Raw genomic sequence first — 72,089 nt, 5'->3', positions numbered from 1 at the left:
TGTTGGCTGTGGACATTTCTTTTGAAAACACGGTAGTCTCCATACTAACTGCAGGTGAAGTTTGCCACACCTGATTTGTCTGCTTGCTTTTTTTCTTTATATTTATGATTTATATATTATTTTAGGGTCTACTGGACCATGCAAAGTATAGCATATCAACTATTTGAAATTATCTGTTTGAGATGATATTATTGGTTGCTTTTTTCTTTTATTAATATTTAGCCAAAATTATTTTTTAATAATTTGATAAAATAGCAAAAAAATCATGCTACTTTGAATATTACCCTTAAGGAAGTTAAGGCCTGATTATCATAAGGAAATTCCTTTTACGTATTTTGAAATGCATAGCAATGGCTAAGAAAATTTCCATTGTTTAGGAAGAACATCATTTGATATAAGAAAACATGGATGGATTAAAATTATGAATTATGAAATATGAATCTTAGCATTTAATATTAGTGTGATCAGCCATTTAACTTCACTAGAAATTCTGTGTTGCTAATGGTTTTGTTTTGTTTTGGTTTTGGTACTGATGTTGCTAGGGTTTTCTTAACCAAATTTAGTTCAGGATGTATTTCTGAAATAACGTCCTTCTCTGTTAGAGGAACAATTTCCCTTGCATTTACAGTCTTTTGCCTAGTTTTAACCTAATTGTCTACTCTTTATACTAACTATTATAAACAATGTTCTATTATTAAATGAAAACTTGCTGGAATCCAGATGGCTGGGCCCCTCTCCTCAGAACTCTAATAGAATTGAGATTAGGCCCAAGAAGTTTTATTTCTAACAAGTTCTGGATTGATGATAATTGCCTAGCTCAGGCTTTAACTTTGAAAACTAGTGAGTTCAACTATTTATATTAAACCATTGGAATGATGGAGAATTTATCCTGAGCATCCATACCAAGGAACTAGAAAAAGAATAGCAATGTAAAACAAAAAAAGTCAGAGAAAGAAGAATAAAGCTAAGAGCAGAAATTAACCTAAGTAGAAAAAATAAAAATAAAATGAAATGCAGAGGATCAACAGCACCCAAAGTTCTTTCTTTAAAAACAAAGTTGATAAGGCCTTAACAAGTCTGAACAACAAAAAGAAGACACAAATAATCAACATCAGAAATGAACAAAGGAACATTACCATATATATCCCAAAAGATAACAGTATTTTGAAAAATTGCATTTTAATAAATTTGAAACTTCAGATAAAATTTTAAAATTCTCAGAAAAACGCAGTTATTTTGTTCTGTCACAAGAAGAAACTGAAAGTACTATATCTAGTTTAGAGATTGAATGCATTCATCAAAACCTCCAACAAAGAAAATTCCAGGCTAATATGAAGCTACCAGTTTTATGTAAAGAAATATAATTTTATGGGGCACCTGGGTGACTCTGTCAGTTAAGCATCTGCCTTCAGTTCAGGTCATGATCCCAGGGTCCTGGGTTCAAGCCCCACATCGGGCTCCCTGCTCAGCCAGGAGCCTGTTTCTCCCTCTCCTCCCTGCTGGTGCTGTCTCTTACTGTCTGTTACTGTCTCTGTCTCTCTCTATCTGACTCTCTCAAATAAATAAAATCTTAAAAAAAATAAAGAAGAAATACAATTTTAATTCTTAAAAGAGGTAAGGGTTCACAGTTCTAGAAGTAAATGTACTTTACCTTCCTGCTTCCAGTGCTGCTGCTGAGACCTCTGCTGTCAGTCTGATATACATTCATTCAATCTGTCCTTTCTCTGGAGCCACTCTTAAGACCTTTTCTTGAGACCTTGATGTTCTATAGTCTCACCGTGGTTGTCTTGGTATTTATGTGTTTGTTTTCCCTCTGTGTTTTACATATTGTGCTTTCCATATTTGTGAATCCATGTATTTCATATGTTGTAGAGAAGTCTCGGGGATTTCTCTTCTTCATCATCATCTCTGGTCTGTTTCTCTGAAACTCCCACTGAGAATGTATGATACCTTCTAACCTCTCATGGTTTGCACTTCTTTCTCACTGTACTACATATGAGTAGTTCCTTTTGATGTCTTTTACTTCCCTAGTGCTCACTTCAACGGTGTCTAATCTATAATGTCATCCATCCACTGAATTTAATTTCTTGACCATTACCTTTCTTATTTCTAAAAGTTCATTTTGGATGGTCATTCTTGGTAATTTGTTGTTGTTTATCCCCTTTTATTCTACTTTTATTTTATTGTAACTTATACTAGTAATTTATATTTTATGTCTGAAAATTCCATGATCTCTGCTCTTTACATGGGGTCTGAACCTTCATTGTTTGTGCCAATTCTCACTCGTACTGCCATCTTTCACTTAATGTTTGGTGGTTTCCTTTCTACCAGGAGCTAAAATTGTGTTGAATTTAACCTATGGAAGTATCAACAGCACACATTTGTGGTTCGTTATTCTAGAGGAAATTTGCAGTTTAGGCATGGAACCACTTTACTATTTTTCAAGTTTATAGCTTAATACAGGAATCAGAATTCTAGCACTGTCAAACATATAGCTAAGTGTCCTGATGCCAGGACTGGGATTGACATTTACTGCTAGGACTTTTGGCCCTAGTGAAACCAAATATTTTAGTTTATTTTCTCTCCCCTTCCCAAAAGTCTAGCAATGCATTAAAAATACACTAGGTGTACATTATCTAGGACCTAGTTTGTACTATAACATACAGGCCCTGGGTTTCTGTGTCCACCTATTATCAGAAGTGAAATCCCAAAGGTAACTTTTTGGCATTGTAGAATATTTGGAAAATCCATAAAATTCAAAATAAAAAAATAAATAATATCTCCTATCATGTGCCATCCAGATGGCCCTATTAATAATTTGATGAATATCTTTCAAACATACAAAATATAAATCTGTATATTTTTATACTATTTGCATCAGGATACTATATATATGATCTGAATGTCACACCTTCTTCACCAACCCAGAACAGATGACATCAGTCAATTACTGCTTTCCAGGCCTTGGGACTAATAGCTTCATGTCATGCTGCTCAAAAAATTATGAGCAACAAGTATGAGCCTATTGGAGTTAGTTAGTACATAAGTTGTTGGTCTTTCACCCCTTTTTAAAAGTTAACAAATGATGTTCACTTATTTTTCAGTCTTTGGAGATCAAAAGCAGCAGAAGAAGTAATTTTATAAAACTCAAATAAAAAGAATTATATTATTTCTAACTAATGAAATATCCAGAGAATGTAGTACAGAGAACATATTTAGGAAATAAAACTGTCACCCCCAAAATAGTAAGTGTCAACACAAATATGGCATGGGAGGAAAACGTTCCAGGTATTGGAGTGAATTAACATATATATATTATAAATGAGATGGGTTATGCCGCAAATAATCTTCGCCCTTAATGAATAATACATCTTTAGTGAATATTTCAAATATATCAAAACTATACTGGCAGTTGGAGGTGCAGAAGAAAGAGACACCCTGTTCTCAGAGGTCTATATTTTGTTTAAAAAGATTTTAGCTCACAGGGTCCACAAACTACAACCCCAATCTAGCCTACATCTTGATATGTAGATAAAGTTTGACTGGAACACAGTCATGGTTATTTGTTCACATATTGTCTATCACTGCTTTTGTGCTACAACAACAGAGTTGAATAGTTGTAACATAGAAGGTATGGCTGAAAACACTTACTTTTTACAGCTTTACAGAAAATGTTTGCTACTCCCCATGAGTTAGTCAGGGGTTGATTACACAATAAACCACGGTTAAAAGTCAGCAAGAACCTGGGTTGTCCTCATTTCCTGCAATTGATCTACTGAAAATTCAGCAACTTTGTTGCTTCCTCCACCTTCCCCTGCATCCAACTCACTATGACCCCAAAGTAGCCCCACTTTAAGGCTTGACTCCTACCACATACTTCCAGAACCTGCTTGAGGACAAATAACTTCCAGACACCTGTTAGGAACCATGGTTAATCTGATCCTATACGATTCAAATCTATCTGTTTTCTTGTATCCAAATTTAGGCCATCTATTTCTATCTCCACACATCCCTCCCCAATTGCTTCCATTAACAGAAACTATAAAAAAGATAAATGACATAGAAGTGCCAAATTTACGTTTCCAAAATTAAGATTTCTACATTTCAGAAAAGAAATCTAAGAGAGAGAGTGTGTTATTTGAGCTACACCTTCAGCGACAAGAGGGATTCTGATAAGTATGGGGAGTAGGAAAATTATTATAGTTAGGGAGAATGGGCAGAAGCAGAGGGATAAAGGAAGGAAGGTATATAGAGGGGTCAGAGGCAAAATAAATATAAAACAAAAATTCAGTGGTCCTGGAGTAAGTAAAAGACCAGTTTAGAAGGTGGAAGACCTTAAAACAACTGGTTTCCATCTCATGGGCATTGGTGGTAAGAGGGCTTTGACTGTAAAGATTTGAATACATGCAAATTTTTTTTAGCAAATTGAAATTGACAGTGGTATATAGAATTTGTGGTCTTATCTTAATAATAGTGGCTGTGCACTATATAGATATTATATGTGTGTCATAATATATAAATTAATATGTATAATATCATGCATAGTATGTGTGTATAATATATATTTTATTATCTGATTTATTCTTTTGAATGAATGAGGAAACTGAGATTCATACAGAGAGGTTTAGCAGATTGCCCAAGATCATACAGCCTAACATGACTGAAAATATTCATTCCTGTACTTAAATCCCAGCCAATCTGATTCTGGGTCCCTGGCCTTAACCACTATCCTGTACAGCCTTAGATCAATTGTTGAAGGTACATGTATTGATTATGACCATTTGCATTCAATAGCTAATGTGGGAGAACCAGAAACATTACACCAAAAAGAAAAAAATAGAATGAATGAAAGAAAAATGTTTGGCAATGAGAACTTACAAATATGGCTCAAATATCCCTAACTTCAATAAAAGGGAAATGAACTATGAAATTATTGAGGGAGGCAGTATATGAAAATGAAGGCATTGATACTTCATTCAAACCTCTTAATATATAAAGTTAAATATTCACTCCATTTTAAGTGAATGATTCTGTCAAAAGAATTAATTTTCTGAGCAATGAGGATATTCATTTAGCATGATTCCACCATCTGCAATTTATGAACCAAATTATACTCTTGCAGAAAAAAAGGAAGTTCATACAATGCATTTAAACTACATCAAGACCAAATCAAAAATGTTTCCCTAAAATTGAAGAAATCACCAAGTAAAAGTTAATCGCCTGCACCCTTAGTAGACAGTGACCATTACAGCATAATATATAACAAATGCTTTACCCAGATGGCTTTAAAAACTTTAGCACTTTATTCATGATATGTGACGGCAGAGATCAATTCTTCACTGAAAAGAGGAATACTCACAGCAACAGAGCCTTCAACAGGGCTGGTGCCCCACGAAAGCCCTTTTAAACACTTCTGTTTTCTAAAGCATTTATAGGGATCCTAGATGAAAATCCCTATAGAGCCTGGCAGGTAACTGGAATGGGTAAGTGAATGCAGGTAACTGAAAAGCAGGTTGGGTAGACACTATGCAAAATGAAGAACTTTCTCTGTGTTTGGGAAACAATAGCACCTCAGAGCCAACTAATTGTTTCCAAAAGGATGTAGGGCGTCATTATTGTAAGCTGTTCCAATTTAAAAAAAAAAAACAGCTAAAACCCCAGATGCTTGGGTAAAACTTTCTATATTTAAAAGAATGCGGTAATTAAATCACAATTTTTAAAGTGCTGAGCAGACTAAAACCACATTTGCAGGCTAGGTAGACCAGCAGGCTACACTTCACCCACTTTGCACTGGAACATCTTTTATTTACCAAAGATCGAAAAAAAACATGAATATACACAAAGGGAAAAACCATTAAGAGAAAACCATGGTACTTTCATGTCATAGAGATGACTACCGAATCACCAGATTTGTTTTTCTTTCACTTTGTCCTTTTTTATTTATTTTCTCATTCTTTCATTTAACAAATATTTGCTCATTGTCTCTTAGGTGTAAAGCTCAACAGTGGGTGAAAGAAAAAGAAGCATGTAATCAAATTACAGCTGCTTAGCATGTACTAGTTAAAATATATCCCAAACTACTATGAGAGCATAGTCAGAAGTATTATCTGTCCTGGGAGGTCAGGAAGCTTCCTTGAGTTTAGTGGGCAGCTTCTGGTTTGGCTTACTCTCCATCTATTCCCCCTTTTTTTCTTACAGTGCTGCCTTTTTAGTTTAAGAAATATTTGAGTTTGGATAGGTTAATAAAAATGACGCCAAAATTTTATATCATGCCCAGGCTGCCTGTCCTCCACCAACAGAGAAAGCTTCACTGGCCCAAAATGCTCCCAGGGACCAGGATTCTACTTCCCTTAGCTATACCATAGGGAACACGTGGCAGTTACAGCTAGAGGGTCTTGCTCTGGCTCTTCTTGGCCTTACTTGGGGCGTGATTGCTTAGACAGATCACTTCCTCTAACTGATTCAAATTAACCACATGGTTTCATCTAACTTCAAGAAGGCTTAGAAATGTGAGAGAACATATGAGGCCACATCATCCCATGCCACTGCACATGGTGTTGTCCATCCAGTTGTCCTATCAGCCCCTGATCGAGACAGGGGAATGCTGCCCAAGTTGAGCAATCAGATCATTTCTTTCTTTGAGTCTTGAATCTTGAAATGAATCTCATGGAGTCCAAAAACAGAACAAAGTTGTTCTTAGGAACCTCATCTAAAAGCAACTGTCCATTGGTTTCCACAGACTAGATCTTGAATTTTTCCTTTCCGGGGCTTGAAAGTTCAATTTGTTCTATCATTCTCTGAGCCATTCTGTTTCCTTCCAAAATATTTCATTTTATTGCCCAAGTTATATTTTTTTTATTGCCCCCAAATCCTTTTTTTTTTGCAAGGGAACAATTATAACTGATACATTAGAAAGGAAGTAATATGCAACATTATGTCTTAAAGAATAATGAAGAATGTGTTATAAGAGTTAGGGTGGGGAAAGCAAGGGGGATCAGATGGCAAGAGGCAAAGATGCAAGGCAGAGCCATGTAAAAGTAGTTCTGCCTGGCAGGAACAAAGGATGGGTGGTTAATCCTCACAAAGATTGAGAAAGAACTGTGGGCAGAGAAATAACAATAAAGACCTTCTACGCCATGTTAATGAACTTTAGATTTCATTCTGGGGACCAGTGTACATGCCCCAAGCAGAGAAGTGTAGCTGTGGATAGTGGGAATCTCTCGAAGGCTTTTAAAAAACTGTGATTTTGCTATGCCTTTTTAAACAACCTTATTGAGATATATTTCATGTGCTATAAAACTCATCCATTTAAAGTATACAGTTTAGGGGCGTCCGGGTAACTCAGGTGGTTAAGCACCCGACTCTTGGTTTCAGCTCAAGTCATGAACTCAGGGTCGTGGCATTAAGCCCCGAGCTTAGACTCAGAGCTTAGTCTCAGGCTGAGACTCTCGTACTCGGTGCAGAGTCTGCCTGACATTCTTTCCCTCTTCCTCTTCCTCCCAATCTGCTCCCCCAACCCTCTCTAAAAAAAAAAATGAAAAAACTACATTTAAACATTTTATCACCCCCAAAAGGAACACCATATTTACTAATAGTCGCTTCTTATTCCCCTACCTCTTGATAACAAATAGTCTGTGTTCTATCTGTACAGATTTGTCTCTTCTGGACATTTCATATAAATGGAATAACGCAACACATAGTCTTCTTTGATCGGCTTTTTACACTTCACACCCATGTTTTAATGTGTGTCAGTGCTTCACTCTTTCTTGTAGCTGAGTAACATAATCACTTGTATGGGTATACTATATCTTGTTCATTCATCCATCAGCCAGTGGACATTTAAGATGTTTCCATGTCTGGGCTCTTGTGAAAGATGCTGCCATGAACTTGCATGTACATGTCTTTGTGTGAACATGTTTTCATTTCTCTAGTGTATACCCAGGAGTGGAATTGCTAGGTCATATGTATATTTAGTAATTTAAAGAAGTACCAAACTACTTTCCAAAGCAGCTGAACCATTTTACATTCCTATCAACAATGTACGAGAGTTCCAATTTCTTCCCATCCTTGCCAAAACTTATTACTGCCTAGTTCTCCAAACTTCCAGCTCCTAGTGGTGTGCTCATAATAAATTACTGTTGCGGTATGTTGCTTGCTTCCAAAGAATCTCAACTCATACAGCCCAAGAATTAGAAACTGATTCGAGATAGATGAGGAAGGAAAGAGGCACCTGGGATTTCTCTCAGGCCTATGGGTTGGACGATTGAAATAATTGTGCTGCCACTCTGTGATTCATAAGGTACAGGAGCAAGAGCATTGAGGAGATAATGAGTTCTGCTTTGGATCTACCAGCCATCCCAACAATCCATGACATATATGACCTGGTATTCATTTCAGGTATTTGAGAATCATAAATACACAGGTGGTAACTGAACCCATGTAGATGAGGTGTGTAGGCTGAAAAAAGAATAAGACCAAAGAACGAATCCTTGGTGGAATAGATAAAAACAAAGAGTCCACAAAAAAGGATAGGAATGGACCAGAAACGTAGAAATTATAAATGAGAACATGTTAAATAGGTTTAAAATCTGGGAGGAGAAACCAGGATTGAGGAAGGGTTACAGAGGTAGTACAAGAGAGTGGATTAAAGAAATTCCATGGAGTAGAAGCAAAGGGATTCAGACCAGAGTGGAGGCATTTACATAGAAAGCTATTTTTTATAGTTCTGGGATGAAGCAATGAGCTCATCTGGAACAATCAGCCCTGTATTGACAGAAAGCCTTTCTCCATCCTTTGGTGCACAGTGAAACCCGAGAAGGTAGCTGTGAGTGACGATGGCTGTGTAAATTAGCAAAGAGATATGCTCAAGGAGCTCTATTGTTTTCTGTTTTATTTTCTTTGTCTATGTAATGGCTTCTGTTTATTCTGTTAGAGCAGAGGCAAGGCCCTCTGCTAAATCCACTGTGAGGCAGGAATCCATGATCTGTGTATCTAGGACCATTCTTCTACAACATCCTCCTTTTTCTTTTTAGTGTCATTTCCAGGTCCTCATTTGAATTCTTTCCCTGAGTTTTCCTGCCAACCTATCTTTATGAGGTCCACCCGCAGACAGTAGCAAACGAATCCCTTAAAAATACATCAGGGGCACCTTGGTGGTGCACTTGATTTAGCAGCTGACTCTTGGTTTCCACTCAGGTCTTGATCTCAGGGTCATGAGATCGAGTCCCAAGTTAGGCTCCACACACAGTGCAGAGTCTGCTTAAGACTCTCTTTGCCTCCCCTGTTCTATGCATGTGCATGCACTCCCTCTCTCCCCCTTCAAATAAATAACTCTTTAAAAATAAAATACATAAAATTCAAAGTCAGTTATATGACTGCCACCAGTACACACTCATGCATATACACAGACTTAAGAAACCAATCTGTTATTCCCTACTGAATTATTTGAAGATCTACCACCTTGTGTTCCCCCAAATATCTATCTTGCTTTCTTAGACATTCCTATGCCCTCACTAAAATAAACAATTACTCATTGCCCAAACTCACCCTGTATTTTCTTACTTCCACACTCCTGCTCCTTTTGTTTCTTTCATCTGAAATCCCTCCTATCAATCTCAACCTTCTTACTTTTGTTCATTTCTCAATCTCAGTGCTTACGATGGGATGGAAGGAAGACCATTTGCCTTAGATCTCATATCCACAAAAGATCTCAAATTTACCTTCAAATATAGTCATACAGAGAGAGAGATGTTATATTTCTTGGTGTTAAGGGCATGAGTTTCTTATATTTGAACATTGAAAATACACCTCAATTTTTTTTTAACAACCCTCTTTGTCATTTCTTTGTTAATGTACTAGGTGCTTCAGAAAAATGAAAGTTGTCTGAGTCCCACTCAGACTAGAATTAGAATTCCCACTAGAATTCTGAGAGTACCTGTTCAAGCTTAACAATAGCAATAAGTACAATAATTACAAAATGTTAATAACTAACATCATACAGTGCTTATTACACACAGGCACTATTCCGGTACCTCACAGTTTACTTAATTCTTCCACAGAAGCCTCTTGAAGTAGGTGCTGTTATCGGCACAGTATTACAGAGAAGGAAACTAAGGTTTAGTAACTGTAGGCGGCTCGTGAAGGTCACATAACTTGGATGCCATCTATTTCATAATTTAAGTTTTTAAAAACTTCTGCTTAAAAAAAAAAAACTTCTGTTAAATAATAAGTGCTCTCTCTTTTCTTTGAAACCTCCCCAGAAGCAAATGTTTGCATTTTATGAGATTCTCTTTATATTGTGTCATAAATTTTGTCGAAAATTTTGGATTAATTTCCAAAGCAGTCTGATAGCTTCTTAAAACTAAGAATCGAGGCTACATGGCTTCTTTGTATCCCCAGTGCTATTGGAGCCTTGCACACAGTAGGCCTTCAAAATGTCTACTGCATCATATTTTGGCAGTCCAGTTACCTGATCGCACCCGCTTTTAATAAACTCAACATTTGTGTAGGAAAGAAAAATGCAGGTCGATGTTAGTGTAATTACCAGTCTAGTAAATCAATAAGTACTGAAAGCATTAGCGCCATAAAGAATATGAGGCCAGTAATGATAAGTAATGGAGAAAAATCTTATGTTTGTTCTTACAGACATTTTCTCTAGCGCTCCATTCTTCCTTTCTACCTATACTTAATTAGCATCTGGTATAGTCTTTTGTTCTTTCTCCTTTAACATCAAACCTTCAAGCACTTACTGGGTGATGAAAATAATAGGTAAAAATATCCTTGCCATCTGTGTTTGGGTTCTAAAGGTAATAGAAATCAACCCCCAAATATGTGAATCCATTGCTAATCTCTTAGAGGTGATGAAATCAGTGATCCATCCTCAGGCGGGCATCGTGCACATTACTCTTTATTCTTCCCTTACTTTTTGTAATTTTATTCTTTTTATGTTTTCTGAGAAGCCTTATGCTCTGTCCTTCTCTTTCTTAGTCTCCCTGCCACGGCCTCTCTTTTACCTTTCGTCTTTTTCCTTCTCCTCTGCCTGTCTTATTTTCTAAAAAAGTCAGAATTTCTGGTGAAAATCTAAAGAACTTAGTAAAGAAAAATTTAAAAATAGGATTATCTGCACAAGTTACAAAAACTTTTTACACTTTGCCAACATAAAACAGGGCACTGAGATGTATTTTATTCTCTTTGGTAATTAGACCCTGATGTAGATTTTATAGACTACATCTTTCAGTTACATATTTCCAAATTTAAATCTCAAAATTCAGAAGCATCTCACTGCGTGAGTTCTTGACAATCGGTCACAATAATTCTCATTTTGACATAAATTATTCCTTTATTTTCCTCTTGGGTGTTTCTGGCCATTTTTTTATATGAATTATTCCTTTATTTACTTCTTTGGTGTATCTGAACATTGTTTATCCCTTTACAATTTAACAATGGATGTCCACATGTTCATGTTTCGGCACTTGTTTCTGTGTATATATTTTTTCCTATTTATAGGATTCAAAATAGCCAAAATTTTGTTTATATTATTGTTTAAAACTATAAAATACTAGCTATAGCTCCATTGCACCGGCTCATTTTGTAGATTAATAAAACGTCTCTCTTGTATTAGCCTTTGGGCACAGTGGCCATAAATAAGCAAAATCATAAAGTGATAGGGATAAAAGATTTCTGGCTTCCATTAAAGCCTGAGTATAATTTGACTAGATTTCTTTTGCCTTCTGCCACAACTTCTCATGAGGTACTAATGAGTGATTTGGCTCTAACACTGTGCATCAAACTCATTCCCCTCTAGAAGTTGAAAAGACTTGGGGAGGCAGTCAGATGTTCTCAAACTTCAACGTGTGGGAAAGGGGCATTTCAATAATAATTCAGAAATTCTGTGTAACACCACGTGATCTACACAGCAGTTTCATGTACATGATCTCATATCTCATTTCCAAAATGTATCAAGCGTGCTCCACCTTCTTATAAAAGTGTCGGGGGAGAAAGCTGTCAGAAAAAAAAAACTGAATTAGAACATAAAGGAGTTTGGCAGTGTTACCAAAACTGTACATAAGTCTCATGGAAGTAGGTCACTATTTTCATATACATATTTAATATGTACTGATTTTTAAGCCGAGACTAGTGGCCATCGGGTAAAATTAACTTTCAGCTGCATAGAACAAAACAGAACAAAATCTAGAATAATTATTATATAAACAAGATAGACATTTATTTCTCTCAGCAGCCTTGGACTAGAACAATGGCTCCCTCAAATCATTTAGAACCCTGGAATCACTCTCTAAACACAGCTTTCATTCTTGTTGCAAAAGGTGCACGCTGGATGGCCAGCCATCCCATCAGAGCTCTAAGTAATAGGAGGGTGGACAAGATGAGCAAGGCCTCTCCTATTTCAGCGACTTCTAGAATACCTCAGACAGAATTTCTATTTGCACCTCACTGACCAAATTTTAAATATGTGGCCACTCTGGTTGCAAGAGAGGCATGGAAAGATGGTATTTTAGCTGGATGGAAACCAGCCTTGTAAGATGAAAGGGAAGAGTAAGTGTGAGGTAGGTAGCTAGCAGTCTCCATTACAGGGAGGGAGGAAGGAAAAGAGAAAGAAATAGAAGCAGGCAAAAGGAGGAACAGAAAGAAGGGGTACCAGCTCAAACTCCTGATCACCCTGGGATTAATATCTACCAGCCCTCAGGACTGCTATAAAGAAAATTTGAAAATTCAACTCACTGGTCATTTATAAAACCATCTAAGAAAACTGAAGCACATCTGAGGATTGATGGTTTTTGCATTCTGGAAGAAGTAGCAGTAGCAGTAGTAGTAGTACTAATAACACTGATTGTAATAATACTAGTTCATTTGGAACTCAATGTCTATTCCCAGAAAAGCACATAAAAGCATTTAGAGGGATAACAAATAAAGCTTCTTTTATTTTTTGTTCTTCTGAGACTTTTCTAATAGGTATTATAACTCGTTATACTTCAAATAAACTAGTGGACATTTATACTGTAAGCAACTAGGTCAAAGCAGCTTTTAGAGGCCAAGCAAGTCCATTTCACTGTCGTTCAGGTGATGGGAGTTGAAGTTTAGTGAATCTACCACTGAGGAGTGACATGTATGTAACCTTCACCTTCAGTGATTTCCCCTTCTGTGCCTCAGTTTCCTACATTAGAACAGAGAGAACAGAAGTAAAAATATCAAACTTGAAGGGCTGTCATGAGGATGACACAAAATAATACCTGAAATATAGATTTAGTAAGTGCTCATAAAAATATTTTTTCTCAGCTAAGTACTAAAGAGTAATCAGAGATTTTATTTTTTTATTATTTTATTTTTTATACCAAATTTTTCTTACATTGTAGTTTGTTAACATACAGTAACCAGAGATTATTTTAAAACAGAATAATTGCAAGGGCAAGATATCGCTCAGTACTTCAGTAGTATACATAGGGTTTATAAAGAAATGTAAACACGTGTAGTTAGGCAAAATGTGCCTCATCAGATAACACCACTGAGCAAAAAATATTTGTTCCCAAAGCCAGTAGTAACAGATTTTAAAACACCAGAAAACTAAATATCATCTAAACTAAGAACAATTCCAAGATACTAAGTACTTGCTTTTATATTCTGAATATGATGTCATTAAATAATATATCCAGCTTTCTTATTTGGTAACCTAATTTCTCTCAATAGCAGAAACCCTTAGAGTTTGGCCTTTAATAGTACATTTCCTTTGATTGTTTCCAAAATATAAGGGAAAATACTTTTTTGTTGAGATATTGACAAATACCATTGTGAAAGTTTCAAGTGTGTGATGGTGTTGATTTGTCACATTTATATACTGTGGTATCTTTTGCGGGGTAAGAAAATTTAAGATCTAGTCTTTTAATAACTTTGGGAGTCTGTAGTATGGTTTTGTTGGCTGTAATTGCTCTGATCTCTAGGACTTATTTATCTACTGATTGGAAGTTTATACCCTTAAACAATTTCTCTAATTCCCAATTCCCCCATACCATTTGCCCCACCCCAAGACCCTGGCAACAACCATTCCACTCTGTGTTTCTGAGTTCCGGTTTTGTTTTGTTTTTGTTTTTGTTTTTAAGATTCCATGTATTTGGTGTTATCATACAGTATTTATCTTTCTCTACAAATACTTTTAATGCTGGAGCTCTTTATGTGTTCTTCTGGGCTCAGAGATCATTCTTTAACGTTTTCTTATTCATCTGGCTTGAAGGACTTTAGTCTCTCCATCACCATGCATACGTCATGTATTTGGGAATTTACTTTGTCTAAAGAGATGTTTTCAAACCCTTTGGTATTAGGGTAAACATCTTTCTTGAAACTGGTTTTATGGGCAGGTATTTTGAGTTGTATAACGTGACTTCAGATACGCTGAGGGGATTGGGGGCCTGCTGACCTTCATCAACTGGCAGAGAGTTTCTCTGCTTCCTGACTCTGGTGTGCAGATTGCTTCCTTGTCTTCTTCCTCCACCTCTTCAATTACTGCCTCCTATGCACAGCATCCAGAAAAAGAAAGTATTTGGCTTGCTAATTAACGTATTTATATATCCATTCATTTAAAAATACAAGGGCTTATAAAAACCTACTATGACATACTACATATTCCAAAATAAAAGACAATCGCTGGCCTCAGAGTCCATGATTTTGCAGTTATTGGACACTTGGAGTATTTTAAGGGCTTTGATAAAAATACCCACAGGTTCTCCTACACACATTATCCACAGGAGGAGTGGCACAAAAAAGACTTGTAAGAAAGGATGAAACATCTAAGCTCATTTATTTTAAGTTTTCACCAGTCCTACTAGACTGTAAGATCCTTGAAGCCCAGAGAAATGTCTCCATCGTCATCATTTTTGTTTTTGTTTTTAATTTCTTTCTCTGCCAGCAAGGTTTAAGTCCTAAGTTTCCTTATTGGTTTAAGGAAACTACTCAGACTTGCTCATGCTGGCTGCCACATTCCCTAACTGCCGTGTCTTTGGTTTGTCCAAAGCTCAAATGGCAGCTTTTAATATGAGCCACTGGTGGCTCAGTATGAATGAGTTCATTAGAGGCTTGCATTGCAGTGGCAGATCGGCACAGCAGACAACTTCTGAGATAGCAAGAACTCGCGAAGACACTCCAAACTGTGGATGTTGTTTATCCTCACAAAGGGCAGAGAACACAGAAAGTGAAGGCTGGGGCTCCTGGAAGACAAACTTTGCTCAAAGAATTCCTACTCTGTCCAAAATGAGACTCCACCCTCAGAAGAGCTCCACTTCTTGTTTCAGAATTGAGCCCAGACAGACTGCCAGCAGCAGATGCAGCATCTGAAGTGAACTTGTTCTTTTGAAGCATGGTGTCTTCACCACTGACTTAACCTCCAGAAGGGGTCTCAAGCACTAAGATTCAGGAATAAATGAGAGCATAAGAAGTGCTTTAGTAATCAACTTGTAAAGGACTGGCGACGACTACTCTCTAATCAGAAAGATAGAATGTAGTTACGAAAACATCAAATAATTAACTGGATTTTTCTAATCATAATCAACGCTTAAATGAGTTAAAAAAGGGTATCAGTGTCCCTTTCTATTTCTTTTAAAGGAGATAATTTAGGAGGGATGATAAAATACTGATTAATTGTTTTGTTTTAAAACAATTAGATTAAAATATTGTTTGAAGGTATTCATTTCACCCAGCTGGCACTTTAATGTATAAATATAATTACAGACTCTTTAGGAATGTTTAATTTTTGCCTTGATATATATGTTAGCAATTGTGTGTTTGAAAAAATCATAAAATGTAAAACTTTATGTTTAATCACCAGTGTCAAAAGTTATTAGGTAATAACCACTGGAGAAGAGACTGTGTAAAAGATACAAAGGCCCATATTTAAGGCATAATTTTTCTAATAGTTTTTCTGATTTTAAGATGTCATGGCGTCATTTGAAGGTTAACAGGTCAGATACCAAATGGATTTTTTAAAAAATGTTAAGTGATCAATTTGCACTCATAAAAGGGTTAAGATTACTGGAAGCTAAAGTCCTCTTTGACCATCCTCTAGGTACATCACTGGCTAGAGAGACAATAAAATCTGCTCTCCTGTGTGTTCAACTGGCTAAACAAAAGTAGATCAGAATAGTTCCTTAAAGGTAGTCTGTCCCAAGACCAGAGGCAGAATATGATTCTATCAGATATTATAAAACTAGAAGTTTGATATGAGAAAATATTATTTGAAGATATGTTTCATTAATCCTGGTATCCTTGTCTCTTCCTCTCTGTGGCTCTCGTCACAATCCTTCTTCACCTAATGACAGAGCACAGTGCCAGGGTACCTGCTAGGAGGTTGCACTGGGGGAAAAAAATAGTCTTTTGACAAAGATGATTTGTTTTTTAAATTGCATTTTTTTTTATGTTGAAAGCTTTGGCTAAGTGTGTTTAAAATCCATTATGATTAAAAATAATAATAATAAAAATTTTAAAAAATAATAAAAAATAAAATCCATTATGATTGTAAGTAGGATATACTTTATTCAGACTATGTCTAAATGCCTACAAACTATTCTATAGAGTAGGAATAAATAAGAACAAGTGAATTTTTGTGGTTTCCTAAGAGTAGAACTAGATTTTTCCCAATAAAATATGACACCTGATTTTTTTACAAGACGGGTGTTAGTGAAACTTTCAAGAGACGTGCTCTTTGCAAAAATGTCCTAGAGTGAATAAACATTTTTATTAAGTTAAACAAATTTTTCAAGTATGTAAGCACTCTTTAATTGTTTTAAGGGTACAAGTTTTCTAAGAAATTAGAATGAGCAACATTGAGAAATCACAGTGAGAATAATTTTACACATTGTGCCCACCTCCAATCATTGGACCAAGTGTTATGATAAAGGTTATGTCTGGATAGTGTTCAAAATATCCAGATGCAAAGGGAAAAAGCCACCCAATCACGCTGCTTTGTTGATCAGCTCCCAAACTCCTCAAGTTAGAGGCATCCAACTGATTGAAATGATCACATAGCATCTGGATGTTTGGCATTGTGTAGCCACAAGAAAAGACAAAGTGCTAAGTTTTACAGCTGTTAAGGTAGCACCTTTTTTTTTTTCTTCTTATGCCTCACAGGAATAATCTGTTTTTATAGGATAATTTTTGTATTAAATTACACGATAGTTCAACGAATGAAAATCTTATTTGGAGGAAGAGGGGCTTCCAGTTGTTGGGGGGGAGGGTGTGCTGGGAGAGTCGTGGAAATCAGAGTCTATTCTGAATGTTCAGAATTAGTTAATCTGAGACATATGACAGATCTCCTGGGAAAAAAGAGAAAAAAATGAGTTTTTAGAAAACTATATATATGAAAATAATGGGGATTTATTTATGCTAGCGGTGGGGCACAAGAGAGCAAACTTGGAACTGCAGCAACAATAAATACTACTGATTTATCCAAGTAAACTGCAATAAAATTAAATATATGTATAGTCCACTGGGATTTATGTAGACTGCTGCATCTTTGAAAATGTTAATGACTCCATATTAAAGCTAATGTTTATTTTAAAAGACTCAAACAAGAACAATTCTTTACTACAAACATACATGTATTTCTGTGTCAGCTTTAGAAAGTCCATATCAATTAATGTACAAGCATAGCACAATTTCTTTAGAACTTTGCCATGTTCTCAAGTCATGTCAATTCATTTTGTCTGCCTTAACTTTTCCTCCCAACTGCAAGGAGGAAATATATCCTTCACTTTTCCCTGCCCAAAGTTTTTCTGTTATTTCTGATCTGACAGACAGTTTGAAATATATTAAAATCTAAGCAATGTTTTGAGTTGCAGGAAATTGAAATCATGAGACTTTTACTATAAAGTATCACATGCAAAAAATTATACTTGTTTAGGATGAAATTATCTGATTGAAGTCAGATAACTTCTATTATAATATCTTATTCACAGTGTAGCAGAGTATATAGTCAACAAACTTCTCTTTTCTAACTAATGTGAATTCATGAAAAATTCTTATGATGTGGAGCATAGCCATTTAAAGCACATTATAAAGGAAAATGCTTAAAAACACAGAAAACATTAAGCATGTTTAATTTCTCAATAGTGAAAAAAATGTTAAATACATGAAAATCAAATTCTACTGACACAAAAAGCTTTTTATGTAAAAGATATCTTGTCCTTAGGAAAATATATTAATTATTTGCTCTTGGACGAATTCTCTTTAGCATAAGGATGAGAATCCCATTTATTTAATGGATGTAAGTTAAGTAATCAATTATAGGCTCAACGTTATATTCACATCTGTGTGTGAAGAATAAAAGAATAAAACATTCTCCCTACCACTGATAATTTACAAGTGTATGAAGGTGGAAATACTACATTTTAAGGCGTACAGCTTAGCTTGAATTAAGTTACTTGGCCTCTTTGGGTCTCAGATTCCTACTTTTAAACTAGTAAAGAATAACATTCAACTGGGCACATTTTAAAGATCTCATTGGCTTTATTCAGCAATTCATGAAGGGGACAGCATCAAATCTACCAGACAAAAAGTAGCTCTAAAGAGCTATATAAGGTGAGAGATTATAGACAATAGTGTGCAGGATTAAGGAAGCTATACCAATTGGTTAAAGAGAGGAACTTTCCCTTTATGAAGCAGAGGGAAGTCTTACAGCCAGGTCAGGTAACTTGTTCAGAGCAGGCAAGCACTAACTGGTTGACCTATGCCTTCCTTTTCTGGGATACCTGAGCATAGAAACTTAATTAAGCTTTGGTATGCTTACATGGGACATAACATGAGTGACTCCATTTTGAGTCTAATCTGGTTACTTTGACAAAAATAGTGATAATTATACCTGCCCATATGACTGTATTACGATTTTCAGATACTAGTGACCAAACAAAAGTTATTTTTCAAACATTACAAGAAGTCAGTTCATTCCAGTGTTTTTTCAGTGGTCTCAGGGTTCATTCAAAGCTCTAGGTTTGAGTTGCTTGATCTTTCAATCATAGTTTCTTTCTGGAAGCCAACTAGTAGACTCATCATAATTCATTGGTCAAAGCTACTTACACCTAACCCAATCACAGAAGGGGATTACTATGACAGCCAGAGCTAGACCAATCATGGTTCATATGGTAAGGCTTACCATAGAGGCCAACCCTCCCTGAGATCAAGGTATAACCATGGCAGTGACTGGACAAAATTTGAGTTCCATTAGCAAGGAAGAAGCCAGGTCAACAATATCAGCCACAATCATATTTTGTGTAACTACCTTATTAAATAAACTCATGAAATTATTTTCCCAACTCTAAAATGTTAAGGAAGTATTATTACTATTGTTATTACCAATGATGATGACTTAATTATTAGCATTTAACTTGTAAATCTATCTGCATTTACAACTAAAGTTATAGCATGCACTAGTCTAAATCCTTCCTACGCCTACAGCCCTCTCTCTTTCTCACTTAGCATCTTTACCCAACTATTTTACAGTTAAGGGCACTTTGCCCATGTAAGCAGTGTGTTTTGCATGTCCTCAAGATAGCCTAGAAAATGTTATCATTCCCATAATTTCTAGTAGTATATAGCAGGTTGACTTTCATAGATAGTTACATCATAATCATGCTAATTTGATTAGGTGTTCTTTACAGGATTCTGACTCAGTTTACAGGACCTGAAACAGAAACCAATTTATAAATAAATGTATTTAATACCTACTCCTCTCAGACGTTATATTGAGCACCAAACACATTGTCTGTAAGTATGTATGATTAGAATTACAAAAAGAAAAAAACATTAGCTGTGGGTCTGGTAGAAGTAAAATATTGAAATAATATTCAAATGAAGGCTTAAAATGCTTTGAAATGAATGAGGGGAATCCTTGGAAAGAAGTTAAAAGAATATTTCAGGTAGAAGAAAGAGATAAAAATGAAAAATTTAAATATTTGATGGTTTCATTTAAGCATTCAAAAACTTTTTACTCTAATAAGATAATTTTAATGGGAGGTTTTGCATATTATCAACTTGGAAACCCTAGGTGTTATAGGAAAAGAAAACAAAATAAAAACTGATAAAGAATGGCCTTGAAGATGATAGAGTCTCTTTCATCTTCATATAAAGTCTGAAATGAGGGTCTCAGATTAGCAAGTGACTTTCTTGCAAGCACTGAGTCAGGGACCCATGGTTCCTTGCACTTTGCAGTTCTTTTCAGGAGGTAGCTAAAGAGTTTACCATCTTGGGTTCATCGTGTCACAGAAGGGTAACCATCAGGGAGGTGAGAGGAGTTTAATGGAGCAATTCTGGAAGTGGCACACATTCCATCGGCTATCTCTCAGACATATGGCCACATCTCATGCAGAAAAGACTAGAAAATATAAGAAGAAGTTGAAATTAGTTGGAGGTTCACCTGGCCAGTCTTTATCATAAACATAATCAAAATTTTACATTATTTCTCTAAAAAATTTCAAGCTAAAACTTAATATCTATCTAAATAGTACTTTATAGTTATAATAATATATAATAACAGTTATAGCAGTAAAAGCAATAAGGATGGTGTCCTTAGTCATTACTATGTGTTACATGGTGTTAAATGCTATGTTGAGATATATAATTTTTTTAAAAGATTTATTTATTTATTTATTTATTTTAGAGAGAGAGCATGCATGAGGAGGAGCACAGGGAACAGGAGAGGGAGAGAAGCAGGCTCCCTGGTGAGTCCAGAGCCTGACTTGGGGCTCCATACCACAACCCCAAGATCATGACCAGAGCTGAAATCAAGAGCTAGTCACTCAACCGACTGAGCCACCCAGGTGCCCCTAGTACTATATCATTTAAAGTTCATAGCATACTTTATGAGGGAGATATTATTATTATTGTCACCATTATTTATGCAGGGAAGTTGAGGCATAGAAAATCTCAACTAATTTCCTTAAAGTGGTGGGCAGACAGTAAAGAAAAAGTTGCCATTGCAATTTAACCCAAATGCTTTACCCAAAGGTTTGTTATTATTGAATTCAAATTCCATCATTATCAATATTTTTCTTAGTTCAAAACTTTCCTAAACAAATTCTTATATAAGCATGATATATTAAAAGTAATATGTTTATATTCTAGATAGCTTATTTGCTTAAGAAGCTAAAGTAATAGGGACACACATTTTTAATGAGTCAAAACTTCCTACCCTTCCTCTTCATCTAGTACCACCACCCTCTTCCTTACCACCTATATATTGCCAACACAGCATTTTCCATTGCTCTGTCCATCCCATTGTGTATCTAAGGGTAGTCAGTGGAGAGAAAAATCAAGAAGATGATACAAGAAATTATCTTTCAGTAAACAGAGAAAAAAAATATAGAAGAAAAGTTGAGTGAGGGAGTAGGAAGGCAACACCTTAATTGATTTGGTAACTAGGAGAATACTGATGGAGAGATTTGAGAATAGATACACACACACACCAAAAAAAGCTAATAGGAGCAGCTCTGAGAGAAGAGGAATAAACCAAATCAGTTGAAGAAAAAATTTAAGAAGTCTTTGATGTAAATAACAGGTTAAACCTATTTTAATGGTGCCCACAAAATTACAAAGAAAAAAAAAAGATGGTAGTTACTTTTAACTTGTGTTGCAATTCATGATCTGTATTTCTTTCATTGTGTATTCAAAATAAGCCACAAGAAACCCTGTGTTTTACTTGGGTTCCATTGATATCATGGCAACACAGAATCTTTTTTTCTTAAAGATTTTATTTATTCATGAGAGACACACACACACACACACACAGAGAGAGAGAGAGAGAGAGAGAGAGGCAGAGACAGGCAGAGGGAGAAGCAGGCTCCATGCAGCAGGGAGCCTGATGTGGGACTCTATCCAGGTCTCCAGGATCAGGCCCTGGGCTGAAGGCAGCACTAACCTGCTGAGCCACCTGGGCTGCCCCGCAACACAGAATCTTAAGAGTTGGAAGGAATTTTAAAGATATGCAGTCCAATATCTCTCCCAATGCAAGAATTTATTCTTGTCGTCTCAAAAAAATAATCCCCCTACTATCAATGAGTTTATAGTAAAAGATTCATTCCCTGATGAAGCAGACCATTTCATTTCTAAACAAAAGTAAATGCTGTATTAAATTGAATCAAAGTCTACCTTCCTCCCGCCAATATGCTACAAAATCCTGCTCTATAAAAAATTACCTAAGTCTTCCATTCATATAATATTTCCTGAGATATTTAGAAAGACTCTATATCTTTTCTATAAAATTGTTTTTAATCTAATGGTAGAATTGTACTTGGAGCTTATTCTTCACCCCTATCCACTAGTCACCCTTCAGATTAGGCTCACCTCCCAACATAATTATTCATGATTTCTCTGATATATGTTTAACATCTTTCCAATTTTCTATTGCCCCATGTATGTGCAAACATGTAAAAATAGGACACAGATGGAACACTCAAAATAGGATAATTTAAGGAAGGTTTTTTCACAAAGAGAATTTTCGAAGGTGTGCATGTAGAACTATAATTGTGACTGGGAGCATCTGAACTCGTATCACCCTGGGCCTGAATTACCAGGCAAAAGAAGTGGTTATCAGAATGTGGAAGATGTTAATTGTTTAGAATGATCCACCTTGAAAGAAAGAACTACCTTCTGAGGAGGTAGACCACAGTCTCCAGATAACTCACGAGGTGGGACACCTAACCTCACTCTTCTCTCTTCCACAAAGTTTCTAAAGGGTGTCTCACTGATGGAACCAAATGAGAATCCAAAAGATAAGCTTCCCCAGGGCAGAGAGCAGATGCAGTAGGATGGAGAGGGATATAGAGAAGGAAATGGGGATATCTGACACATAGTATACTATTGTTGTAGATCCCCCAGAAGAAAATCTTCAGCAGTTATGAGATGATCAGAATCTTTCAACCAGTTGTGTCACTCAGATTTATTCTGTATGCTTTCTGCTAAACAACATACTTTTTTTGTCACACTTATTAGAAACTTAGTTGTATAGAAAGACTCACCAAAGTAATCATAATACAGAACCCACATACATACTGTTATGATGTTTCTGACATTTCACATTCCTCAATTTCTTGGTTGTCCCATAATGAAACTTAGCCTTCTGGTGAAAAGTGTCATTCAAGAGTCTGAGCATGGAGGGCTGTCACGGCCATTGATACTGCCTATTGTAACAAACAATACTAAAAAAGATAAAAACTCCTAATAGAAGTAGGTTGCTTTGTTCTTTATATAAATGAAAGGGGAGAAATGGTTGGGTTCCAAGGGAGGAACAGAGAAACAAGCTGGGGAATTGACAGTAGAATTGGCTACCTGCCATTACTCTTTTAGCTTCGCTTTAGTAAGCTTTTAGCCAGTATGGAGTACAATAGACCTCTTTGCATACCTGATGCTATGCTGGATAACAGCCCAAGCCTTAAGAAATCTGGGCCGTACACATGGAAAACTGGAAATATTTGCATTTATATAAAAACATCTCTCTGCGTAAAAGTGGTTTTTACACAACTAAGACCATTATTTAGGAGTTCACTCATTTATAGGAAAATGTACTCTTTTCTTGGCCATCCACTTGCCTTAAGAAAGCATGAATAAACCAAAATGGAATAAGCCAATGAACCTCATATACCCATTACAGCACTTTAAAGGGAAAAAGAAAACATTCCATTAAAGAGGTGAGGTTGCTTTGCGTATATCATCCAATTTACTTATACAGAGTTTCTGAGAGGTGGCTAGTATAGTTGTCATCGTCCTTGGGGGTGCCCTGTTTTCGTTGTTGCCTAGTAAACTGCAAGCACTTCTGGGTCTAAGATAAATACTTCAATTCTATGTACACTCCATTCAAATCCAATGCTCAGTAGCTCATAATGTTCTTTCACACCAGGTACATCCTATTTTTCCTATGCTTTTCTCCTAAGACTCATTTCAAACTTGTAGTAATCATTTACTTTAACAAAGTTGAAGGACCTCAGAACTGGTAGGCTTTAACGTTAAAATAGAAATTTGGCAGCTATTTCCATGATTGGCTTGGGAGTGGTATTCTAAGTCACCCTTCATAAGACCTTGTTCTACTTCTGTTCAGATTCAAGTCACAATATGAAATAGGAAAAATGTCATCAAGCGTAAAAAGAAAGTCAGATAGGTTGATATCCAAAAATGAACTCCACCGGAAAGTACAGCAAGAATGGCATACCAGTCGCCCTCTTTTATTCAAATCTGAAAATAAGTAATTTTTATGTTAAGCATTGTTGGAAAGGCATGGGAGACTGATATGGACGTGTCAATGTAAAATCATGGTTGCTAGACACCGACAAATGGGAGCATAAACTTCACTTAGCTCTGTCGGCAGAGGAGCCCAACGGTGCCTCCAAGGACCTTAAAGGTTAACAATAAAATCTCAAATTGAATCCTCATTTTCAATGTGAGCCAATCTGTTATAAAACAATGAATTGGCATGAACATACCAAGGCCAATGAGTACAGTTAAGCAAGAGCCTGTCAGCGCACCCATACTTTATCACCCATGCAGAGAGTAACTCTCCATGACATTAAGGATGCTCTGTTTGATGGAATGTCACAGTTAGTTGACACTGGCCTTATCCTGGATCGTAGATTCTCTGTCACATCCTGCCAGTTTAGAGCAGGACCTAATGATTACAGTGTTTTACCTTACAAGCCCTGATGGGAAACCAAAGCTGAGTTAGGCTGCGTAAATTGCTGCCCAGCGTCAGAGCTGCCAATTGAAAGTGATTGATAGAGGAGATGGCCAGCCATATGGAAGAAAAGAAAGTGAAGAGTCTTGTGCCTTGATCTGAGTAGAAAAACTTATAATCTCATCAAACCAAAGGAAGTGACTAATAAGAGTTTCAAAGATCGGCACCTGTGGGGCTCAGTAGTTGAGACTCTGCCTTTGGCTCAGGTCATGATCCTGGGATCCTGGGATCTAGTCTTGCATCGGGCTCTCCAAAGGGGGCCTGCTTCTCCCTCTGCCTATGTCTCTGCCTTTCTCTGTGTCTCTCATGAATAAATAAATATTAAAAAAAAAAGAGTTTCAAAGAATCTTGAGGCTGCAGATTATTCCATTTCTTGGTGACTTGAATAAAACAGAAAATTCTACTCAGTAGTCCCAGAGCAGATAACTCCCACAAATATACAGGAGTTTGGAAAGATTGTTTTAAAATATATGGTTGTATATGCTATGTGCTAGGCATTGGGAGCCTGCAGATTAAGATCAAACAAGCATAGTTCACGGGTTTATTCATAAAAGTTATTTTTGTGTCCTACTGTCTCCTTAAATTTAACCAGTGGGCAGAAGCTTCCCTGAATGAAAGTTCAGATAGTCACAAGTTTTTCCAATGCCTCTTAAACCATGTATACAACCTAATAACTTAAATGTCCATTCCCATGTAAGAGTTACGTAACAATTGCTTTAAATGTGAAGCTGCTTCTTTGCCAGTTTGTTCTTGCTGTAGAAGGGAGGCCTGCTGATGGGGGAGGCATTGCAGTCCATTTTTTTATTTCTCTGCCTTGAACTCCTGTGCCTCCTAACCCAACTTGCTCCCTTCAGATTGAGTGCAGTGGAACTGGAACATGGCATTGAAGGAGCAGAAAAGAATGCAGGCATCTTCTCACATGAATGGTACTGCCTTAATGGCCTAATAGGGGTGCTCTCTGGTTTTGACACGGGTTTAAATTTGAGCCTTTTTCATACCACCTTTGTTCTTTGAGAATGGCTATTTCTCAAACCACAGGTGCTACTCCAATAGTGCAGGTTCCTTCTCTTAGACTCCTAATTTTCAGATTTCTCAGGAATGCTTCACCCAGCACTCCTCTTCATCATCTAAGCACATAAACCAGAAGATCTGTGGGGCTGATGAGCCTTCTCGTTGTTCTAATATAGTGGTTCTCAAACAGGGTTAATTTTGCCCCAAGGGAATATTTGGCAAGGTTGGAAACATTTCTGGTTGTCACAACTGGGAGAAGAGGTACCACTGGCACCCAGTGGGCAGAGAGGCAGATACTCAACATTTTATAACATGCACAACAGTTCCTCCAAACTAGAGAGAATTATCTAAACCAAAATGTCAGCAGTGCCAAGGTTGAAAAACTCCTGTCCTAGAAAATACTGATTTAAGTTTGTTCTTTGTTTGTATGTAGAACTATAAAGATGAAAACGCAATATTTCTGAAACTCCCTCCACTCAATATATTAATTAACTGATAGACCGTACATACTAAATGTTTACTGTCAGGCACTATTATCAGGGCAAGGACAAGGATAGAGTTGTTCTCACGGAGCTCACACTCTAAAGGAGGAGGTGGATAGGCAATAACCAAGCAAACAAACACATTAGCCAGTATTTTATATAAGGATAGTGCTCAAAAGATGATAAAGCAGAGTAGTGTAAGAAAGAAGGAGGGTCATCACTTTGTGTTTGAGTGGTCGGTGAAGGCCTTTCTCAAGGAATAGGAACTGGGGAGACACCCAAAGATGCTATGCAGCCATTCTCAGGGAAGAGCGCTCCAGAATTAAGAGGAACAGATACAAAGACTGTGAGGCAGGAACAAGCATGTAATGTTTCAGGAAAGTCAAGAGTTATTGTGAGCAGTGAGAAGCAGGATACAAAATGAAGACAAAAAAGAATACAATAGGTAGGTCTTATTGCAACAGCAAATAGTTCTTAACCAAGAAAACTTTGGTAGGACTCTAGTCCTGGGTGGTAGAAGTATCCACGAATCCCTTTAAAACTTGACCAGCTTTTATACATATGTCTCTGTGTGTTCTTTCCATGACTCCTCAAAAATGACCATTGTTTAGGGAAAAAACTTAACTCCTATGTTTCTCCTTTACTCACACACTCACAATACTTCTGACAGAAGACAAGTAGCTTTTCCACACATCCAGCAGTTCTCTGGGATACCAGCTGGGTGTCCTATAATTCAATTCAATTCTGACACAGAGTTAGTGCAGACCCCACAGGTGAGGACTCAGTACCACACAAGATTGCCTACCACTTCAGACACCAATCATGAGTGGTAGGTCCCAGAGTTACATACTCATGACTGGTGTCCAGCATGACCACACATGAGGGGTTCCCATGATCTCCTCCTTGGTTCCAGGCATTTTCTTGAATGTCTCACAGTACTCAAGGAAATACTCATGTTTACCAGTTTATCATATAATAAAGGAAATGATAAAGGATACTGATGAACAGCCAGATAAAAAGGTATAAAGAGTAAGGTCTGGAAGGCTCCTCAGTGTAGGGGCTTCTGTCCTAGTGGAGTTGGGGTATAGTGCCTTCTCAGAATATAGATGTATTCAGAAATCCAGAAGCTCTCCAATTCCTATACTTCTGGGATTTTTATGGAAGCTTCATCACATAGTAATGATTTATCATTAACTCAATCTCCAGCCCCCCTTCACTTCCCAGAGGATGGTGGGTGGGGCTGAAAGTTCCAAGCTTCTAATCATAGCATGGTCTCTGATGACCAGCCCTCTTCCTCGGGCTATCCAGGGACCCAATAGCCGTCTTAATAGAACAAAAGACATTTCTATCACCCAGGAAATTCCAAGAGATTTAGGAGCGATGTGTCAGATGCTCCTATCAGGAAATTACAAAGGTCTTAGGAGCTCTATGTCAGAAACTGGGGTCAAAGACTAAATGTTAGAACAAAAAATTCTTCTAGCATTTCTATTTATAAGGGATTATAGCAGCTCTGTGTCAGGAACCAGAGGAAGAGACCAGTGTGTATGTGTGTGTGTGTGTACAGTAGAAATCTGTGTCCAAGTTAGGGATTTCACTGTCCCTCTCAAAGTGTACCTCGGGTCCATATAGACACAAGGCCTATTTTAGGGTTTTTCTGAGATTTGGATAACCTCCAGGTTCTGGAAGCAGCAGTGTATTGAATGTCACCACCCCGTTTTTTTTGTGGCTGTGAAAGAAATGTCAGAAAGCAATTTACCAACAAATTAGGGACTATAGTTCTGCTCCCAACAGACCATTCAGGAGGTTGATCAATGCCCCTTGTCATCCCAGAGAAATAGGGACAGAGGGTCAAACTAGGGGAGCCTAGAATCCTCCAGGAAGAAAAGAGAATGGCTTCTTTCTCCTGTTCTCCATGGTTAAACAGCCACCCACTCCGACTAGAAGTTCTCCAAAGAATATATGACTCCTTATGCCCTACCACACAACTCCTCTCCTGCTGAACAAGGAAACATCGTGGGTAACTTAAAGAGCAGTGCCTAACTGCAAAGGGAATAAATTAAATTAAAAAGAACAAATACCGGTAGCCCAAAGCCTGGGGAGCAGGGAGGAATTCCATAGAAAACCTAGGGAGGAGAGTGGTCTGGTGAAGGTAAAAGGACAATGTAGAAAGAAATGACAATATTCAGGGAGCGGAGCCAGTTTAGTTATGGCAGCTAAGTAATTTCAAACTACAAAAGAAATTTTAGGCTTCAAACCTCCAGCTCCCAAATAGTGTTATAATTAGTATTATTTTCAGATTAAAGAAAACACCACTTTTGTGTAACAAATTACCTCCATTTTAAAAGCAAAAATAATATATTTCACTTCATAAAAAAATGCCCAAACGGAAGCATTCTTACATTAATTATTTCACTCTATTCAAAAAGCATATCCCTGCTTGCTTTTTATTATGCCTTCCAGCTCCTACTTTGAAAAACATGTTAAGAAGCTGGAAGGTATTTTTTTTAAATGAAAGGAAAAAAGAAAAATAAATAATCTTTGAAGCAATTAGAGCCAAAATACAGAATACATAAATATACATGTACATATTTCTTTATTTGCCCCTTAGATTTCTCTCCCATTTTCTTCCACCTTCCTTCTTGGCACCAGAATAGGAAGCATCTTTCTTTCCTTGAGCTTCAACAGCAGGCAAATGTTTGCCCCAGAATCGAATCAGATTCTGTTCTGTGGATTGATTGGCAAGAGTCTTCATAAAGGGGGTGGGGTCCCCAGAGGGCAAATACATAATTTTCATAATGCATTTCTTTTTTCCCCCCTAGCCTAGGAACCTAAGTCTATTTCTGAACCATTTTGTCTGAGAGTAATAATTAGCCACGCATTGCAAAAGACAAAACACCATCATTGTTGCTTCGTGGGGTCTGTAGCTGCTCTTGTAAAATTACCAAGAATATAATTTTACTGTGGGAACAAAGAACATATGTAAAGTAAATATTGTTACAGATTTTAGAGTTTGGGGAAGAAATTTTTAATTTGTATATTATATAAAGCCATGGGAAAGAGGGTTTAAAATCCATTGTCTCGGAACCTCCCTTCACTCACTTGCCTGTGGCTGAGGTAAAATGTTGTCACTTTGTGTGAGAAAAGATTGAGTGTAAGCCTTTCTAAACATAGGAAGCTGAAGCACTCGACTTTAAAACATCTGAAAAATTAAGATGTGCCTCTTAATTTAGCCTCAATATGTAGAAATCAATCTCCACATGAAAAACAAATACGCTCCCATCATTAGATGACTTTAGTATTGAAATATTAAAAATTAGATTAATATTGAAAATGATCTTTAAATTTAATATGTCTTTAGTGGAAACCAGTAACAAAAAGGTGAAAATAAATGTGTGCTATTATTTGTACTGGGATTGAAATGTTGACAGTAGTCTGTATACCTCAGGAGAGGCTAGACTATTTTTGCTAGATCTAGAAGAGTGTGCTGCTCTGATGCCAGTGCTCAGCCTTGCACAAATGCAAAATCAACAGAACAATATCCTCTTTTTTTTTTTAAAAGAAAGTCAGGCTTCTGACAACATCACCTACCCAAAATACTAGCCCTGAACCAGAAAGCCTCTATCCTATGCCTTAGCTGGTGGTTTCCAGAGGCTCTCATCAGACACCTGGCAAATCTTCCTGATTCAGATTTTACCCTCAATCCTGATGGTGCCAACAATCTGATTAATCATACCACAGCACATTAGTCAGTGCAAATTAGAATTGGGGATGGGGGTGCCCCAGAGGCAAGGACAAAGCTGCAGATGTGAGACACAGCAACAAGACAAAGCAATAAAACTACTGTACAATAATTGATGGTCATTAAGATGATCCTGAGTCATCAGGGAAAGCTAAATTATGCTCTTATGCTACACTTAAGAAAGAAGGATAGTATACGAGGAGTCCCCAAATCTGACTGAATATCAGAACGGCCTACATTATTCTGGTTCAGTGGGTTCAGGGTGGATGTGCCCAAGAATATGCATTTTAAGAATCAGGAAGTTCAGATTTAGCTAACTGGTACAGAATGGTGTTTGGTAGCTTCTAGCATCAGAGCTGAGGAAGCTACAGTACATAGAGAACTTGCCCAAGGTCATTTAACTGGGGCAAAGCAAAAGAGCCAACATTCCAACATAGGCCAACTCTAGCCACATTGTTCCAAGCTTCTTCTGCATATTTTAGCTCACTGGAGTCCTAGATTGCCTTTTGACTTAGTGGCTTGGCTACTAACCTAGTGGTTCTCAAAGTGCATCACCTGGAAATTTGTTAGAAATTCAGATTCTCAAGCACCACTCCAGCCTTGTGAATCAGAAGCTCCAGGGATGGGGCCTAGCAATCTTTTTTTTTTTTTTTTTTTTTTTTCCGCATAAGCTCTCTGAAAACTTCTGATGTAGCCTAAGAGATTCTGAAAATCACTATGCTAACTCCTTTCAGATGTTACTTAGATAAAGTTAAAACATCAGATTGCAAAAGCATCTCATTTTGGCAACTCTCAGAAGGACTAAATCTTCGTGATTTCTAAGGACAGAGATGTCTCCAGAACTGCCTTTCTGTGCATTTCAGCCCTCCATTGCAGACTGGGAGTCCCTTTCTCCACACCTGAGACATCCATTGCTCTCATGTCCTCTCCTTCACTCCCCCTCTTTTTTGGTTTGTTTTAAAGTAGGCTCCATGCTTATTGTGGAGCTCAATGCAGGGCTTGAACTCATGTCCCTGAGATCAAGACCTGAGCTGAGATCAAGAGTCAGAAGCTTAACCTACTGAGCCACCCAGGTGCCCCTTCACTCTGCCTGTTAAAAACCCTTTCTCAGGAAACAATCTCTCCAGGACACCTTAGAGAGGTGTTCTTGATTACAGGAATCAGGGTTCTTGATTACAAACAAAGCAAAACAAAACAAACACAAACACAGAAACTCACTATGGAGTGATTCGATAGAAAACAAAACAAAACAAAACAAAACAAAACAAACAAAAAAAAACACCTTACTGGAAGCTCACAGAGTCGACCAGTTATCCAAAGTGGTAACGGTTTAATAAAGTCCCCTTTGCTGTCTGCCTCCTCTTCCATCTCTCTTGCCCACTCCTTTCTGCCATGTTTTCTGGGACCCCATTCCTAATAAACCACTCCGGCTGGAATCCCTTGTCTCAAGGTCTTTTTCTGAGGGAACCCAAACTATGATGGATTTAGCGAGCCCCCAAGATTTTAAAATCACTAGTCCAGTGGCAGACAAACCTGAAATTTCCATTTCTCTCCTAACGTGGTCAGTACTCTTCAAGGAATGGGCTTATGGGTGCTAGGAGGACACCTGTGGCAAAGAAGGGAAATCTGTGAGGAAAGCGGAAATGACATCAAACCAGTGCCATAAAAACAAGAAAACAAAACAAAACAAAAAAACCGACACGACTTGGCCAGGTAAAAAGAAAGAGAAGCACTCAATATTTTTTATTCTTTACTGTTTTCAATCTTTTCTTTTCACCTCATGTCATTTCCTAAAGTCAAACCCTCAGCTCAGAGGACAGGGGAAATTTGCAAGCATTATTTATGTTTGATGAGGGATAAAGTGGCATCAGTCCTCGACAATATCGAAAGGCAGTGCCTCATCCAAGGCTGAGCTTTGTGAGACACTGGGGAGCTGTCCTGCTGTGCGGGTGACAAACCCGCCAGCAGAGCAGGGATCTGAACATTGCGTATTTGCGTGCCTGCCTGCTGTATGCTGAGTGGAGTCTAACATGATAGGAAGTGTTTGTTATATTATTTACTATGTGTCTCTAATCTAACCTTTTTATGTGCATGGGCTTCCTACAGAGTGAGGAGACAAATCTACTCCCAGAAGAGATGTTACAAGAATGTTAGCTGAAATGTTGAATAACGATAAATTCCTTTGAGTTCCTTGCGATGCTCTAATCCACCATGATGAAACTTTCATGTTTTGTCAGCTATTGTAATTTTGCTTTCACAAATGCAATACAAATTCTTCCCATGTAAGTGACTTTCCCGTTTAGCAGTAACTTTCAGGAAAATTCTACTATTGTGATTTTTAGATGGCATGTGTTTTAGGAGCTCTATAAAACACACACCCCTCAAAGGTTTATATTTTAATTCCTTTCATTTTAGTCAGCCATAGACAAGTTTTAGTCTACATTTTTAAATAATTGACTCCATTATATTTGATAAAATATAGGTTAGTTCTGAAGGCAATAGTTAGCACTTACATAAAGAGCTTTTTCTTTTTACTCTTCAGAAAGCTTGTAAACCTAAAATAATTTTCCTGCCCCTATGAGGCAAGTGAGAAGCTCCAGCCCTCCCAGGTTTTATAAAAGGAAACTGAGGCAAGGAACTGGCAGTGAACTGACAATACTGGACATAGAGGCGTTAAAGGGAAAAGTGTTCTCTGTTCAGCTGAGCAAAAGTTGCTACGTCTTGCACGCTTCCCGTCAGCATCTGTTGACATAAGGGGAAACATCCAAGCTTGTAATAATTGCAGAGGTTAGAAGCTGTAATTAAAACTACATAAAATTAATGGATGGACTCAGAAAGATTTATGTGCCTTGAAATAAAAGTACTTTCAACTAGTTGAGATTTATACCTGTGACTTGTCAATTCTGCATGTGGGCGTGTCATTTTTAAAATGAGGTAAGTATGCAATTATTCAAGTGGGCAAATGTTCCCAATTTCTCTGAGCTACTGGTTTGCATCAGAGCAGGACGAAAGAGAGCCATTTGGGCCACTTCATGGTAGGCCTCTACTAGGAGCCATGATTACCATTTTAAAAATGACTATATCTCACCTATGACAAACCACTGAAAGTCTGTCACACAAGCACCTTGGAGTTTAACAGATTGCTCTGCCATTTCTCAATACAAGATCGCATGTGCCTAATTTTCTCACGCTGAATTCTCTAAGTTTTAGAGGCTTGCCCAGAAAAGGAGACCTAGAAGACCAGGTAGGTAGTATTATGAAAATAAAAGGTTTTCTCCCCAAGACAAGCATTTCATGGAGAAGGCGGAATGTGGATACAGGGCAGAGAAAGTAGCTCTTGCACACCCCAGGTGAGAAATGCAAGTGTCAGACACAGAGAGAAAAGGGGAGGGAAATAATTACCATTTCTAGCAATAATAATTATTGCCCATTAGTTTTCTAACCAGATATCATTTCTCCAGTTATTCTCTACCTTTGATCTCATTATTTTCTGATTAACCACCCTTATTAATTTTCTTAGCCTGTGTAAATTACTCTTTGGAATTTTAAACATTTTTTATATACTGGTTCTTTAAGAGGGCTTTTAAAAGACTATCTTAAAGGATGAACCTGTCATATTATCCTAGCTTTCAAGTCTGTGAAATAATAAATAAGTGTTCAGATTGTTAAACTTTTTAAAAATACTCATTATCCTCTATCGTTTTTATTGAGAAATCAAGCTCACACATATGTAAATGTCTTTACTTGGATAAGTTAATGGCAAACATTTTATAATGTTAAATGCATATGAATACTAATGCTGCGGAAATTTTAAAAACCCTTACCCCTTCCCCCAATTAAGAAAACACATTTTCCAGATGGAACCAGGTGGTTCAGAATCTGACTGGTATTTCCGGTGAGGCTGCGTTGGAAAGAATGCAGGAGTAATCATACCTTACTAAAAGAGGGAGCTATCTTCACATCTCAATTTGCATAATTGATCCAGTATGAAATAAGTCCTGTAGCAGATGAGCACTCTGGGGATCCCTTGTTTGTCTCAGCATGTTCCATGTCTGGGAGGCATTAGTTATTGAATAGATGTGTGCCTGCATCACCCTTTCTCATGGCTTTTCCTGGGAGCTCAACAATCCTCTTAACTAATGATAAAATAATCAGAGACATAAAAATGTTTCTTTTGGACAAATCTGACATGTTACAATGATGGAGTGTTGATGACTCAGAGTCACCCCCTCCACTGCCACTGCTTTATTTAGAGAAAGCAGGCAGTGGAGGGAAGCAGGCAGCTGCAAGTTTCCTACCAAGATGAAAGTCGTGAAATTCTTACTAAACTCGGCTTGGCTATCAATGATGAAATGGGTCTGGATTCTTGGGGCTGTGGCTCACAGAAGCACTATTGTCCCCATCTCTCGTCTGAAAAGTTTAAGGTCAGATTGCAATTCAGACATAAGCAGGTGGAAATCTCAAAAATGAGATGTGGTTATATATTAAGCTATGTTGTTGAGAAAACTCCATGGTGGTGGTTGGTTTTCATTTTCTGTGAAGCTATTTATGGTGCATATTTCGAAACCAGAATCTTACAGGGCAGTGGGGCCAATCAAGCATACAGAAATGTAAAAGAAACTCTTTAGGAGCTTCCAGATCATGAATGGTGGCCACTTGGAAAAAAGTTATACCAGAGATAAAAATATGAATTTGCCTACCAGTAAACAAAGTAATTAAATTATTTAAAGGGAAATTGTGACACATTCATAAACTGTAACAAAACAACTTTGATATGCACAACTAAAGGGCTGAACTGAAGCTTGAGAAAATGATGTTCAAGGTATGAGGAGGATGAGGCAAGCATAGAAATGGGTGCCTGAAGGCCATGGCTTTCTGCCCCAAGAAGAGAGCAGTGTATGGTCTTTGAGGAGTGGAGAGGTGCGGGGTTGGGATGGTGTGTGCAAAGGCCAGCCAATGGAGGACATTGATCTGCATATCAGAGAGTTTAAAATTGACCCCATAGGTAATGGAAATACATACTACGGAATTAAAACAAACCAGCCAGCAAAGGTATACTCATGTTTGCCTTTTAGGAAGAGTTTTACGTATGGCGGATAACTTTCTCAGGGGCATAATTAGAGGAACAAAAAGAAGTTTGGGAGAAGTTTCTAACTGGAGTAATTGATGAACAGTGATGTCATCTGAGGTCTTAGGCAGGAGATGGAACAGGTTTCACAGGGGAGGTAATGGTTCACCCTGGATCTGGTGGGTTGGGGGCATCCTTGGAATACTCACATAGAGATATCCAGCAAAGGTTGACTGTACAAGTGGAGAATTTCAAGGAAAATATTTAAAATATTGACTGAGAACTTCATCAGCACTGAGATGATATTGATAAACACACAAGTGGGATGTATAGAATCCTTAAAACAGTTTTGGACATATTTATACACTAAATAAATGTTTCTCTTAATGATTACTATAATTATACTCTCTTATGGAGTTTCTTTCCTTAAACACAAATGCTTATGTTTGCAATTACATATTCATTTGTGTGATTAATTGATTGAATATCTTCCCTTTTAGAGGGTAAACACCATGAGGGCAGGGGTTACATCTGTTTTTAGTTTGAGGGTTTAAAATTTTCTTTTAATAATCTTAGATTTCTAGAAAGGCTGCAAAAAGTACACACAGATTTCTTGTATAGTCTTTCCTATTTCCCCCTAATGTTATGTAACCATAGCACAATTATCAGAAGCAAGGAATCAATGCCAATAAACAATACTCTTAACTGAACTGTAAACCTCACCTGAATTTTGATGCTTTGCCCACCTATGTCCTTCTTCTGATTTAGGATCCGATCCAACATCCTGTGTTGAATTTGGTTGACTTGTCTCCTTAGTTTCCTTCAGTCTGTGATAGTTCCTAGGTCATACTTTGTCTTTCATGAATTTGAATTTTTTGAAGGGCACTGGTCCTCAATATTCCTTCCATTTGGATTTGTCGGCCATTTCACATGATTATAGCTATATAGCACAGAAGTGATGTCATAGTGTATCAATGCTTCCCATCCGGGGTACCTAATATCCATATGTCTAATTACCAGTGACATTAACTTTGATCATATGGTGAAGGTCTGCCAGGATTCTTCCCTGTAAATTTATTATTCTCTTTTTGATCACCATTGTGCCTGGCACATAATAGACACCTTGTAAATATTTGCTTATGACTGAATGAATGCTGGCTATTTAAATTTCTCCCCTCAAAGTCAGGAAGCTGAACAATATACAGCTTTTCAGTTTGTTCAAGCCAGCATAGCTGGCTTGGAGATCCCTTTTGTTACTTTCCCAAATTTTCCTTAAAACGAACAAGTAGAGTCTCTACTTCTCCCCCACTCCATGACATCTAGGCCATACTTACTAAATGCACAGATTTATCATTATCATTTAGTGGGAATGGGGCCCCAATCCAAATTGCATCAGGGATACAGAATGGGGGTGGCTGGGATACGTTCACATGGTTCTGGATGTCAGAATCAAAAAAAGCCAAAGATCAAATTTTCATGTATTTCCTTTAAAACATTTTTCTTTCCATAAGAATAGGGGTAGAGTCTACATTTCAGGAATTCTCCAGTGACAAAAAGTTTACAGGCAGGAGCTCCAGTAAACTCTGTCAGGCTTTTGCATAAATGCTTGAGCCTTTAGAGATAGTTATTATAAATGTTACACATTTCTCCATTTCCACAGTTGAAGGGGAAAAAAATCTACAATGTTCTTGCCCCAAATACTAATTTACTCTGTAATTAATCTGAACTGAAAGCTAATTTCTTTGCTTACTTTGACAAATATTTTAGAACAAAGGGGTTACTTTAATTTTTTAACTGACTCGCTAATCTATTTTTGATGACACTAATCTTTTTTGGCTGGAGGCAGTGGCTGAGTGGCCTCCACATCACCGTAGTTCAACCTAGACTCCCTGGAGCCAGAGGTTCAAATCCGAGCCGGGTCACCCCAGCGGAGGGCTGATAAATTGAGTGCCTTGTGATGCAGGCCTGACAGGGCGGTGATCTTTCAGCAGAACCCTTGAAAGCTTAAGTTTTCTCTGGACATTAATGATCCCCAAATAAAATAGACCACAGTATCCAAGGCATATTTCTCCTTAGTCCTCTAACCCCAAAGCATGAGAGAATGTTTATGAAAGAGGGGGAGGTTAAACGTGTTGAAAAAGACAAACTATGCCCAACACTAGAAGATCCCAAACAGGTGTAATGGGAGGCAAATCTGCTGCGAGCCGTGACAGCATGCACACATCCACCCTCCTCACCAGCCTCAGTGCAATCCAGCTTTTCAACGTTAAATATTCTGAAGCAGACAGTAAAATATGCTTGGTGAGTGTAAGACACGAGTGTGCTGGAGAAATGTGGAACGGTGAGAGTGAAAATCATGTGCCAACCTCTTCGTTCTCTCTTACTTCTGCGTCTCGAATGGTCTCCACTTATGTGCCACAGGGAGAACCATCTGCGCAAACTCAGTGAGCAAATATGTGAGGGGGAGGCATAAAAATACCAGGGCCCTGCGTTGTGTCCTAACAGGTTGCTCAGTAAGCATGGGTTTACAGGGAGGAGCAAATCCAGCCAGTCTGCAGGGAGACCAGGGTGAGGAAATAAGTTGATTTTGCTTCCCAGGTTCCATCAATAAAGGCAGGGCGGTTTGCATTGCCCTTTCTTTAGTTGTGTCACCCACACGTGTCTCTAAATACTACTAAATAGGTTATCTGGACATATGTGCACTCAGAGATCTAGCATATGCACGTTCACATGTACATTCCCTCTTTGACAGTCTTTCTAGGTTTATCTTCTCTACCTGAACTGATCAACGAAGTAATTACTTATACTCAAAAATTCTAATACAGTTGTTATTTATGGGCTTTGGAAGTAGTTATTCAATTATTAACTGAACTTAACTATTCTCCCCAGGGTTCAACTCATTCATTTATTTTTCGTTGAACAAATGATAATAAACACTTATGATGCTCGATGTCGCATTCTAGTCATTTTGCCATTGTTCAAGTTGTACCAAGTGTGTGTGCATGCGTGTGGGTATGCGTGAATGCAGGATGACAGTTCATCTGGGTGTTAATTTTCTAAAGGGCAAGAGTAATGACTAGGGAAGAACAACAAGAATTATTGACAGATTAGTGAGTTCAGCTCCAAGGAAAACAATAAGGGAAACAGATCTCAGTATTCCAATGATGACCAGGGACATCGTTCATAAAACTATGAAAAAATAGAAATGTTCCGTTTGACTTCTTTTGACAGTATTTGATTTAGAGTCAGGCCAAAATGGAGTAAATTATGTTTACAATGGAAAGCGCTTATTAAAGCCATTAGGAAGAACTTCCTGGCTACAAGTCTTGTGAAATAAAACATTGTCTTCCTCTTACAATTTAAGAGCTGATGAGAACTATAGGTATTATCTAATTTGTTGCCTTTTAATCTTTGGAGGGGGCACATATACCCTTTTTAGAATCTAATTAGCATTGTAAACTTTCCTCCTCAGAAAAAAATCACATGCAAAATGTGGTATATTTCACAGGGTTTATGGACATCTTCCTTAGTCCCAACTAAAACTTAAGGTTATGAAATCTTGATCTCATTCAATATTCCCACTGTGTGGATGAATAAACTGAATCACAGAGCTTAGATAATGTTGTGATCTTGATTTCATCCCCTGCTGCCAAATGCATATGTTGAAGTCCTAACCCCAGTACCTCAGAAGGTGTCTATATTTGGAGTTAGGAAGAGGAAATTTTGATACAGCCAAACAGAGGGAAGGTGATGTGAAGATGGAGGGAAAAGATGGCCATCTACAAGCCAGAGAACAAGGCTAGAGAGAGAAGACTAACCCTGCTGACACCTTGATCTTGGACTTCTAGCCTTTCACACTGAGAAAATATATTCCTATTGTTTAAGCCATCCGGTCTATGGTAATTTGCTATGGCAGCCTAGCAAACTAATGCAGGTAATAAGTCCAAGCTATTTAACTAATGGTAGAGCCAGAAATGAGATCCCTTTTGCTTAGATTTCTCTCTAATTCCATTCTCTTTCCAGTGTTGTATGTTTTTTGCCAGGAAAATAATTAAACAGACCTACTGATTTTCCAGGATTACTTTCCTTCCACTGACTCTATAATATTATCCACTTAAGTTTGAAATGCTTTTTGCCACTTTTCCTAAATGCTCATAAAAAATAAGAAAAAATGCTATGCTCCTTAGGAATAATATATAGGTTTTCTTTAAAAAAAAACCCTTAATGTTCTTTGTAACTGGGGTACTCCCCTATCCCAACCCCTGAATAAATACCTAGTTTATTTACTTTTTTAAAAAAACTTATTCATTACAAATGGAAAATTTACCCTTTCCTCGCTCAAGAAAATATTTAAGGCCATACTAACTTGTTAGACTTTATGCTCTGACTTAGAATAATTTTGACAATGCAAACTTTGGGCAGGTAAGAATTAGTCCTACTATATTTCTCAGTAAATTATTAAAACCTTGACTACCGGGATCCCTGGGTGGCACAGCGGTTTGGCGCCTGCCTTTGGCCCAGGGCGCGATCCTGGAGACCCGGGATCGAATCCCACATCAGGCTCCCGGTGCATGGAGCCTGCTTCTCCCTCCGCCTGTGTCTCTGCCTCTCTCTCTCTCTCTCTGTGACTATCATAAATAAATAAAAAATTTAAAAAAAAATTAAAAAAAAACCTTGACTACCTTGTACTCTTAGTGATTTACTATCTTCTCAAAATTTCAGTTAATGGGAGCTCCTTGGACTCTTTGACCTTCAGGAGATCCCGAGGTCATTCATTTCAAGCCTCTGGTATCATCCCAGTTTAATTAAAATTACGTGATAATAAATCCTCATACAATGGACCTTGTACTTTTCCAAGTATGGTATTTTCTTTATAGCACTCTTTAGCAGAAATTGTGACTGTTATTTGCTTTTTTCATTCTGTTTTTGTTTTGGCTCCTCCACCTAAATGTAAGCATCTACCTACCATTCAATAGGCTCAGCACATAAAAGGTACTCAATTAATACTTGCTATGTGAATAGGTAATTAATAATATCATTAATAATATAAAGAATCATAGAAGGAATGCCACTTTCCAATTCCAGGCCCTGGCAAATGTTATTTCCTCTTATTGTAATCTACTCTCCCATCCTATCTCCCCTTCTTTTTTCCCATATCTTCTGCTCGCTCTTCAGATACCGGCTCAAACATTTCCTTAGAGAGGTCTTCCCACTGATCATCCAAATTAGGTCAGTATCTTTCTCAATTACATGTTCTCTCATGATTCTCTGTAGCTTTGATTCATTCAAGTACTTATCATTGCTTATAATTATAATTTATTCAGATGATGATTTAGTTAAAATTTGTCTTTTCTCTTAAATGAAGAGAAGCTTGATGAGTGCAAGGAATCTCTTCTTGTTTGCCATTATGTCCCCAGCACCTAAAAATGTACCTTTCCCATATTAGGTATTCAGTACAGCTTTTTAAAAATAAAGAAGTAAATAAATAGGTAAGCGTTTCATAAAGAAATGCTGAAGATGGAATGGACTAACAGAAGTTTATTGCAAAGAGTGATTTTAACCTTGGGCTTCAAAGAAGTAAGGAGATATTTAGATTAAACAATACATCAAAACACTTTTGTGCAGAAGTATAAAGGTCTCTAACAAGACCAAACACACAAACACAGATCTAATAGAAACACACTTTTTTCATATTGTTCCCTTGTGAAAACTTTCATACATCAAAAAATGTTACCTGAGAATATGAATGCAGTCTTTCATGCCATATTGAGTTTCCTTCTGTGAAGATTTATTGACCTACAAAAAAGCCATACACAAATCTTCTTTTGTGCACCATGCTTTGACTCAAGGGTTCAGGGTCCATGTTGGTCTGGAGCCAACTGAATGAGACACAAGGATCAGAAAATCATTTCACTCATGTAACTCTCATTAGGCAATACTGTCTCATTCCATTGAATCAATATGCAAAAGGTGAAGATCAGGGTCCATTGGAAAGATTGGAACTAAATAGAGAGAAGGGACTAGAAGGATGGAACAAATTTTTAAAATGTGAGAGAAATTAGAAGAAAATATAAGGGATGGTTTCCAAGAACGCAGTACTTGCAGATACAACACATATGCCCATACTGTAGAACACCAAAGCACAAAGTTTTAAACATAGCCCTTCTTTAGCAAAGGAATTATACTAGAACTGGGTTAAAAAAATGTGTATGGATATATTTGGCTTAAACAACAGAAATTTATTTTCTCACGGTTCTGGAGGCCAGAAGTCCAAGATCAAGGTATCGACAGAGTTGGTTTCCTCTGAAACCAAATGGCCATCCTCTTCCTGCCTCTTCACATGGTCTTCCCACTGTGGACACATGAACCTGATGTCTCTTTGTGTGTCCAAATCCCCCTTCTTATAAAGATACAATCATATTGCGGCCAGGCCCATCCTAAGAGACTTCTTTTAATTTTTCCCAGTTTTATTGAGATATAATTGGTATATATCAATAAGTATAAGTTTAAGGTAAACAGCATAATGGTCTTACATATGCTGATATTGTCTTAAGATAATCATTGTCTTATTGACAAATGATTACTGTAATAAGTTAAGATCAGTCATCTTCTTTCTAGTACAGTCTGTCTTGATCTCTGAGGTACAGAGTGGATGCTTCAGCCTCACCCTTGTGCTCTAGGATTTTCTTATTGGTATCCTCTCCATAAATGATGGTTAGTTGTTCTTGTGAGGTGGAGCAAAGTCAGAAAGACAAGATGTTCCCATCTTAGTGATGTCATTCTTTCAATAAGGAATTTTTTTTTCATGAAAATGTACAGCCCATAACATGGCACAGAAAGAAAAGCACTCTTGTAAATTTCCATAGAAATTGACAAAAACTCTTTAAAAAGCTGTTGGACAATATTTATTTTAAACCTTAAAAATATTCCTGCCTTATACCACAGTTACTTTTCAAAAATTACTCTGAAGGGGGCACCTGGATGGCTCAATAAGTTAACCATCCAACTCTTAATTTTGGCTCAGGTTATGATCTTAGGGTCATAAGATCAGCTTCCCATGGGGCTCTGAGCTCAGTGGAGAGTCTGCTTAAGATTCTCTCCCCCTCTCCCTCTGCTCCTCTCATTGATTGCATGCTTTCTCTCTCTCTTTCTAAAATAAATTTAAAAATCTTAAAAATAATAAATAAAATAAAAATTATTCAGAGGAAATTTTCAAAAATTTGGATATAGACTTTTACTAAGAAATCTTCCTTGCAGATGTCACAGTCAGTTAAGTACCGACTTTTAGTTTCAGCTCAGGTCCCAATCTGAGGGTCCTGAGCTCAAGCCCTGCATGGGGCTCTGTGCTCAGTATTTAGTCTGCTTGAGATTCTCTCTCCCTCTTCCTCTGCCCCTTCCATTCATGCTCTCTCTTTCTAAAATAAATAAATCTTTTTTTTAAACATATCCAGGCAGGAACATAATGGTTAAAGAATGGAAACAACTAGATAACTAATAGTAGAGTAATAGTTACATGAAGCATGACATACTGGGTAGTGGTTGCATGCTACCATTACAAGTTATTTAATTTCAAAGACTGAATATTATAGAATACTTGGTATTTCCCTAAGTATAAAATTAAGAGTTAAGCAATATTTTTGGAAAGCTTTTTAAAAATCTCAATTTTGAAAACACATATTTTTTAAAGATTGATTGATTGATTGATTTAGGAGAGCAAAAGAGAGCACAAACATGCATGTGACCTGGGAGGTGGGGGCAGAGGGAGAGGGAGAGAACCTCAAGTAGACTCCCTGTGGAGCATAGTGCCAAACTCAGCGCTTGATATCACAAACCCTGAGATCATGACCCGAGCCAAAATCACAACTTGGGCATTTAACCAAATGCATCACCCAGGTGCCCCCAAAATATGTTTTGAATATGCCCACATAACTCATAACATCAGAGTAAGTGTGGACTTTAAACAAGAATACTTGTCACTACAACAGGTTATCGGTCCTGAACAAGCCTATAAAATTTTCTTTTATAGTCTTATTTGCTTGCAAAAAAGAGATTTCATAGAACTTAGGAGTAAAGGTTAAAATGGCCTTTGAAAGCAGGGTAGATGGAACCAGGGATCTAGAAATCCCTCTGTCTTTGTTTCATTTTTCTCTCATTGCACGCATGTTCCACTTCATTATTCACTCTCCTTTGAGACAAAGTTCTTCTAATTCTTCTATCAATGTGGCACAAAATAGGGATACAGACAGCTCCCAGTGTTACCTATTGAATAAACAACGTAGTAAATCTTTCTCTTGGTTACAATTCAAAATTGTTCTATGTTGCTTTAGTTGCACAATCTTAGGTCATCCAAATGCAGCCAGAGAAGACACCTGCCAAGGTCCATCCTTGTGAATAAACAAAGGAGCACTTAGAGAAAAACAGAAGCCAGTCTCAGCTGAGAAGATAGTTCCATTAAGTATCTCTGGCATAAGGACTCCATAATATTAACTTTGCTATCCGGTGGGATGTTTCAGTGACAAGTAACTGATACAGTTTGAACTGGCTTAAACCATAAAGGGATTTTATTGGTCTCTCTGATAAGAAGTCTCTAGAAATAGGGTTTGTTTCAAATGGGGTTTCACTGAGTACCCACATATTAAGGACCACTCTTCCTCCCTTCCTCCTTTGCTCTATTCCCTTGCTGTCTTCTGTTTTGAATTCTTCTTATCTGTCCCACTAGTAGTCCCAAAATGGCTAGCAGTAATTTTGGGGGGCTGCATGCTTCCTTATTCATATCCAAGGAGATACTCTTTAAATATTTGGCACTTGAAAATTTTAACATAAATAGCACAGACTGAACACTAGTCTGCCTCAGTCAAGGTAGTTTAAATCTCTCAATGTGCCACTGTTATTTGGGCCACTCTATGATTATGGAATCCCCAATGAGGACACTCGGGAATCTTCTTGTACCTCCTGGATTATTTATCTCCCATCCTCAAGGTTAATTCACATGAAACAATTTCTCTTGTTAAATGCCAGTTTTGCCCTAAGGTATGAATGTTTAATCCTCATGAAGGTAGTGGGAGTTACATGTGTGCAATGGTTACAGTCCCTTAACTAATTAGTGGTGAGAGGATGTTAATAAGAGAGTGATTTATATAATACTAAGGAACTGCCAAATACAGTAAAATCTAATTTAGACCAACTGGTAGAAAGCCAGACTTAACTGGTAGAAAAGTAAGAATTATAGAATATTTTTAAAGAAATTATATATCACAATTTTCCAATGTATTTGGTAATTCAAAGCATTTCTCAAGCTTTCATGGAACAGAGGGCATCAAGTGTTGCCAAGTAGAGATGCCTTTGAAAACTCCTTTAAATGGATTGATAATAGTGACTGTGATTATCATCATGTAACATTTTTTGAACATTAATTAATATTTTTAAGTTTGGAATTTTTCTTTTTGAACCTATTGTAGTCCTGCATAAATTTACTTACATTATTGCCTTGCTGAAAAAGACATTCACAGACTTGGGATGAGCAGTTCTACTTTCTGGGGACACAAAAAGGCAAGTAGCTCCTGGCTTTTCCTCATCTATAAACAAGCTAGTGAAAGAAGACATATAAACTTGGTAAGTTAATGTAAACTAATGCAGTTAACTGTCCCGTTACCCTTTACATACAACACAGATTCATAGAGCGCTTATTGTATCTCAGTAACTGTTCTAGGCACTAGGGTGCAAAAAGGGGGCTTACAGGCCAGGTTAGTGTCTGTATTTGATTTGAAGCACCATGGTGGTTCATTTGACAGTTTTAATTGGCAAAACCTGATTTGTATTTCCACATGTAAGGCGGGAATAAGAAGAGTAGATTGGACCAAAGTAGAGAGTTGAGTTAATCATATGTCCCACACTGTCACACGATGTCATGTTGGCCTATGTGAATGCCCTTTTACTTCATTTATATTTACGTTTCCATTTATTCACAGAGCTCACTCCCACCTTGCCCTCCACCTCAGGTAATCAGTCTTATACATTTGATTCCTCTTTTTATTAGTGTGTGCTCTTATAAGGCATGCATTGCTCATTTTGTTGACATGTATTTTTGATGGACATATTGTACTGCATTCCATAACTCCTTTAGGCTTTCTCTTTACTCAACACTATTTTCTTAAAACGTGCCAGTTTGTATGTACTTTTGGCTGATTGCTTCTCAGGGCTTCACAGTATTTCAAAGCATGAACCACTATAACTTGCATGTTCTTTAACCAAGCAAAGAACAAATAGACTGCTTCCAACTCCCCTACTACAATAAAGCTAAGAGAAATACCATTATACATGTTCCCTTATCAACCTGAGTAAGACTCTCTAGTACAGATACCTTTTATAGGGTATAAAAATATTTCATTTAACCATTATTGCCCCCACAGAAAGGTTCCTCCTGTTGTCATATTCAGGAAAAGTGTCTGAAAGCTTTTATATCCCTGAGTCCTGTGAACAATTTACATTATTTAGCTGTCTAATTCTCCTCAATATGATGGGTATAAATTTATACCTCCTTATTGTTTTAACAATTATCTTCCTAAATATTAACACATATGGGTCTCTTGATTTATGTTTGTCAACCTTTTGAGCTTTTAATTTGTCTACTGCCTGTTCATATCCTTTACTTGTCTTTCCATTAGTTTTTCCTATTTCTTGATTTGTAGATATTCCACCTGCATACCTAAATATGGTCCCCGTGAATGAAAACCTCTTTTTCTAATCTGCCAACCTTGTACTAATTTTGCCTATTACACCCTTCATTTAAACAAATGTTTTGATTTTGTTACAATCAGATTTATCAATTTTTACTTATGGCTTACACTTAGGACATTCATTTTAGAAGTCTTTTTTCCAATTTAGGTCTTAAAATTGCTCTCCTACATTGTTTCCTACTCATGTTGTTTACCTTTGACACTTAGCTCTTACTGGTATTTATAGTTTATCTTTTGAAGCTGTTGTACTTACTATATTGATTCCACTGGCAAGGGTGGTAGCCACTAGCCACATAGGACTCTTGAGTACTTGAAATGTAGCTAGTAGAGCGACATGTTGAAATAGAAGTATTTTGGAAGATTGAGTTAAATAAATTATAGTACTAAAACTAATTTCATCTGTTTACTTTTGCTTTGCTAAATCTTAGAAAATGTAAAATGACATGTGGCTCACATTGCATTTCTATTGGACAGCACTGCTATAGATGAGCATGTCATCTGTGTATAATGATAGAATTATTTCTCCCTTTCAAACCTCACATATGTTATTTCTTTCTCTTTTTATAGAGTGCTGGCTGACACATCTAATACAATATTAAACACTAGCAGAAGTGAGCATCATTGCCTTACTCCCAGTTTTGAAGGGAATGTGGCTAATGGTTTGTCATTATGCATAAAGTTTTGTGAAGGCTTTTGGTATAGACACGAGCTATGAAGAAAATTCTCTTCAATTCCAAGTTTACTGTTTGTAAGTAAGTGATAGTCTTTGGCAAAAGCTTTGTTCTACATCTATCCATGTAATCAAATCATTTTTCTCATTTAAATTCTCAATGCAGTTAATTACAAAGATGGATTCTGTGATGTTGGACTATTCTCACATTCTAGGGGTATACTCTATTTTGTGATGTCAGAGTTTTGGTCTATTTGGCTCCAATAATCTGATTTTTATTTCAAAGAAATAACTCTGGCTATGCTCTGGAAATTGGGTTGGGGGAGTGTAGAATCAGGTATGTTTATATGCATTTATATTATATTTTCACTATATAATCTTTTTTATATATTTATTCTTTAACTGTTATGAACTATCCTCCCATTATCTCTTCTTGAGACACTTCTTGATTTAAGGCATATTTTGTCTGATGTTAATATGGCTTCTCCATTTTCCCCATATATATTGTTTGCATTCATATCTTTTTCTCTAATTTCCTTCGATCTATTTGTGACTTTTATTTAGAGTATATCTCTTATAGACAGTATAAATTTGGTTGTTTTTTTAAATCCAGTATGATAATCTCTGACTTTTTATTAGAGTGTTTAGCCCACTTATATTTAATGTAGCTATTAATTTGGTTGTATTTGGAGTTAACATTTTGTACTTGTTTTTATATTTGTTTGATTTCTTTTTTGATCTTCCATTACTGCTTCCTTGACTTCTTCTGAGTTTATCAGTTATTTTTTAGTATTCCATTTTATTTTGTCTATAGGCTTCTTTGTTATATCACTTAGAAAATTTTTAGTAGTAGCTGTGGAAATTGCAATATACCTCTTAAATTTATCTACCTGAAGCTAACATATAATTATTTAAAGTAAAACATTAAAAGTTTATAATGGTTTTAATTTCCATGCATATCCTCCAGTAGGTAGGATCTAATTTTGGTCACCCAAATATCTGTCCTCTAATATGCCTGTGCTATATAATCCCTTCTCCTTGAATGAGGTCAGAAATTTTGTGTATGATAGAATATCATTCTAGTGATTAGGTCACTAATCATTTGAATTTGAGTTCATCAAAAGAAAAATCATCCAGATGGCCTGACATAATCACATATACCCTTAAAAGGGACTGGCTCCTTCATGAAGTCAGAGAGATTCAAAACATGAGAAGACCTACACAGGGAACACCATCACAAGGAAACATGGGAAGCCTCTGGGAGCTGAAAGTAGCCCCTGGTCACCTGCCAGCAATAGAACAGGAACCTCAGTCCTACAGCTCCATGGAACTAAATTCTGCCAACAACCATATGAGCTTGAAAGAAGACTCTACACTCTAGAATGAACACCCATATCTAACACTTTGGTTTCAAGTTTTGAAACCCTAATCAGAAGTCCCAAACTGAGGACGTACAGAACTGTGAGGTAATAAATTGATGTTGTTTTAAACCACTTAGTTTTGATGATTTATTATGCAGCCTCCATCTTAAAACTATTGCTATCATATATATTACATCTGCAGACATTGCAAACCCATCAAAACAGTGTTATCATTTTTGCTTTAGAGAGGCATTTTAAATAGATCAACAGAAGAAAAAACCCAATCCTTTATATATACCAACATATTTATTTCTAGAGCTCTTTTTTTCAGAGAAGACATAGATTTAGATACAGATATAGATGTTTATGCTGTGATGTGGGGTCTCATGTTTTCTCAGGTTCCTACAATTTTCATATTTCCCATTTAAATTTCCAGCTTCCTTCCTAGACTTGTAGTATAATCTCTGAGATCTTTAGCCAGTAGCCTATGTTTTGTCCATCTCAGCCATAGCTACAAGAGTTAAGCAACATTATTGAATGGAAAACCAGAAACTCAAATTTCTTATCTTCTGGAATTGTAATATGTAAAATTAAACTCTCCTCTGGTTTCTATTTAGATTTTCAAGATGCATTTAAATGGTTTTTTAAATATGGTATATTATAGTTCTTTCCTGAAGAGGTAAACATAAACATTTAACTTTACTACCACTACAGGAAGTTGACTTTTAATTATTTGCAAAGAAATTTGTGTGTCTAAACCATTATTTTGATTTCATTTTCTAAAGATTTTATTTATTTGGGAGAGAGTGCGTGAGCATGACACGGAGATGGGGAGGAGCAGAGGGAGTGGGAGAAGCAGACTTCCCAATGAGCAAAGAGTATGATGTGGGGGTCCATCCAAGGACCCAGAGATCATGACCTGAGCTGAAGGCAGATACTTAATGGGCTGAGCCACCTGGACACCCCTTGATTTCATTTTTAAGAATATTTTTGCTGAATATAGAATTCTAGCTTCACAAGTCTTTTCCTCCCTTCAGCTCTTTAAAAATGTCATTTCTTAGCCATCTGGTTTGCATTGTTTCCAATGAGAAATCAACAGAAATTCTTGCCACTTTTCTCTTGTACATATTTTTCTCTAGCATCTCTTAAGATTTTTCTCCTTATCATTGGATTTCAACAATTTTTATATGATGTGCCGAGGTGTAGTTTCCTTTTGTTCTGCTTGGATTCATTGAATAGAGTCTATTACTGTCTTTACATTCATGGATCTTTTCTTCTGTAGCATCTAATCTGCTGTTATGCTAATCACTGAATTTTTCATTCCAGATATTATAATATCATTTCTACAAGTCCCAATTGGTTCTTTTTTGTAGTTTTTGTTTCTTAACTGAGATTATTGTTATGTGTCTACTTTTTTTCAAACCTTATTTGTCCTAAAATCCGTTTCTGACTATTCCATCTTTTCTGTAATTTTGAGGTCTGTTTCAAATAGCTGAATTTTCTTCTCCTTATGGGTAATATCTTCCTGTCCACTCCTATGTCTAGCAATTATTTGCTTTGTGCTGGATATAACAGATGCTGTTTTGTTGAGTATGTAGATGTTTAGTATTTGGCCACTGGTTCAATGGGATTCAGATTTAAAAGTTCCTTTTGCTCAAGTCCCTTTTGTCAGAAAACCTACCTGCTTATAATCCAGGCACTTTATGACACCCAAACTCTGATCTCTGTCTTCTTGGTTCAGCAAAATTGCCATACTCTATTTTTCTTCACCTTGCACTGCAGTCGTAAAGTTCTTCTAAGGCAAAAAGAGTGATTATGGGTCTCGCCTTGTTTGCTTATGTTCTCTTAGGCATTACAGTTTAGTTCTGTGCTTTTTTCCAACGTCTGTAAATAGTAGTTGTTACATATATTTTGTGAAGTTTTATAGTTGAGTACAGAAGGAGGAGTGGTTCAGTACAGTTACTGTCATGGCCAGAAACAGAAATCTCAGTCTTTTAATATCTCATCTATGGAAGAAAAATCTGGTCCTAGAGCCTGTTGTGGGGCTAAAGATAATAGAAGAATTAAATTATTTCAGTTATTGGGAGAAGAATATTGTGTGGGCATAAAATCACACTGGCCCTGGAAAGAATGAAACTTGGATTAGGTAACCTCTTAGGTTCTTCTCAAATTCTGGATTCCATGTTTCTACACTTACGATAAGACAGGATTCTTTATGTTGTAAACAAGAGAAAACACAAACTGAATTAAACCATATGAGTAAAGTAGTTGGTGGTATTGTAGTCTTCAGGACTAATCTGATCCAGATTCTATGAGATTCATCTTTCCATTACCCAAGTCAGTCTTCTAAGATATCAGTTTTACTTTGATTCTGATTTTCCTCCTAGTCACAGGATGACTGTCAATGTCTCCTGGCTGTGTGTTTCTTCATTTCAGTCCAGAGGGGAAGCATTTCTCTGTCAAACAGAAGTCCATACCTTCCCTCTGACTAGACCAATTTAAATCATATATTTACTCAAGAGCCAACTATTTAGCTAAGGAAATGGGAAAGGTTTAGTGTTCTCTAAACCAATCATGCAACTAGGGAAATGGGATGACTTTCATTGGTTTAAACAAATCCGGGCTCATCCCTAGACGTAGGGCCTGGGGTTGGCAACACTCAAAGCACCTGAGTACAGCCTAATGCAGGAGGAGTACAATGGCTATTTAAGAAAGCCACTACAGTGCCCATTTAGTTACACTCAAAATTTTGGAGACATACTACTTTCTCTTGATGGCATACATGCTAAAATGATTCATGTAGCTCAAATTGCTTTCTAATTCTCAGATGCATTTATCAAGATGAAAGAGAGGCTCTTAATTATTAATGTCTAAGTGGAAAAAAAAAACAACATTTAAGATACTTTATAACAAAAGACTGGTTGGAAATCCATACCCTGAAATATAGTAGTGGTTATTTATGACTCATAGAATGATGATGACTTTTTCTGAGGGTTCATTTTTTGTGTTTTTCTGTCTTCTGCATTAGGCATATATTTCTTTTGTAATTGGGGAGAATAAATAAATCCATTAAGCTGATGCTTGTGGAGTTGCAAGAAAAAACAGTGTTTCAGCACCAGGAGAAGCAATCAGTGTTGTAAAGTATGTGTGGTTTAGTCAGTTGAGAGTGCAGGCTTAGCTTACCCAGGTTCATGGCCTGGCTTCACCATATACTGCCTCTGTGAAATGGGGCTAATAACACAGTTCACTAATTGAATGTGTCAGGCACTTTGACAAGCCTGTGCATAAATAACATAAATGTAATCCCTACATTAGCATAAGATGGGAATCTTTTTTTCACATTTCACAGATGAGGGAGTTTCAAATATTCAAATATTATACAAATCATCAAAATAACCCAGTTACTAGGAGAAAAAAACTGATTTGGACCTACATATGCCCAAGTACAAAGTCCTTACTCTTTAACCATACTCAAGTGGCTCTGAAACTTGGGGGCACATTAGAATCAACTGAACGGCTCATTACAACACAGATTTCAGTCCAGAAGTGTGGATTCAATGGGTCTGAGCGTGGCCTGAAAATATACAGTCCTACCAAGGCTCTCTGGTGTTGCTCCTGCTGCTGGTCTGATGACCATAGGCCAAAATCTACTGTCCTCCCTTACATTTTTCCTTATTGTGCACATTCAATGATACAATAATTTTAGCATAATTTCTTATACACATAAGTGCTAATTCTTCTTTATTTGGGTGTTTGTTCCCTAATCCCTGCCTTTGTGATTTTTGGACTCTGCTGCAGTCCCCAGTTTCATAAAGAGGCTTGAGACATTGTCCCTTGAATCATTATTTCTAATACTTTCTGCAGTCTAGCACCCTAAATGTTTTCGTAGTAGTCTAAGAGAGTTAATGCCCTTACCACTTCATAATTTAATTTTAAGGAGTAAATAAGCCACAAAACAAAATCTGCTATCATATCAATCCATTTATCAGCATTTTGAAAGCATTAAGGTGATTTATTGCAAAATCATGTCCCATAAATAAAAACCTCTCTGTAAGCTCTTGGTTTCATTTTAAACATATTTTTTCTCCTTTCTCTGCAGTTATATGGGTGGATTGGCAATAAATTTATCCTTTGGTGCTCTATTACCTTAAAGAGGTTTTCTCTTTCGTTATTGTGTTGAGTTTTTCTACGAGCCTCAAGTTTTGCCTAGGAAGATCATATACAGCCTGCACCAGAGGTCCTGAGTGCAATGCACTGAGTAGCAAAATATGTCTTACTTTCTGCATGTTCCATTTCTCAGTTAAGTTGTATTCTGGCCAGCTTATAAAGGACTGATGTGACCCCATCCACAATGTTCAAGTCACCCTCTAGTTAGTTAGCATCAATCTAGTTAGTTAGCATCAAATTATACTCTCATTAGTATATATCTGACCAAAAGGTAAGATTCTTTTTTCTAAATTATTCATTAAAATAAAAAGGAATCTCCTTAAATATCTTATATTATGGTGAACTCCCAATTACATTATATTGAATTAGATAACTGTTACAGCAAATGTCCTCATGTTATGCAAATAGATACTTGCGATTAAGAGTTGACTTATGTTTGGATATATATAGTACTTCTATCATTTTTTTTCTATCATTTTTATTTCCAGAATATTTCAGATCTAAGAAACTGAAATAAATTAGCTTAATTAAGATTCTTTTATTACGAGGGGCAGGAACCCACTCTAGCTGCACTAGCTTAAGCAATAAAGGGGATTGTTTAAGGAGTGCATGATGTCTTCATGAATTCCAAGGGCAGGAAAGACTGAACCTCTGGAAGAGATCACAATAGGGAACTGGATGCTCAAAAAGAGCCCATGCAGCATTATTTCTTTTTTCCTATTTTTTCTCTTTTCTGCTTGAATCTTTTCTTTGGGCACAACTTTCTCAACTTCTCTGTGCATATGGAGGCAAGAACACCACTCCACAACTCGTGAGAATACACCTCCACTCAAGAAGCTAGCTTAGATGCTCATTGACTCTCAGTCCCACTCCAAATTCTAGCAGAAATAATCTAACGCATACATCGTAGATCAGATATCCAAACATACTTAATACAAATATGGTTGCCAAAGACAACCTTAGGAAAGTGAAAAAGTTTCAAAATAAAGTTGGTCATTATAAGTTCAGATCAAGATACAAATTACATATGAATAAATTATTTTTTAAAATAGAGTACTTTGTTTTAGTAAACCCATATTTGGTGGAAGGTGAACCTTCCAAAATATATGGTGAAGTAGAGAAAGTAGTGATATTTTTTGTTTGTTTGTTTGCTTATCTCACCTTCCCAGCACCTCTTCTCTCTTTCTCTATAACACTACCCCACTTTTTCATTAAGTTATGCCTTTTCCCCATTCCCTGAAGTCCTGGTGATGGTATGAATCATATGCCTCTTTCCTCTACCACAGTAACCATGTGGCACATGTAGCCCATTCTGGCCAGAGAACCAGGTCAGGACACCCTAAAGTGATTGGTTTAGGGGTAAACACATAATCCAGTGTATCAGATTCTTTCTGAAATTTGATATATGATATTGGAGGGGAGGGGTATTTTCCTTTTGGATCATAAGCCATAAGCAAGTGAATTTTGGGTAACCACCCTTCCTGCCATGTGGTACAAGAATATCCCTAAGAATAAAGGGATATTTAGGCCCAACAGGCCTAAAAAGGAGCACCAAAAAATACTATCTGGGCACCTGGGACCCACTATATCTGAAGCGCACTTTCAAGTTAAAAGAGCTAACTGAATTCCTTCATTATTGTCGTTGTTGTTACTTTTATTATGCTTGAAGTAGTTTGGGCTGGGGCTCAAGCCTTTGCACATGAAAGAGCTTAACATTACATTTCTCAGAATTGACTATAAAATATTAATGGAAAAATGCAAGTCCACAATCCTTTATTCAAAAGCCTTCAGGCCAAATATATTTCAGAATTCAGAATTGTTTGGATTTCAGAAAGATACAAAGATGCACATACCATACCTCATGTAACAAAAACTTCAGGATCTGGGGCCCTGGGCAGCATGCCATAAGCAAACATGTCAGGATTTCCTCAGCAGAATATAAGAATATTCACACCAAATGGGACAAATGAAATATATGAATCACCTTATGTTAGTTCAGGTCTGTTCACATTTTTGCCTCCAATGGCAATACAAAAATAATCTTTTTAGTTTTCAGACTCTTGTATTTTAAAATTGTGGATAAGGGATTGTGAACATAATGGTCAGTTTAAAGCCTCAACCAGGTATAGACACACTGCTAATCCTTGGCTATGCCTCTACAGAGCCACACTCCGGAGCTTTACTGAATAGAACCTACTAACCTCTTTCTAAAACTGCTTCACATACTCAGAAGGACTCTGAAATCACTTGATTCATTCAAGGGGCCATCCCTAGGGGAGTTGGTATGTTAGGCTCACCCCAAGTAAAAAATGGGAAAATATCACTGGGCGAACCCCATCGGATCCCTCCTACCATTTTGCCAGTGGTATTGAAATAAGCTGAATGATGACTTCCAAAAGATGTTTGTGTCCTAACCCCTAGAACCCGTAAATGTGTTGCCTTACATGGTAGAAGGATTCTGCAGATGTGATTAAGGGCCTTGAGATGGTAAGATTATACTGGATTATCCTGTGGACCTGCAGTAATTACAAGGGAGGAAGGTAGGAGACAGAAGGGTCAGGGGTTGGAGTGATTCACTTAGAAGATGGAACAAAGGTCCTTGGCCAAGGGATGCAGGCAGCCTGAAAAAGGCAAGGAAACAGGTTCTCTTTTAGAACCTCCAGAAGGAACCAGCCTTGGCAGCACCCTTATTTTATAAATTTTTTTTTAATTTTTCTTTATTTATGATAGTCACACAGAGAGAGAGAGAGAGAGAGGCAGAGACATAGGCAGAGGGAGAAGCGGGCTCCATGCACCGGGAGCCCGACATGGGATTCTATCCCAGGTCTCCAGGATCGCGCCCTGGGCCAAAGGCAGGCGCCAAACCGCTGCGCCAACCAGGGATCCCCAGCACCCTTATTTTAAACCTAGTAAGATTGACTTGGAACTACTCCAGACCAGTAAGACAATAAATGGTATTGTTTTAAACCACTAAATTTATGATAATTTGTTACAGCAACAATAGGAAACCAAGGCAGTCCTCAAGGGCAATCTCTAAAAGAAAAAAGGAAAGAACATCTTGTCTGAGTGGGATATTAAATAGAAGTGTCAATGTTCATGGGAACACTAATTCACAATAGCAAAAAGGTAGAAACAACCCAAATGCCCATCAACAGAAGGATGAATAAACCAACTGTGCCATATAAACGTAGAATATTATTTGGCCATAAAAAGGAATGAAATTCTGATACATGCTGTGATGTGAATGAACCCTGGAAACACACTCAGTGAAAGAAGCCAGATGGAAAAGGACAAATAATATATATGATGCCACTTTTATAAGATACTAAAATTAGGCAAATTCATACAGGCATAAAGTAGCATAGAGGTGACAAGGGGCTAGAGGCAGGTGATGATTCACAGTTATTGCTTAATGGATACAGTTTCTGTTTGGGATGATAGAAAGTTCTAGAAATGGATAGTGGTGATGGTTGCACAATATTGTGAATTAATGCCACTGCATTGTATGTTTAAACATGGCTTAAATGGGAAATTTTATGGAATGTATATGTTACCACCATAAAAAAAAATGAATAGAGGAGTGAGGTATCTTATCCTCTTTTCCTGGGAGACACATGGAGTGGCACAGTGATTGTACGTCTTGTATTTATCTGTGTATGTGTATATAATCATGCACGGTGTTAGTTTTGCTCCTTTTTTTCTTTAAGCACCAGTACAGTAGAGTTCCCTTCTTTTCCCCTAAGGTCTCTGAGTTGCCTTCAGCTGTCTGATCCTTGCAAAGCAACAACCCCACCCCACCCCAACCAAGTTCAGGACTGGTGAAATAAAGCTCTCAGAATACATTGACCCTAAAGGCAGTCTTGCTGATAGTCACCAGAGAGAATTAGTTCTTCCTCAAGAAATTTAAAATGTTAGGTAAATCCAGCACTTCCCAACTTTAATCTTTAGAACCCAAGATCAAGATTTTGGGCATATTTGCATAAGTGCCCATACTACTTTACTTTATTCTTCTTTAAATTGTTCATTATTTTATTCACTTATTTATTTTTAGGCAAATGATATCTGGCACCTGTCGCCAGGAATAGAAGCCTGAGCACTTCCCCCCGCTGCATTTTGGTGTCAGAGTCAGCAAGTAAAACACGGCACAGGTAAGCACTGGGTGGAAAAATGCTTCACTCCTCGAGAAGAGGCAGGGCTTTGTATGTTTCTGTCATGGGTGTTGGTCCCCCTCCGTCAGTGAGACCCTCCTGGCAACAGCACAGGGCAGTTGGCCTATACGTCCCCTTCATGTGTCATAGGACAAAGGACAACATCCCCTCCCTGCCTGAGACAGATACAGCAGTGGTCTCAGCCTGGTACCATACAACACATGCACTTAAGCAGAACAAAAGCACACCACTGAGTCTGAAACAGGGACAGATATTCCCACACAAAGTGCTAAACCCGGCAGGGCTGTGAAGACTCTTTAGGTCTCTTGGGAAGGAAGTGTTCCAGGCCCGAGGCCCATTCTTTTTTTCTTTTCTTTTCTTTTCTTTCTTTCTTTCTTCCTCTTCTTCTTATTTTTTTTTAATTTTATTTTATTTTATTTATTTATTCAGGAGAGACACAGAGAGAGAGGCAGAGACACAGGCAGAGGGAGAAGCAGGCTCCCTGTGGGGAGCCCATTGCAGGACTCGATCCCAGGACCCCAGGATCACGACCTGAGCCAAAGGCAGACGCTTAATCACTGAGCCACCCAGGTGCCCTCCGAAGCCCATTCTTATGTGACTGAGTGGGGATCAAAAGACTACATGCACAAGGCTGCCTTTCTCAACAATTGTTACTGAAATATAGCTGTTAAAAGAAAACTGTGTGGTATTATTATATATATAAAACTAGTATGAGTTGTCATAAATAGAAGGTAATCTTAAAAATAAATATGATAAAATAACATGTAGCCCTGAAGTCTTATCATTGTCTGTCAAAGGAGTAAGGCTTGTTTTTCCTCTCCAGTAATAAGGAATTGCTATGTCATTCTAGCACTGAACAATGATGTTCTTCACGACTTAATGAGAACATCTGGATGAGATTCGCAATGGACATACCATCTTTGTATTGAGACTCAAGTTTACCCAGTGTTGTGTCCTGTAACACCTCATGTTGGCTTGATTTTAATACTGGTGGTATTGGGAAGCATGGATCTTGTTCATTCTTCTTATTTATTTTTTTAAAGATTTAATTTATTTATTCATAAAAGACAGAGAGAGGCAGAGACATAAGCAGAGCTCCGGAGAAGCAGGCTCCCTGTGGGGAGCCTGGTGGGGGACTCGATCCCAGATCCCAGGATCATGTCCTGAGCCAAAGGCAGACTCTCAATCACTGAGCCACCCAAGTACCCCCAGTCTTCTTATTTTAATGATGGGGAGACAGACATCTGAAAAGGAAAGTCCTGGCTCCAGTGGCACCACTGATAAGAGTTCATCTATATTAAGCATATACGGTGCCAGATACTACCAAGCACTTAGCACATATCACTTCCTTAAACACTGGTTCATGAGCATAGCATCCCCCTTCTACAGACAATGCATTACATTTCTGGTCCGAACTTATGCTCTTAGTAAGGGGCAAGGTTAGACCAACCTGAGCTTCCAAAGCCAGCAGCCAGTCTCTTTATATTTGATGCCTACAGTTTTCATCTTTTTTATGTTCCTGGGTTTGACTAGAAGCAAATAAAAAAATTCTGCTTTTCCTCCTAATAATAGGACTTTATATCAGGTTTCCTGTCCAGTAATAATTTTTGTGTATTTTTATCCTCTGTTAGAAAAAAAAAACAAAAATAACCACTGAGTTTCTAGGCAGACACATAGCTGACGGAACTTTAATCTCTCATACAGAAGGTATTGATTTCTGATCGAGATAAACATCCATTGTGTTTTTATTTTCATCCAGTTTATTCATTTGTATCCTTTTCTAAAAAGGGCATCTATTAATAAGCCTGGCCTAAGATTATACCATGAGTAAACTTTTTACAAGTGTAATCTTTTTAAAATAGAGCAGCATAGGAGGCCAGATAAATAAAAGCCATCTTTCTTCTGAGCAAAGAAACTTTGCTTTTCTTTCTACTCAGCTGCTTACTTCTGTATAGTAACAGACTGAAGAAGATCATGTTGCAAAATTTGGCATCTACAGAGTTTATATTTTTCAGAATATTTAATAAAAGGCCACCAAATGCTAAAATAATTATCCATTTCCTGTATGTGTGCAAGTTTTTCCATTGCTAAAAATTCTTAATTAAAAAATTAATTAAATAGGTTCCTCTAATTAAGAAGAGACTGTAGACCTTGTAGTCATTGAACAATGAAAAACTTCATGGATGTTTTAATGGCCCTCCAAAGAAGGGTAATTCTGGGGGACGCATGAAGACCTTTCTCTCCTTAAATTGCTTTCATTAACTCTATGGTCAATACTGGACAATACAGGCTTCCTTCAAACCATTTGATTTTTTTTTTTTTTACAGTGGAATCACCTTGATATACTAATATAGTATAGTAGCATATAAACATTGAATCCTCTTAAATTTATACAACATTGTTTCTTAAAGAGAAGAATATCAACAAGAGTGCAACAAAGTATGAAAAGAAAAGTAACAACTTTAAAAATGTCACTAGTTTGCTTACCATCCGCTCAATATGCTTCCATCCTAGCCCGAACGTTGGATGAGAAACACGAATCTGTTGTTGCATTTGCGGGTTTCAGTTCTTCTGTGCTTTTCGGAGGGATCATCATCTCCCCACAAGGAGTGTGACTTAGTGTTTTGTGATTTATATTTTAGCAACATGTACCATACACACCACCTGTAGATTCTATTTCTTATGTAAGATACAACTCTGCTTGCAGCATCCAGCGTTTTCTTGACAGATAAAGATATATACGTGGGTTATAAGCTTCCCTTTGTCTCCATGACATATTATTGGGTGTTTTCTATTAATTTCAGTTCTCTCATTTAACTCCATAGGACAAATGCATTACCCAGACCCTCTTTTTTTCTTTCCTCAAATCCTACCTGCCTCACCAATGGCAGTTGACCCTCTCTCTCCTACTTGCTGGTGCTCTAGGGACTTGCCTCATGTGACATGGGTACCTGGGAAGCTTCAACTTACAGGCTGTTATTTGGTTCCTTCCACCGCACAGTGTTATCTTCTTCAGAAATATGAAAAACACTCTTGTCATATGCTATTGGTTAGAGAAAGAAATGAATGTACGTTGGTAGTTCCTTAATGAACTTAGCTTCTTTTAGTGAAATGCAGAAGTAAAAGCAGCCTCAGGTGAAGTCTCAGCCTTAGCCTGATCCCTCGGGGAGCTCTGGAGAATAAACTACCCCTCAGAGATCATTCTATCTCGAGGCAAGGGAGATGGGCTTTCCTGGTCCCACAGAAAGTGACCATTGGCTCCATACTGACGAGGGCAAGATAGAAAGTTCCAGGTACTACTGGCTTTCGAAGGGATAGAAGCATCTCCAGTAACCCCAGGGCAGTTCTCTGAGGAAAGTTTCAGGTGGGAGTCTTTGGAGGCAAAGCACACAGAAGGGCAGAGGTGGGCACATAGAGCTGGTAAGAAAAGCTGATGTAATTAGGCAGAGCTACAGTGTCCACTACAGTAAATACACAGGACTATTAAGTATATAGAACTTTCTAAACAAGACATGACATGAAAAGCACAAGTCATAAAGGAAAAAAAGGTCATAAATCTGCCTACATCAAGAAAAAAAGAAGGAAGAGTGAAAGAAGAAAGGAAGGAAGGGAGGGAGGGAGAGAGGCAGGGAAAGAATAAAAAGAAAGAACTCAAGAACAAAAAAAAAAGACTATAATCAAAGGTAAAAGAAATATTGGAATTTGAAATCAGCTTCATATTTCTTTCATTGGTTGATTAGGAATGAGAGTGAGAGAGAATCAAATATGGCACTGTTTCCTTGTTTGGGAGCCTCAGTGAATGGTGATCAAAATTGAGGCCTACGGAGGAGACTCATGAGTTTAGTGGCAAATACATGAGTCTTACTGCCCACGGGACACCCAGCTGGCTGTTCCCATTAGGGATATTATTCATAAATTTCTTTTGAAACTTATGAAAAGACATTTGTCAGGCAGTTCCTCTGTGCTAGGCACTGTGCAAAAATGTTAAGAATTCATAAATGAATAAAATAAAACCGATCCTTGAGGGGCTTACACTTTCTTAAGGGAATATAGATATTCAGATATTCTATTCTTTGATGAACCAATATACCCATGTGTTATACGTTGCCCTAGGCTTTAGGTACACAGCAGCGAAAAAAATAGGCAAGTTTCCTGCTTTTACTGAGTTAACCATCTAGTATGGAAAAATAGACAAATAATTGAAAAATATAGAGCAGTCATGAGTGCCACTGAGTGAACAATTAAGGGTGCCTGGGAGGGGCTTTATTTTTCAGAGTTAGGGAAGCGTCAGCCTAAAGGGGTACATCTAAGCTGAGGCACACATAGCAAAGATAAAACTTTTGGAAGAAAACACATTCCAGGGAAGAGTTAAGCACAAAGACTCCAAGTCAGGAAGGATCCTGATGTGTGTGAGGGACGGAAAGAAGGCCGTGGGGTGGGAGTAGAATAAATGGAGTGATGCAGAAGGGGAGTGTCCTCAGTGAGGACAACACTGGTTGGATTCAATGTATGTGCCTGGTTTTCCTCTGAAACACAGGTTAGATCTTAGACCTTTTTAAAACACAAAGATAACATGAATTCAAGTAATAGCATTGAGATTCTGAAAAATATAGTTCATGGCAGTATTTCTCAAATCGTGAAGGAGAAGTTTTTTTTTAACATTGTAGACCAATGCATTTATAAAATACAATGAATTTTGAAATAGAAAATTGAAATAATAAGGAAATAGAAAGTGCGAGCTCATTTTTAAATGGGGACATTCAACAGTCATTGTCTTATTGCTATAATGGTTTTTAAATGCTTAGTCTCATTTTCTGTACTATTTAGCTTGTTGTGGTCTGGTCATGGACCAGCACGAGACCGTGGACCACACTTTGAGTAGCACTGGGCCATATAACTGAAAGTTTGTATTGTATTTTTAAGATCTGTCATTATTTACAGGCATACTTTATTATTATTAAATTATATTTGATTAGAAAAACTAGGTAATCTCATTCCACATCCTGATGCTGATGGGTACATGCATGCTTATGTGTGTGTGTATGCATAGGTGTGTGTGTATGATCCTATTAAGAATGTTATTAGGTCCCTGATTTCTTTAAAGTACAGTAATATATGAGCCCACTGTTCCCAATGTGCTTTTGGCATTATTTATGAAAAACAGTCTTTAATTACCAAGCTTAACACATTATCCTTGGTGGAGACTCAAATCTCTTTTCCAACTTTAAACTGAGCAAAAGCTTTCATCTGGCAAGGTATTGAAGCCCACTATGAAAATTTTGTGCATAGAATTATCACCAAGAGCTATTTGGCAGCTTCTCCATCTCAATGAAAAGGACTCTGTATTTTATCTTCACACAAATAACTCTCACCACCATATAAATTATTTTCTCAATTATCTTTCAACCTTTTTGCAATAAGGTTTCCTGAATAAGAACTGGAAATATCCACATCACATTCCATGTCACATTTCTTGATCCAAATTCTTTTAATTAGTTACTTAGTCCAAATCTATTTCAAGCACAACAATTTCCTGTATATCTGGAAGAGTGGTGGGAAATTTTTACCTCATCTAACCCAATCATGGACCATAACCCCATATTAATCTGGGAGACAGCCAATGCTTTTCTCTGGAGTGGTGTTACTTCTCTTTTAGCGTGCAAGATATTTTTGCATTGGAAGTGAAATTTTGTAGTTGTGAAAGAGATTTCCAACACACATTTTCCAGTCGATCCCAAGTGAAGTGTAAGCCATCGGAGTATCTTATGGCATTCTGTCCAATCAGAGTATTGCCTCTTACATTTTTAAAGCACAGATTTTATGCTCTTGGTAGGGAGCCAAGGGAAATGCTGGATCAGCACACTCAATTCCAAAGGAACATCTAATTTTATTGTCTCCCTCTCTGAATTTCAGAGAACAATGGGTTAGCCACAGTCTACAATGTGGCTCGGATTGTTAAGTTATTTTCAAATCAATTGCACTCTTGAACCAGTTTCTCTTTTCCCCTCCTTGGTAGCCTGCATTCTCTCTGATGCACTTGAAAACAACTCACAGCTCTGCATGACCACCTGAACCAACAGATATCACTTAAGCTTGGGCAGTCTCAGGAGACGTTGGTTGTTGTTGACTGTGGCCTGGAGTTTTAGTGCAAAGGCTCACGTGAAAAAGGCCTATTGTTGGGCCTTGCTGGAGAGAGAGAGATTTTTCCTTTGTAATCTCAGCAATAGCTTCAAATGGGACCTTTTCTAATACGCTACATGTGTGTTTCAATGAAAGGCTTGAAATGCCGTTATCTAAAAATCTAATGAAACATTTGGCTCTGTCTGAAAGAAGCACATGTTAATTGCTTATCAAAGTATCAACTTTCATTTCACAGAATGACTGATATCTTTGTGAGTCTGTGAGGAGAAAGCACCACATTTTATTGCAAGGGCAAATTTTTAACCACCAGTAAATAGAAAGGGTGGATAGAGTCTGAATTCATTGTCCGAAAATTCCCCACTAGTTTTCTTTACGTAAAGCATCATATTGTTTATATGCAAAACACTTTCATTTGGGGGGATGAATGACCTCTTTCGTTTGCAAAATCTGCTCTTTGCTTTTGCGAAAAACACAGACTTATTCACGGCTTAAAAAAAAAAATTCTGCTAAATGTGATTCCAAAACAAGCTGGTCCTACTGATGTGTCTCAAATGACCCCCTCAAAAAAAAATGCTTTGGATTAACCCAAGCCAGTTTTGAATTTCTAGGAGTCCATGATCTGTTCTTCCCAAAGGTAATTTTTTGGGGTGGGGGAGGGGGGGTCTTTAAAAATGCAACAAACAAACACCAAAAATATTTCGTGTTTTTTACAGAAACTCAAAGTGGAGAGGGAAATAGTAGCCTGAAATCAAACAGAAGGGGGGGAATAGCCATGCATCGCGTCGCTGGAACTTCCAGTCTTTGTCACTTTGTCTTGCCCAGTGAAGCACAGAGAGCTACAGCTGTATCCAGGAATGGTTTCCACACGTCTGATGGGAATGGATAAGTTAAGTCTCCAACTTTCTAAGGAAATAAGAGCTGATAGGCGGCCAAGCAAACATCCTGGCCTCGGGGAGGCAGGTAGCCACACGTTTAGAGATGCTGAAATAATTCCACCCACCTATGCAGGTCTCTCCGTTTTAAAAGCGGTGACAAAAATGCAACTGAGACTTTTCTTCCTGCAGGCACTACCTTTCTGCCTTTCTTTTGTTGTTCAGGCCTTTCTGACGGATCCCTTTTCTAAATCGACATCCCCCTCTATTGCAACGGTGCTACCTGAACAGCTGGGCTATTTTGTTTGTCCTCCCTGCCCTTCTGCTTCATCCTCTTTTATCCTTGGCTTGGCACGAGGCCTGGGCTGCAAGTCTTCCTCCCATGCTGGTCCGCAGGTCTTCCTGGCGGCCCGGCCCTTCTCCCCCCACCCCCCACCCCCACCCCATGAGCGCTCCTCCTGCTCTGCTGCCACCATGGTCCCCCCGCTGCTACATCCCTTCCCCTCATCTGCTTCCTACGTGCCAGGCAGGCTCAGCTCCACAATTTCATCAGGTGGCCTGGGGGTGAGGGTGAGCAAGCTGTCACTTAAGCCCCCTCCATCTCAGCCGGCCTGAAATGGAAAGTGTGATAAATGGAACCGTACAAGGCTCAATTTCGTCTGGAAATTTCAAACTTATGATGTTCAAATAGGTTCATAAATTCCCCAGAACACCTCTCCGCTCTCCCTAATACCCAATTGCAGGTTTCGACTGAGCAGACCTCTCTACCTGTTTTTACAGCCCAAGACATTCGGATCTTGGCATGCATCTAGCGCCTTTGCTTTGGCATGTTTTTAATCTAGTGCCCAGTTTGGGGATGCAGCCACCGCATATATATGTGCTGATTCCCTGCCAGAGGAAGAATGTCGACAATGGACAGCACAGGTAGTCTTCAGAGGAATTTCACTCAGAGCTGCTTTTATTCTCCTCGGTTTCTAAAAGTCAGAGCTGGCTTTGTGGTTGGCAAATATGTTTCTACGTGTCCTGTCCTGCAGAAACATTGTCAAGTGGAGAATCTTCAAAAGGTGCTCTTGCCATCTCACTGAGAAAAGGGGCTTTTCTCTTCCCTTTCCTCCCTCATTTCTGCCCCCTCTCTTCAAGAAATAGTCCGGAAAATAATAGGAGGGTGCAAATCCAAATGGTAAGCAGAAAATGATCAGTTATGCCTTTCTTTTTAGATAGCAAAGATCAAGTTACTTGAGTTGTTTTTACAAAATTTGAGATGCGGTACAGTTAAATGTGTAAAAGGTGGAAGAGAAATTTAAAGAAAAATGTTCTTTAAATTTTGTCCATTAACGTATAATTACACAAGCAATACAAGAAGATGTCATTTTTTTGCATCTCCCTTGACCATCTTTTTCAATTCCGGTACCCTCACCAGATAGAACTACTAGTTTTTTTCATATTCTATGTATTTATTACATTTAGATCGTACATCTGTAGAAATATACAGCTTTTGTGTTTTCTTTTTGTTTAGCTTTTGTTTCTTTACAATAAAATGGGATTATTTTATATGCTTTGTTCTACAAGTTGCTTTTTTACTCTAAATATATCTTGGAGATCTTTCTATATCATCGGATAGTCATGATTCTTTTTTCTAACTAATTTCTGTTATTCCATATGTCAAAATCAATGTTTAAGTAGTCTACAATTTTTTCCTGTTTTTCACTTTTACAAATAATATTTCAGTGACTAGTTCTGAATGTGTACCCGAAAGCGTATCAGTGATTTCTTTTTTCCTCCAGGTTAGATACCAAGAAATGGAAAGACTAGACCTAAGAAAATGTCCATTTTTAGTTTTCATAAATATTGCCAACTTGTCTTCCAAATTGGCTTTACCAACTTGATATCTCTTCTTGTGGAACAGGTTGTTTTTTTTTTTTTTATCATATCATTTCTAACTCTCCCCCCCTCCATCGAAAGAGTTAGTAGTCTGAAATCAGAAACAAATGAAAGAGAATTTTAAAAACTTAACACTTTCTTCCCACTGTTTGCAAACACGTAACATGCTTTCCTGCCTATCCTACACCAAGTCCTAATGCTCACAGAACTAATTCGTGTAGTGTTAAAAGAGAACATATTTTCTCAATACAAATGCTAAATTTAAAATAAAAGAGAAAAATACAAAAAAAGGACTAAGAATGTTTTTCTATCCTAAGTTGTTGTGTAAGAGAAATCTCAACGGGTACAGAAATATTTCATTTTAGAAAGCATTTATTTCAAAAATATTCTAACTTGAAAAAAAGCTGACTTTTAGGATGTTCTATTCATTATGCAAATTTCGTGTACAGCCCCTAATGTGGGTGATATGCTCATTCAGATATTTTGAAGGAGGAGGGACTTAAAAATTTTCAAAAAACAACTCGTACTGAAAACTTCAGGTATTTGAGTTAAATGTGTGTGAGTTTCAGAACTTGATGGTTCCAAAATATTGACCACATTCAACATATTGCTTTATGTGTGATCACCATCTTGAGGCTAATTCAGTCCTCCAATGGGTCCATTCGTGGCTTTTTAAACAGTGTATTCTTTGCAGCCAGAGATGCACAATAAAATTTTTTTATTTATTTTATTTTGTTATTTTTAATTTTTATTTTTTAACATTTTTAAAAATAATCATGCTTTTGGTAAAATAGGTTTGGATAATGCTTTAACCCATATCTACCCCACTCTTAGAGGCTCACAATCATATTAGCATATCAAAGTTCCAAAGTCCTATAACATCAAAAAATACCCAACTTTGTTCACAAAAACCTATTTGTCTAGGATAATCTATTTCTCACATAACATTTTTAACTTTCTTCAGAACTGCTATCACAAGCAGTACACTTGGAGAAACACCATTTAAGCACAAAGTATCCATAGAATTAAAGATCTGATGCCATTGAGCTTCAGAGGGAATGAAAGCAAGATACATTAAGCTAAAAGGGAAAGAGAGTCTAGATCCTGAGCAAGGAAGCTGATGACAAATAGGGACTCCAGAAAACCACAGAAAAGTGACATAACTTCATTCAACAAATATTTGTTGAGTGCCCATTCAGCCCAGGCCCTGTCTTAGATGCTGGGGATAAAGCAGTCATTATAACAAATTAAAAATTCCTCGCCCCTCTTGAAACATTTCAAGATGTTATTTACTGAGAAGCTCAAATTCTAAAAGTCAATAAATGGATGCATTAAATTAAACATTTCTTTCCTAGGGTCACAAAGAGCAGAGAGGAAGAGGAATAGCAACTCAGGGCCTGGGGGTTGTGTGGGATCTGATCTTAGGGACAGGATGCCTCTGCCTGGCTGAGTATAGTGCTGACTGCCTCTCCTCTCCCCCCAACAGGTTCTGAATAGTGCCTGAGCCTCTGCCCCATAGGGCTGAGGGGTGGGACTGGGGGTGTACAAGTGGCCTGCCGTTTTCTGTTTTCACTGAACGGCTTGTTCTGAGGTGGGAAGAAGGGGAGAGCTCTAGATTGGGCTAGAGGGGGTGGGGGTGTCAGGGAGGCAAGTGTGTTGTGTTACTGTGTCAATAAACTGATTTAAAGTTGAAAAAAAAAAAAAAAAGCATGACCCGTCAAAAGACACCATGGAAAAAAATGCTTTTAAGACATACTCTGGGAGAATATAAAGAAATCCTCAAATCAATAAGAAAATAACAACCCAGTAGAAGGTCAAGAGACATTAGTGAAGAAACCAAAACAGAGAGTAAATGTGTATGATTCTGAACCTCATAAATAATGAGTTAAATGCAAAATCATACCATGAAGACATACTTCACAGCTAACATGGCAAAAATGAGGATGTAACAATACCATGTGTTAGCAAGAATATGGGAGCATTCTTACAAATCACTGGTGAGAGACTAAATTGGTATAAACATCTTGAAGACTATTTGAGTCAGCACTGACCACTAAAAATAAAGTGTGAGCCACAGAGGTGAGTCCTGCTTCTCATTACCAACATTTTAAAAAGGTATAAAGGAACAGGTAAAGTTAATTTTCATAATACACTTCATGTAAACCAATATAACCTAAATGTTATCATTTCAACCTAAAATCAATCTAAAAAATTATAAATTAGATGTTTTACATTCTTTATTTCACACTTTCTCTGTAATCCAGTGTGTATTTACACTTACAGTACAACTCAATTCAGACTAGCCACATTTTAAGGGCTCAGTATCCACATGTGGTAAGTGGCTACCATACCGGATAGAGCAGTATAGTCAACATCTAGTAGAATTGATACTATGCCCAAGAAAACCACTGTAAATATGCCCCAGGAGTTTGAAGCAGAGTCACTGCAATCTTGTTCCAAAGATTTAAAAATAGAAACAGTACAAATGTCCATCAGCAAGAGAATGGGTTTATGAATTGTGGTATAGTCATATCATACAATATGATAGAGCATGAAAATAAATGAGCTAGAGCCATACTCAACATAAAAGTATATTGTGTGATAAAAGCAAATTGCAGAAGAGTACGTAAAGTATGATAACTATATATATAAAGTTCAAAAATCTCCAAAACAACATTATTTAAGTGTCTGTACATCTGTAATAAGAGCTAAAAGGCATATAAGAAAGTGATAAATATCAATTCTGCATGTTAGTGTTTATCAAGGAGGGAGAAGGAGAACGATTTAGGGGAGGGACACCTGGGATTACGAATATATTGATGTTTTATTTCCTAACCCAGGTGGTATATATTCTTGTATTTGTCATATTACTCTATATACTTATTGTATGTCTAAAATATTTTAGAATGTTTGCTGAACGTCAGGCGTGAGTAGAACATTCCAAAGTGCCCAATTTTCTAGTCATTGAGAATAAACCTTATGGTCATGGATGTGTGTTGGGAGGGGGGAGTTCTGTTTTCTTTTTATACTGAATAGACATTTAAATTGTTTTCAAAAGGAACATTTGGTCTGTCTCTACATTGCCTGTAGTGCCCCTTTTACAGTGAAGTTTGGTTCACGCATGTCTAAGCAAGAGGTGAAATTATTTAAGGTCGCCCAGCCCAAAGCTAGATTCAGGTGAGAAGAAAGAGCACACACAAACTGGAAGTTTCCCCGAGCTGAGGAGTCAGCACTTGCTTTGCTCAGGGTGCATGTGCAGTCAGAGCTTGTTGGAGATGTCAGGCAAGCATTTCCTGACTCCTTGGCTCAGTTGATGCCTCCGCAAATGATTCTCTGACTTGGGTTTGGTTCAGATGGTTCTAGCTTGGACAGGGCGGTGAGCACATCCACACACATCTCCCATGCACAATTCGCTTAATTGCGACGTCAGGACTACAGACTGAAATCCACCAAATAGCAAAGTGAAGTGGATGTTTGCTCAGTAGTCAGCATTTTGAGAAACACACCACATCAACACCAAAAATTAAAACAAAAAAAAACAAAAAACAAAAAAACACCATAGGTCAAATTGCCACATTGGGCCCTGCTCTAGGAAACTGGCACAGCTTCAAAGAAGTTCTCCCCAAAAACTAGCTAAAAGGAAATCATTATTTTAGAAAGAAAAGCAAAAAGAGAGGTTTTCTCTATGGGAGGTATATTCTTCGAAAAAATAAAGAGTATTATTGTAGTTGGTAAGTAAGAAAGTATAATCTATTAGCAACCACCTTGCTGTAGAACACTACACACTAAGTAGATATGTGCTACATGTATCTCCTGTAATAGAACTATGTTTTGCAAATTTATCTGATTATAACAACCACCATGGGCTGTTGGGGTTAAGTCTTCTTCCTAGCGCCTCCCAATGCCGGGAGAATTAGTAAAGCTCCTGGGCACAGGCTTCATCTTTTCTGTGGTAACCAGGGCAGCAGCATTAGCAGCACCTGGGAGCTTATTAGACATGCAAAAATCCCAGATCCCGCCCTTGACCTCCTGAGACAAGCTACACTTCGACCATGTTCCCAGGTGATTCAGTGTTTGGTGTGAGATCCCTGGAGCTGAGGAAGCGCTGTTCTAAGAACCGGGATTTGGCATCACATTTCCTGGGTTGGAAGCACAGCTCTGCTTCTCATCAGACTTGTGACTATAGGCAAAGTACTTGATCTCTCTCACTTTCAGTGTCCTCTCCCTGCCAAATGAGGGAGATAATAATGCCTCTGATAATCCCTGAAGGATTTTTCGGAAGAGGAAATGGATAATGCCCAGGTGGTGCTTAGCATGATGCCGGGCACATAGCAAATGCTCAGTTAGTAGTGGATATGATTATTGTCCCTGCATCTTTTAAAAAGAATCCGTGAATCAAACATAGATATCTGCAGAGGCAAATAAGTTTTTAAAGATACTGTAACTAGATCATTCACAGATACAGGAACCGGAAATATTGAGACACTGGAGTTTTGAAATTCTCAGAGTCAATATTCTAGCCTTTAAAGCCTAAGACACTACAATTAGGCAATAGCTGGGGAGGGAGGGGGGAACCCAACCCTTGGGGCTAGTACTCATCATAAATAGCAAATTAAGATATTCAGGAGGCTTCGCCAGGCTACAGGAAGGTGAGGTGGTAGCCAAATACGTATAATCGTTTTGGCCTCAAACTTCCTTTTTTTTTTTTTCTTTTAACAGGAAGATAAGTTAAATTAAGTGAAACTCTAGGGTTTTAAATCTCCCTTTAAGTTTCCCTGATCAGAGTGTAGAATGAATTGGTTCCCATTTCAGTATTCTCTGTTCATGATGTTAAGCTTACATCTCTTAGAGACAGAAACAATTAAGAAAATAAAACAGGAAATGATTGCCTGGAGATGTTTCTTCACCAGCTCACATGGTGAAAAGAACTATGTTTTATATATTTTTTTAAAAACTCCGGCCTGATATTTTAGGGGCACCCATAGTCATTTGTAGTTGTGATGTGGCTCTGTCCTATTACCAGGTATCTTCTGCTTTCTGCATTGTTTGCTAGAAGTGAAAGGAGAATGATTTTGTGTTTAAGGGGAACATAAAGTTCAATCAAGGACACAGCTTGTCCCTCGCTGCAGCTGCAGGAGCGTCCAGCTATGGCAGGGTCCCTTCAGGAATGGGATTTATGAATTAACTGCTGCTGAAAAGCCAACAGAGGGAGCACAAACCATTGTTGTGGTTTTGTGTGTGTGTGTGTGACACATAAAAAATGGCTATTAAAAATAAACTTTCCTGGTGGCATGGCATAAGATTTTTTTAAATTAAATCTGTATATCTAGGTTTTGAAAGGCATTTGTCAGGTAATAGCTATTAAAATGAGTCATATTTGCTTACTTAAATTTTTGTCAGAAACAGTAATGATTTGGGAAAAATACTTTTATTATGAGAAGTGAGCTGGCCTGATGATCTTTCTCGGCTTATCCCCTCGTATTTATGAAGTTCTAGCAAAGACCCTTAAATTTTTCCCTTGCTCATTCTGTTGCCTTTTCTTGCTCATTCCCTTTTTTCTACCAGTAATAAATTGCAGCATACTCTAGATATGTGGAGGGAAAGCGATTGTATAGCCTCATCCCTTAAAAATTTGGGTCTTAAATCTGAAACTTCTCACTCCTGATCGAAAGACTCTTACTTTTCTCGTAGGTATAGATTGCTATTCTAAGAAAAACTCGGAGACTCCCTCAATGTTTTTGCCTATGGACTTTTTATGTTACTGGCTTCTTCTCAAATGGGAACTTCAAAATGAACCTTCTTGTATCTAAAGTAGATTGTCTTAAGGCTGCTGGTTTACCAGTTCTCCTTGAATTTACAGGGCAAATTTTGACATTCAAGTACATACAAATGTCTATACATACTATCAATACTTCAATGATTTTTAGGTATTTGGTCACTGAAATCTAGACAATTTTCTTCTTTCTCATAGTTATTCTACAAAGGTATTATCCAATAATGATTTTCCTCCAGTAAAACACGTTCACTTGTCCTGATAAAAATCTTCAGAGTTGAATACTTTTAAGACTGAATGCTAGAAATATTTGTCTCGATTAAATACCTATATATGAAAATTTTTCTGTGCCTCCGACAGTTTGTAAGGAGTACAGAATTTTGCTACCACAAGAAAAGGAGGAGGGTTTAACACCCTGACTTTATTGCTTTGTTACAATTTTGATAGTATTGAGATTACTGGCTATTCAAATAATATTTAAACCAACTGCCAGCTGCCATAGTCAAAAGGCCCTATACATAACCAGCTGTGCCTTATAAAGCTAGTGGCTGCCTTTCCCCACCACCACTTTCTTTATTTTATCAGCAAGCTGTGGTTGGTTGTTTTTCCACCATCCAAATATACCTGGCCACATTGGAGTTTTATTTGTTAGGGTAACTTCTAGATGAGATTTTTATGTATGTTCTAATCTAAAACATGAACTCCAGCAGCTTCCCCTCCTGTCTTGTTGGGGCAAGGGGAGGAAGGCAACACGTAGTATAAAATTTGGTGAGTGTTGCTGTTAGAAGTTCCTCATGAGGAATGCAATCATTTGAACTAGGTTGCTGGTCTGAACTAACAAAGATAACCTTTTAAACTGATTTGTAGAATACTGCGTCTTATTATTTTCCCATCTTCAATACAATCTTGTATCTGACCCCCAGGACATCAGCATTAAAGCTACCCCCATACATATGGCTGCCAGAATGTAGCAAAGGGAAATGGTTAAGTGATTTAAATTCTTTACCACTGAAAGCTTTCAGCTCATTGATGTTCAAAAATGAGTTGAAGAATCTAGCACAGACTGCTCAGAAACTAACAAATCAGTGTGCCGTTCACCAATCAAACACACAAGGCCAATTTTCAGCTACATCACCTTCAGACTATTCATGGAGGGTCCAGTTTAAGAAAAAACTAACCCAGGGTCTTCTCTTTATGGTCTTCAGGCTGCCATTCAATTAATGCAAAGAAGTGACAACAGAAGTTAATAACTATTCCTGATCATTGAAGCAATGTATAGAGGTGGCTGGGAGGCAAAAGAACTGGGA

This window comes from Vulpes vulpes, chromosome 9, assembly GCF_048418805.1.
Source record: "Vulpes vulpes isolate BD-2025 chromosome 9, VulVul3, whole genome shotgun sequence".
Lineage (NCBI taxonomy): Eukaryota > Metazoa > Chordata > Mammalia > Carnivora > Canidae > Vulpes > Vulpes vulpes.
This window is presented reverse-complemented; position numbering follows the sequence as displayed.